The following is a 72,089-nucleotide window of genomic DNA, read 5'->3' as shown; positions in this document are numbered from 1 at the left end:
TTAACATGTCTAGCACTAGTGAAGAACAAAAACATATACACCTAACATTTTTTAAAATAGTAATTATAGTGTAATGTTTATAATCTATTACATCTTATACATATTAAGAAAAAAATATACCACCAAAATTACTACATTACCCATTCTCTTTATTGACAAGTGTCATAAAAGTTATTTTTTTTTGTCATTTTAAAACTCTAGTACAAAAAGACTCGGGTTCAAATTCTAAAAAAGTCAATTCATTTTTATTTTTTCATTTATTTATGATTTTAACTATAATATTAATTATAAGTAATATTATCATTTTTAATATTTTTATAAGTATTATTATTTGTAATTTTTAATAATATTATTATAAATATTATTTGTAGTGATAGTAGTAAAATTATAAACAGTATTTAATATTATTATAATAAAAATAATTATAATAATATTATTATCACTACGGGATATTATTATAAATAATTGATTTTATTATTATATATTATTGATATGAGAAAAGAAGTACTAGAAAAATTATTATTATTACTAGCGTAAACACAACACAGGCGCGTGTGTACGCATTTGTTGAATATGCATGATATTATATTATTAATAGATGATATTGTAATGTTATTAAGTTAATAAAAAAAATTATATTTATAAAAAATAAAGTGAAATGTATGGAGAAAATAAGAAAATAATTGTTAATGAATAAGAGAAAAAAAGAAAAAGAAGATAAATAAATAATTTTATAAAAACATGTAGAAGTAAGTAACTATTAATTTTTAAAAATTTAATAAATAATTACATTGTAAAGGATAAAATTGAAATTATGAAATGTGGATAAAAGAAGGAACTGTAATTATTATGAATTATTGAGTAAATATATTTCTGCAAAATTAAATTTAAACAGAAGTAATATATTTTTGATAAGTAAATTTGTATTTAATCCTAATAGTTTATTCTGCAGCGGCTTGTTTATTCTAACAGCACTGCTTATCTTTGAATCACCTATTCTCCACGAACAGCGCACATCCAATCAAATGAAGAATTGGCAAGAATGTTGGTTAAATGATTGGTCAACTATTACAATACGAAAGTAGACGTAATCATGGAAGGAAATGATTGGTAAAAATGGAACTCGATGAACAACGATTTCCATTATTACCTCTACAAATAATTTTGAGTCAACCAATCATTTTATGCTCTTCACACAGACTATTTTCTTAATTTCTAGTGTACATACAGACACAATAATGTATGTATATATATTTTTTTAAATATAAATAATAATATGTTAGTAAATAATTGTGTAATGTTATTAACTTAATATATAAAATAAATTTATATTTATAAATTAAAATAAATAGAAAAGTTAATTGTTGATAAATAAAAAAAGAAAAACAGTTTTATAGAAAATAGGTAAAAATAAACGTTAATTTTAAAAAATTTAATAAATAATTATATTGTAAAAGATAAAATTGGCATTATGAAATGTGGACACAAAAGAGGGAATCCTCTTTATATAATAGTATGTACGCTTTTTTAAATATGAATAATAATATGTTAGTAAATAGTGTAATGTTATTAACTTAATATATAAAATAAATTTATATTTATAAATTAAAATAAATAGAAAAATTAATTGTTGATAAATAAAAAGAAGAAAAAAAGATAAACAATTTTATAGAAAATAGGTAAAAATAACCGTTAATTTTAAAAAATTTAATAAATAATTATATTGTAAAGGATAAAATTGGCATTATGAAATATGGACACAAAAGAGAAAATCCTCTTTATATATAGTTTTATATTATTATTATTATTATTATCACTATTATTATATATAATTAATAATAATAAGATTATTAAGAATTATAATTAAGAACCATAACTATTATCACTATTATTATTATCACTATTGCTTAATAATAGAATTGCTTAACAACCAAATACCCATACCCACGTAACTTATGGACCACAAAGTGTCAACTGCCAAATCCAAAAAAAATGGTTTTTTTTAAACCTTTTCCGATTAATCTACCTTCTTTAACACTGTCAATTCAGATAGCAGAGAACAAAAATCTAGGTAAGCATTCTTCTTTTCTTATTTGAGGTAAGCTATCTGAATTGACATATAGCTTTTCTGGGTTGCTATCTAATATCACACTCTCAAATAATTTCATCTCTCTCCCTTTCTTATTTTGACAGAAAGTAGAGACAACAAAATTCGAGTAAGCATCGAAGTTGCTTCTTTGTTTTTTTATTGTATACAATTATTTGCTTTTTTGTGATGAGTAAGTTCAATCTACGTCGATTTCTACCTTAATTTGTTTGGATATCAAGATACTGCATCATGTTTATCTTTTTATTAGCTATCACCTTAATCTATTTGCACACTGAAATAGGGCTAGAGTCATGCAACACTTCTATATCCATTAGTATCCTAAATAGAAAAATTAATAGTTTGAAAAAAAAAATACAATGTCATAGAGTTACACAGTTGTCTAAAGGGAACAAGAATGCACCTCATCAAATGATACAGTCACTTAATAATATGTTATCAAAGAAATTCAATATGCACATTCAAACTTATTAATTATTAATGTCCATATACTCACAAGCTTTCAAAAGGAATGCAATTAATTCATAATCAAATTAGTTTTAAAAGATAAAGGCTCTCATGCTAATTATATATACACATATACTAATTTGAGGTTAGAATAATGTAAATAAAAGGCCTTATAATTTATAGTATTAATATAGGCATTTGGCATTTACTTATATATATATATATATATATTTAATTACATATTAAAAAAATAAGATACTATCAAAATTATTACATTACACATTTTTTTTATTGATAAGTGTAATAAAAATTAGTTTTTTCATCATTTTTAAACTCTGGTACAAAAGGACCCAGGTTCAAATCCTACAAAAATCAATTTGTTTTGATTTTTTCATTTATTTATGATTTCAACTATAATATTAATTATTACATATTAAGAAAAGAAGATACTACCAAAATTACTACATTACCCATTTCTTTTATTGACAAGTGTCATCAAAATTAATTTTTTTATCATTTTAAAATTCTGGTACAAAAGGACTTGAATTTAAATCTTACAAAAGTCAATTTGTTTTTATTTTTTCATTTATTTATGATTTCAACTATAATATTAATTATAAGTAATATTATTATTTGTAATTATTAATAATAATATTATTATAAATATTATTTGCAATGATAGTAGTAAAAGTATAACCAATATTAGTATCAGTGGTGGATCTCCAACCAATATGTTGGAGGTGTCAAAATTTTAGTTGAATTACTCTTTTGACCATTTTTTTCGTTCAAAAATGTTAAAATTGATCCTCTAATTTTGTTTAGTCTCAATGTAATCCTGATTCTTTAAAAATTGATGCAATTTAGATTTTTTTCGTTAAACTTCTTGAAATGCAGCTCATATTTTTTATTAAAATTGACACTAGGATTATGTTTATTACACCAATAAAGCAAATCATCCTTACTCATTACTTCAAATTTGATGAAAAAACATTGATGCAATACAATAGATTTAACAAGAAAGGACCAAATTGCATCATTTTTTCAAAAATCGGGATCAAATTGAGATGTAAAAGAACTTGAGGAAAATAGGGACCAATAGAATAATCCCAAAACATTTATATAAACTAGTAAAAATATTGTATTACTTTTTTTATGGCAATAAATAATAATAATATTATTATTATAATTATAAAATTAAATATAATAATTTTTATAATTTTATTATAATTAATTTTCATTGCCAAACACATGGATTTGGTGAGACAAAAGACAAGGATTTTATTGCCAAACACATGAGAGATGTAATTATGGAAGTTAGACCAAAAAATGTGGTACAAATTATCATGTAGCAGTATGTAATTACGGACAATGCAGCAGTATGTAAGGCAGCAAGTATGATCATAGAATCATAATTTTCTTCAATCTATTGGACTCCTTGTGTAGTGCACACCTTGAATCTTGCATTGAAAAATATTTATGCGGCAAAAAATACAAAAAGAAATAGTGATCTTTATGAAGAATTTTATTGGATCTCACAAATTGTCGTTGATGCTACATTTATTAAAAACTTCATTATGGGGCACTCAATGAGATTATCAATGTTTAATAACTTCAATTCATTGAAGTTGCTTTCTGTTGCTCCAACCAGATTTGCTTCAACCATTATCATGCTTAAAAGTTTTAGAAGTTTGAAAACAGGACTCCAAGAGATGGTAATTAGTAATGAATAGTCTGATTACAAAGAGGATAATGTTGATAATGCACGAACAATCAAAGAAACTTTATTGAATGATAATTGGTGGATGAAGGTTGACTATATACTTGCTTTTACTGCCCCTATTTATGATGTTCTCAGAAAAACAAATACAGATATGGCTACTCTTCATTTAGTGTATGAAATGTGGGATTCAGTGATTGAAGATGGGAGGAAGATCATATACCAACATGAAAGAAAGGCACAAGTTGAACATTCATCCTTTTTGGAGGTAGTACACTCAGTATTAATTGATCATTGGACTAAGAGTAACACATCTCTTCATTGTCTTGCTCATTCTTTAAATTCAAGGTAATTATACTATTAAATTATTTTATTATTATATATATTTTTTGTATATGTCTTATCTATAATATATAATATTATGTTAATTTATGCTTATGTTCTTTAATACTGTAGATATTATAGTGATGAATGGTTAAGTGAAGATTCACAAAGACTTGCCCCACATGAAGATGCAGAACTTACTCATGAAAGGAAAAAATGTTTTATGAAGTACTTTGATGATGTGGATGTAAGGAGACAAGCAAATTTAGAGTTTGTAAACTTTTCAAATGAAAGAGAAAATTTTGCACATGTCGACGCTACAAGGGATAAAACTAAAATGGAAGCAAAATCATGGTGGATTGTTCATGGATCTCAGGCACCAACACTTCAACAGATAGCTCTTAAGCTACTTGGACAACCTTGTTCTTCTTCTTATTGTGAAAGGAATTGGAGTACCTAGTCTTTTATGCATTCTTTGAAAAGAAATAAGATGACTCCCAAAAGGGCAGAAGATTTAGTATTTATCTATAGTAATATTCGTCTTCTCTCAAGAAACTCCTCAAAGTACAAAGAAGAGGAAACTAAATTGTGGAATATTGGAGGAGATGACTTTTCATTGGAAGACAACGAAATTCTTCAGATTGCTAGCCTATCTCTTCATAAACCATAATTAGAAGAAGTATTTTTCAATGAAGATGAACAAATATAAGAGCTAAACATTATGATTTACATACGTTTTTTGTTTTTTTTTTCTTTTGCTATACTTTGTTTCTTTTATAATTGTTTATCTTGATTTCTATTAGATCATGAAGTGTAATTGGTAGATTATTTTTTATATAAATATTAATTTTCAACTTTTTTAACTGTAATTGTTATATATATAATCACTACAAGAAAGTTACGTATTAGCGAGGGAATAATCCCTAACGAATCCCTCGCAAAACGATTTAGCGAAGGATTAGCGAGAAATTAGCAAAGACATTGTGGCGTAGCTAAAATATAGGTAGCTAAGTAGCTAGAGAACCACTTTGTCGCTAATTCCTAGCTAATCCTTAGTTAATCCCTAGCAAACTAGTTGTAGCTAATCCCTAACTAATCCTTAGCAAAATAATTGTAGCTAATCCCTAGCTAATCCCTAGTAAAGGTATTGTAGCTAATCCCTAGCTAATCCTTAGCAAATAGGTTATAGCTAATTTCTTGTAGTATATATATATATATATATATATATATATATATATATATATATATATATCATCGTGTCCGTGTCCTGCATTTTTTCAATTTAGACGTTTTCTGTGTCCGTGTTGTATCCGTGTCTATGTCTGGGCTTCATAGCGTACAACACTCCCACACAATTAATGGTATTATTACATGGAATTGGTGCATTTAAAATTATTATGTGGAGAAAAACGTGGTTAAGATTGCAAAAGAAATTGAATTGAGAATTTAAAGTTGAACAGGGTTTGGGAGAAAATTGTTAGGAACAAGGCATTAAAGGAAAGAATAAAGGAGAGAAAAATAGACACAGAGAATTTAACGTGGTTCAGCGTACAATGTGTATGCCTACGTCCACGACTACAAGGAAGTATTTGTATTTTTGGTGTATCTTAAAGCTTTACATAGAGTCTCTTATATAGTAAAATAGAGAACCACATCTCACTATTCTAAGCGATATGGGACTAAATCAAGCACCAAAATACTAACAATTCTCCCACTTGGGGTTTGATTTACATTACCACCTAGTGTAGTGCCTTCATCATCAATTTTCTCGAAGGCGAGTTGAGGCAATGCAAAGCCTCAACTTAGTTGTTGTGACAGTCTTGGTCAACATATCAGCTGGATTCTCTGCACCTGGAATCTTCAACAAAATCAAATCTCCATCATTTATCAAGTTTTTGATAAAATGATACTTCAATTCAATGTGTTTGCATCTGGAGTGAAGAATTGGATTTTTAGCAAGACAAATGACACTTTGACTATTACTGAACAATGAAGGTTCATCTTGCCCTTTTCCTAATTCTTTTATAAGATTCTTCAACCATATCATCTCTTTTGTTGTTTCTGAGATAGCTATATATTCAACTTCAGTGGTTGAAAGGGAAACTCTTCCTTGAAGTTTGGACTTCCAACTGATAGCTGTGCCACCCAACGTAAAAATATAACCTGTTGTGCTCTTTCTACTATCCAAATCACCTCCCAAATCTGCATAAGAAAATCCCTGTAAAGTGAGATTACTTCTTTTAAAGGACAAATGCATCTTTGAAGTGCCCTTCAAATATCTCAATATCCACTTCACGCCTTCCCAATGCTCCTTTCTGGGATTGGATAGAAACCTGCTCACAACTCCCACTGCATGTGCTATATCAGGTCTGGTGCAAACCATAGCATACATCAAGCTCCCTACTGCAGATGCATATGGCACTTTAGACATGTGATTTTCTTCTTCCTCTGTATGAGAAGATTGCCTTTTTGAGAACTTTAACTGAGTTCCCAAAGGTGTATTCCTGGTTTTAGCATTTCCAAAATTGAACCTGCTAAGCAATTTTTCTATATATTTTTCCTGAGATAAATTTAGAATACCTTTAGATCTATCCCTGGAAATTCTTATACCAAGAATTTGCTTGGCTGGACCAAGATCCTTCATTTCAAAATTTTCTGACAATTGTTTCTTCAACCTGTCAATTTCTGTCATATTAGCACCGGCAATCAACATGTCATCAACATACAAGGCAAGAATGATATAACTATCAACATATTTCTTCACGTAACAACAATGATCTTCTTCACATCTGTGAAATCCTGAGTTTCTCATAAACTCATTAAACTTCTTATACCATTGTCGCGGCGCTTGTTTCAACCCATACAAACTTTTATGAAGCTTGCATACAAGATTCTCTTTGCCTTGTACTTCAAAACCTTTTGGTTGTGCCATAAAGATTTCTTCCTCAAGATCTCCATGTAGGAATGCAGTTTTCACATCTAACTGCTCCAGATGAAGATTTTCTGCAGCTACTATACTCAAGATAACTCTGATGGTAGTCATCTTGACAATAGGAGAGAAAATTTCTGTGAAGTCAATTCCTTGTCTCTGTTGGAACCCTTTCACTACGAGTCTGGCCTTATATCGTTTGCTGCCATCTAGTTCTTCTTTTAACCGATAGACCCACCTGTTTTGCAAAACCTTCTTTCCTTCTAAAAGCTTGGTTAAAGACCATGTCTTATTCTTCTGAAGAGACTTTATCTCATCTTCCATTGCTAGCTCCCACTTAATAGATTCACCTCCCTGCATAGCCTCAACAAAATGCTCTGGCTCACCAGCATCAGTCAACAACAAGTAATGCAATGAAGGGGAGTACCTTTGTGGTGCTACAATTGTTCTACTAGACCTTCTAGTCGGTAATTCAGGAGTTACTGACTCTACTATCTGTTCAGGTTCTGACCCAAACTCTGACTCGGGCTTTGACTCAGGCTCTACTTCTGTATTCTGCCTTCTGTTGGCTACATCACTTTCTAAAACTTCTTCTAATGATACCTGCTCTGGATTTTTATTTGCATTTGCAAATTCTGCAGTCCTGTCCTTATAGAACATGTTTTCATTAAAAGTAACATTTCTACTTCTGATAATTTTCTTGTTTTGGTCATCCCAAAACCTGTAGCCATACATGTCAGATCCATAGCCAATGAAATAACATCGCTTTGCCTTAGAGTCCAATTTATCTCTACTATTAGAGTTCAACAAAATATATGAAGCACAACCAAAAACTTTCAGATGTGAAAGGTTTACCTCATTTCCAGACCATACTTCTTCAGGTAATTGATAGCCTAAAGGAACTGATGGTCCTCTGTTTATGAGATAGGCTACTGTGCTTATTGCATCTGCCCAAAATACCTTGGGTAATCTTGTCTGGATTCTCATACATCTTGCTCTTTCATTCAAGGTTCTGTTCATTCTTTCTGCCACACCGTTTTGTTCTGGTGTTCCTGGAACCGTCTTGATCATTCTGATCCCATTCTCTAAACAAAACTCCTTGAATTGATTACTGTCATATTCTCCACCATTATCAGACTTCAAATATTTAATCTTTAAACCTGTTTGAGTCTCAACCTCCTGTTTCCACCTTTTAAACACAGAAAACACATCAGATTTATTTTTAAGAAAATAAACCCATACCTTTCTTGTAGAGTCATCAATGAAGGTTACGTAATATTGTGAACCTCCAAGAGATTTCACTGGAGCTAGCCCCCAAACATCTGTATGCACTAGTGCTAGTCTTTCAACTTTAGACGACTTACTTGTTTTGGAGAAGCTAACCTTTTTCTGCTTTCCAAAGATACAATGTTCGCAAGGTCCAACGTCAACATGCTTCAAGTTAGGTATTTTACCTTTCGAGACCATGAGCTTCATTCCTTTCTCACTCATATGCCCAAGCCTCTGATGCCACAAAGAGGAATTGTTGCCAACTTCTGCAACTGATATCATATCCTCATCTGCAATCATGTAAAGAGATCCTCGTTTCTTTCCACGAGCAACAACAAGATTACCTTCATCATCCAACTGCCCTATAGATATTAAGTTTCTCTTTAAGGCAGGAATATGTCTGACATTGTTCAAAGTCCACACACTTCCATTAGAGGTTCTGATATTGATATCACTTCTTCCTATAATATCAAGAGATTTCCCATCTGCAAGGTAGACCTTTCCAAACTTTCCTGGAACATAGTTAGATAATAGTTCTAAGGAAGGTGTAGTATGAAATGACGCACCTGAGTCTATAATCCATGAGTCAATAGAGCTATCTAGACTACATAATAGTGCATCTTCAATTTCATCAGTTGCTGCATTTGCTGATTGATCACTATCTTGCCTCTTGTTGTTGTTGTTCTTCCTTGGAGCCTTACATTGATTTGTAAAATGACCCCTTTTCTGACAATTCCAACAAGTGATATCATTCCGGAATTTTGGTTTTGATTTCCCTCTAGACTTTGATCTGCCTCGGCCTTGATAATGACCTTTCTAGCTACTTCTTCCTCTAGTTTCAGTACTCAATGCTGAACCGGAACTAGAACTGAAAGATTCCCCTGAACTTTTCCTACGAACATCTTCGCTTAAGATTAAGTCACAGATGTTATCAAGCTTCAACTTACTATTACTTGCAGAATTACTAACTGCAGTAACAGTTGCACTCCAACTTTTCGGAAGAGATGATAATAAAATTAATGTTTTCACCTCATCATCAAATGTTATATGCACTGATGTCAACTGCGCAATAATTGTATTGAATTCACTAATATGATTAGTAATCGAGTTACCTTCACCCATTTTTAGGTTGACTAGTCTGCGAATCAAATACACTTTATTGGCTGTAGATGACTTCTCATACATATTTGACAATGCCTTCATCAAATCTACGGTTGTGTTCTCGTTCATGATGTTGAACGCAACATTCTTGGCTAATGTCAATCGGATCACACCGAGTGTCTGCCGATCTAACAAATCCCATTCCGCCTGCTCCATGTTAGTTGGCTTCTGCCCTGTTAAGGGTAGATACAACTTCTTCTGATACAGGTAGTCCTCTATCTGCATCTTCAAAAACCCGAAGTCACTGCCATCAAACTTCTCAATCCTCACCTTCCCTTCTTCCAATACCATTGCTCTTGCTACTTTGACGAAAGCTCTTCCTGCTTTTGACGAAAGCTCCTCCTGCCTTTGACCAAAGCTCCTGCTGCGGCTTTTGACCAAAACTCCTACTGCCTTTGACCAAAGCTCCTGCTACGGCTTTTGACCAAAGCTCCCATTACTTCTCTAAACTGAGATCCCCAAGAAGAAAAAATAGAAACCAAATTTTTTCTGATATGGAAGATCAGACAATGCTGCAACCACAGAGCATACTAAGAAAAATGGCTCTTGATACCAATTGTTAGGAACAAGGCAATAAAAGGAGAGAAAAATAGACACAAAGAATTTAACGTGGTTCGGCGTACAATGTGTATGCCTACGTCCACGACTACACTAGGAAGTATTTGTATTTTTGGTGTATCTTAAAGCTTTACATAGAGTCTCTTATATAGTAAAATAGAGAACCACATCTCACTATTCTAAGCGATGTGAGACTAAATCAAGCACCATAATACTAACAAAAATGAGGAGTGTGGGAGAAGCCTTGTAGGATAGCTGAAGCTAAAAAATCTGGATTTCGAAACAAATAACATTCATTTATACAGTTCAATTTTTTCTATATTAGTTATCTAATCGTTTAAAAATATTTTAAAATTTATTAATTGTTATTAATTGTAATAAAATGATTATCGAAATAGTAAATGATAAGGAATCACTAATTTTGTTGTTGATTATTTTTTTTATAGAAAAATTTAATTGATTGCATAATCAATTTTTTTTCTTCGGGCATCCAAATATACCTGTTCTAATGGGTCTATGGCATCCATTATTTTGCAGTGTTCCATTCTTTTTGTGTTGGTGGCTGGTTTGAGGTTGGCCAAAGGTGTTTATTGGGAGAAGGTAGACCTTGAGAAGAACTGCACCTCTAGAAGTTCCCCCTTTCGTTTTTATATCAAGGTAAATGTATAACATCAAATATTGAACATCGAAAAATGTCTAAAAAAGCATTGTTAGAACAAAATATATAATTCTGCTGGATGCGCACGGTTGTCTGCATAATATATATTCCAGAACAGATACTCTGCAACATACACCGGATTGGGTAATCCGTGACATAAAATACTTTTTTGGAAAGACACATCCGGAATATGTTTGGAAAGAGATATCCTGAATATGTTTTCATATTTAAAAGTACACACTTCATAGTACTTTAACATTTTTTGGACTAAATAATTCAAGGGTCTAGAAACATTTCAGATTCTTCTTTTCAAGAAAAGACACTTCTATTATTTTAGAGATGTTAATTTGACTATGACCCACTCTTCATTAAACTTCTTTTAAGGAGCTCCAAAAGAGGGGATAAAAACAAGTTTCGGTCTCGGATAAGTTCATAGTTTTGCCCTCACATTAGATAGGACTTGAACTGAACTTTTCTGTTGTTAAAATCTCTCAAATATCTTTTAAAATAAAAATAAAGATAAATATTATTTATCTTTATAGTGATTATGAATATTTAAAAATATATAGAGATATATAAACTATTTGACAAATATATATAGCTCGTTGATAATATCAATATCTAATATAATTAAATAAATTAATTACTTAAAAATATATGATAAATTATCACCAACTAATATTTGCATTAAATTTCCAAATTATCCCTTTACAATCTCCTTAAATTATCTTCTAGATAATTTAATATCTTCAAGGTATATTTGTTGTTATGGAGATCTAAAAAGATTTAAGAAGATCTCGTCATATTTAAATAATTTGGTAGTTATTATCTTTTGATATCTTATGATATAATTAAATAATATAATTATTTAAAAATATCAAATAAAATATCTAAATATATATTTTTCCAAATTATCTTTTATCATAAATATTTATTAATTATCAAAGTCCCTTTTTGTGAAAAAAGATAGAGAAAATCGCAAGGTCCAATTTTTGTTGTTCGTTCCATCTTCTATTTGGCTTAGATTTTTGTAAATTTGATAATTTCCTATTCTTGGATTTATCTTTAAGGTGTCATGAAGGTTTAATCAATTTATTTCCATACCTCCATGAACTCAACTTAGTTGCAGCCACACTAACACACCTCAAAATATCCAAACAACATTTATGCAACTAAAAAACTATTTTTAACTTGTTTTGTATTTCATGCTCAATAAACCAAATTATAAGAAATACTAATTAAATCAATCTTCTTAGAATAAAATTCAATAAAAAAAATCCATAATTAAACATTAAATGAGGGAAAAAAATATGAACTCATTAATCTCCAAAGTCCCCTCTCAAGTAGGTTAGGGTCAAGGCTAAAGTGGGTTAGGCCTCGTAAAAATACTACTTTGAGTTAGAGTAAAAGATTAAGTTGAGCCATCTTAGGTAAGTCATCGTGGGCAAACAGCTCAAACGAACCAACCCAGCCTGACGACCCAAATGGGTCGGACCGACTAAACGAGCCAAGTAGGCCCAACAAACATGACAGGCCAAGCAGGCCCGAAAAATCAAACAGACCAAATAGGCCCGACGACCAAGACAAATCAAGCAGGCTGAACGTCCCAAATGGGTCGAGCGAGTCTGACTACCCAAACGATCTTGACGGCCCAGACAAGTCAAGCTGGGTCGATGAACCATACAACTTAGGTCGGCCGTAGAACCTAGACGGCCTGACCTGACCAAACGACCCAGACCAACCGACCCAGCTCGACAAACCTGCCAGGTCAGGTAGGGCCGACAACCAAGACGAGCCTGACGATTAGACGGGACGACCTAACATGACCAAACAGGTCAACCCCAACAGAAGACCTAGACCCATGCCCATAGCGGAGACAACTCGACCTAGGCTAATGCTTGAGGTAGGTCGGGCTAACGATGGAGATGACCCCATACAACGTCAATTAAGAATATATTTTAAAAAATAATACATTTTTCATGTTTAAAAAATAAAGTCCACAAGTTAGCCTTGTCCCACAACACTTTTGTAGGGTTTTTGGCCCCGTGAGTTTCTTTAATGTGACTTTTTGACCCTTGGATTTTTTTTGGTCCTAGCCCACGTGAGCCAAGGGCCAAGCCTTGTGCACTAGGCCAAATTGACAACCCTTACAAATCACTTAATCCGAACAATTCATTTCAAATTTGCCTTTCAAATATAACCCCTACCTTTGGAAAACATAAACCGAAACTCATTTCCCGGATGTGGAGTATTAAACCGGATTACATATTCCAGAAAACATATTTATAACTTCGAGATTCTTCATTCCTAAAACATTAAAAAAATCTTAAGAAAAACTTACACACCAACGATGCACTCACATCACAAAAGTAAAATAAACACTACCTAAACATATGAACAATGAACCACTTTGCAACTCCGACTGAATAACCTTAATGCTTCGAATGAATAAACGAAGACAACATTTTTTGATAAAAGAATAAACAAAGCAGAGGAGAAGAGTTTAGAAATGACGGTAGGGATAGCAACGGGGCGGGGATGAGTTTCGCTATCTCATACTCATCCCCAAAGAAAATATTCATCCCTATCCATATCCAAACCTAACGAGTATCAAACTTTTGTCTCATCCCTATCCCCACCGAGTAACAGATATAATCTCGTACTCATACCCGTACCCGTTTTCTTACTACTTCAATATTAATTTTAATTAATTTTTATAAAATAATAAAAAATTAGAGTAAAGGAAACATAATATTATCAAATATCCAATATTAGGAGGATGGTTGTTTCTTTGATATCAAATGCTTTGAAATAAATTATAATTGTTTACATTTTAGATTAGAATACCAAATAAAATTTCATGAGAACCAAAACATTTATTAAATTTGAAAATATTTTAAAAAAATATATAAAAGGAAAACAAATATTCAAATTAAAAACTAGTTTAACTGTTTGTTTACTTCAATTTTTTAAATTCTAATGAATCTATTTTTTATACACTAATAAAAATTATAATACATCACTTGATCAAAATGATGCAAAGAACAAATATTAAACATAATAATAAAATTTTGACATAGATCTTGTATCTTTTGAACTCCAATATATGTTGGATGGTGATAAAAAAATATATTCATGGCAATTATATTAAATTTTTATATTGTAGTAAATAAAAGTTATTTATACAATTATAGTGAAAAATTACAGTATCATTGATAGTGAGTTAGAAAATAAAAAATATTTAGATAAAATATATCGAAATAGTATTCTGCATGATGAAAATAAATAACAAATAAAAATGTTAAAAAATTAACAAATGTGTCTCTTAGAAATAATTTGAGAGACTATTGAAAGAAATCGCACAAATGAAAACAAATGTATAATTAAGGGTATGATAAAAAGAAAAATACCTTAGAGATCTAAGAAAACTTTTCAAATATCAACATATATACTCAATGGTTGAGAAATAACAAAAATTGTTTTAGCAAAATAAAAGAGTTCTTCAAATGAAACAAAAATTAATAATAATAAGTAAATAATTTTTTTTGATATTACCTAGTAAATGAAAGGTTTATGCTATTAAACACTTAAATTGAGAGTATTAAACATCCTCATGTGAAAGGAAAATGTACAATAAATAAAAATATTAAAAAATAATATAAATATTCAAATGTGAGACATAATTTTTTTAATTGACATACATAATTTTAACATAATTACTTAAAGGTTATGATAAGACGAAAAATATATTAGAGATGTGAATGAATTTCATGAAAAACCAAATAATTAGAAGAAATAAAAAGTGTATATATATATATATATATATATATATATATATATAGGGTTACTTAATTAATTGTGAATATTTTAATAATTTAAATGAGGACGGAGATATGACGGAGATATGTACATCCCCATACCCAATTGGAAAAGTCGGGGATTTCCCATACCCATATCCATACCCAGTCAATGCGAGGATTCCTTGTCAAAATGGGGATGGGTTCGTGCAATACCCATGGGGAAGAATTTATTTGTCATCTCTAGTTAACGTTGAACAAACACAGGAGAGAAAAAAAACAATTACCATTGTCATTATTAACTAAAAGAATAGAATGGAGATTTTAAAAAGTTAAGAAAGTGCAAGAAGAGAGAAAGATACGGTGCAAGGGTAGGAGCCTAATTTATTTAGTTAATCATAATAATTGGATTATTTATTGAGTGTATTTTTATTATAAATTAAAATATAAAGAATTTTGTATATTTAAATTTTATTGTTTTGATAGATTTGTACATATTTTATTATAATTAATGTTCATTGAATAAATTTAAATTATAATTAAAATAATGTAAAATGTTAACTTTTTGTTATTAGATAAATAATTGTAAAAAAAATATTGATATTAATGTGAGATGAATTCAATACCGATTATGAATGATTAATAATTGAATGATATACGAATCTTTACTCAATAAATGCAAGTAATGAATGAATAAATTCTAAAGTAGTTAATAGACATGAATGATTTGTTTATTTGAAATGATATTTTTTACTAAGAGGAAAATGTTTTTAAAAGATAATGGAGATACAATTGAATGCAATGCTTGAGTTTAGAGGGATTGATTCACTAAAGGGATTGATCATAGGTGTCATGTAGAGAGTTGGAGTTGGTGCTCTGTGTTGCTTACGAGAAGCTCATCGTCGTCGTTGTGCCCTTTCTCGCTCAAGCCTCCACACTCGTCACAACAATCCTCTCATGTCGCAGCTTGCGTCATCCCAACAGGCGCTGTCGTTGAAGAAGATCATGTCATAGCTCGTCGTCGCCCACTCGTGGAATAAAAGGCATGTCAGGGAACGAGGAAAAAGTCGAAGGTGAGGGTGAAAACAGAAGGGAGAAAAGTGAAATTTGATTCCCCCCCTTTACATTAACTTTTTTTTTACCTCAGGAGTGTTTGTGTGGGCTAACTGATGGAGCAATTTAATTTGTTATGCGTAGGCCATCTGACGCTAGCAATTTGGTTCTTTTGCGTCGGCCAAACTGACGAAAATCTTTAATTAATAATTTCTTCCTTTGCGTGAATATATAACTTTTGTTTCTAATTAATTATTTATATTAATGTTGGTGTTGTGTGGGTCTGGCCGATATTATTTGCGTCCTACACCCATCTGACACCATAACTAGGAAGCTAATAGCGCACATTCTTGTAGTGCTTGTTTAATTCTAGCATTTATAGAGCTCTATTGTTTTATGAAGAAAAAAAAGTATTGTATTTTAAGTATATAATTAGAGTTGTCGTTTACTTAAATTTGAAGTTTCACTTAGAGAAAGTATATTTATTACACGTATGGTTAAAATAAATTTTGTTACTATATTTAGATTTTTTATTTTTTATTTTTTTTTTGGTATTTATATTTATTTTTAACTCAAATAACTCTCAAGTCTCTTAAAAAGATTTAATGGGATTTATTTTGCGTTAATACCATTTGAAAAAGCTACGTATCAAAATCTAAGGCTACCTTGTATCAAAATATGGGTGATCTTCTATCTGGGAACCCCTCTGATTTTGATACTAGCACTTTACAAGTAGAAAATGACCTAATTTATGACACTAGCACCTTACACACGATAGACCTCGATTTTAACATGTGGTACTTCCCGAATGCGTTAACACCAATTTAACGGAAGGGGCCACATTGAGTCTTGTTTTTCACAAAAAATACACTCGGGTGATTTTTTTAATAGAGACTCAATTGAGGAAAAAATCTAGAGACCAAAATAAATCAAAAGTCTAAGTATAAAGACTAAATTACCAATCAAGTCTTAAATATATTGTAAGATCAAACTCTAGATTTAATTAACACATAACAACATAAGATTTTTCTTTAGTTTTGTGAGTTTTCATAAAATAGCAAAGGGTTGTAAATTTTTTTATTAAGATATGCATGAGTTGGAAAAACAGAATGATAAAGGAGCTTAACTACAAATGCTTTTCTATGTGAAAATAATTAATAGTTTTAGCTAGATTTTAGATTTTAATTGTATCAATTTCAATTTTAGTTTACATAAAAGAGCATACTATTATTAGGCAAATGTACATTGATGATCACTTTATTTATCTTTTTCTTGACAAATAGACTATATTGCATGTATTGCAATAATTTAACCTAAATATACTATGTTGCGTTCAACTTTTAGATTAAGCTAATATATTCTTAAGAATAGTTATCAAATATTTTAATAAATGAGGTTGAGATGGCCGAGTTGGTCTAAGGCGCCAGATTAAGGTTCTGGTCCGAAAGGGCGTGGGTTCAAATCCCACTCTCAACAATGGTGTGTACTTGCGCATGAGTTTTTGGGTCCTGTAGGGCGCCAAGTTCTGGGCACACCCCCAGCGTCATTATTTTTCTAGTCTGCACAATTTTTTTAAAACTGAGTTTCTCGGTTTTTAACTGTCTGATTTGGCTGAAATTTTGACAACTTGTCCATAACATGTTGTTCTTCAGTTTTAACAATGTGATCTTAGTTTGGAAGTTTGTAGTTGGAGATATATGTTACACATAATTGCTAGTTTTTCGTGGTTGTATTTCGTTGATATTTTGTTGTAATAAATTGTGATATGCTCTGTTTGCAGTATCTTAAATGTTGAGCATGATAAATGATGTATGTTAAATATAATGACGATGATTGCATGATGTCAATGTGTTGTGATACATGTGATAATGAGGCCTTGATGTGCCTATGTGTTCATTGATCATGAATATGGATAATCATGTGATTGTTGATTGATGTATGATCATGATAAGACAATGTATACTTGGATACAAATGTAATGAAAAGTATCTCTACTTAATTATACTGGATATGCACTTCGTCGAGGCTCTTGATAAGAGTAATGGGAAGTTGTGCACTTCGTCGGGGCTCAATAAGAGTAATAATGAGAAGTTGTATACTTCGTCGGGGCTTGCGATGAGAGTAATGGGAATGGACATCTTTGGTAAGTTACATACGAGAATAGGTTAGGTGGTTGTTTTGAGAGGGAAGTTGTCCATTTCGTCGAGGCTCGTTATGAGAGTAATTGGAAGTGACATCTTTAGTAAGTTGCGTTCAAGAATAAGTTGGGTGGTTGGTTATGAGTGCATGCCATACCATTGATATTACTAGGTGGTAATATGTTGAGGATTTCATGTTTGGTTGTGAGGACATGTGATGGGTTGTTAACTTGGTTATGTTTATGCATATGTTGTGATAATATAAGATTGGTAGAAAATTTGATTAAAATGTGCATGAGTTGGAAAAACAAAATGATAAAGCAACTTATCTACCAATGCTTTTTTATGTGAAAATAATTAATAGTTGCTTATCTACCCATGTTTTTTATGTGAAAACAATTAATAGTTTTAGCTAGAATTATTTTAAACCAAATTGTGTAGTTAGATTTTAGATTTTAATTGTGCCAATTTCAATTTTAGTTTACTTAGAGAAGCATACTATTATTAGGCAAATGTACATTGATGACTACTTTATTTATCTTCTTTTTTTTGACAAATAGACTATATTGCATGTATTGCAATAATTTAACCTAAATATATTACATTGTGATCAACTTTTAGATTAAGTTTATGTCTTCTTAAGAATAGTTATCAAATATTTTAATAAATAAGGTTGAGATGGTTGAGTTGGTGTAAGGCGTTAGATTAAGGTTATGGTCCGAAAGGGTGTGGGTTCTATTAAACTCATGGAAACTCAATGTTAGGTTCACACTCATGACCTTCCTTTAAAGTATGGCAACCGAAAACAATTTTTTCAATAGCATATGGAATTGGTAAACCTTTCTCTTTAGAGGATTATATCAAGAATAAGTCTCAAGGTTTCTTTGCATGTGTCTTGGTCGATGTTGATTTTTTATCTAATTTACCTAACCAAATTTTGGTAAAAGGCCAACATTTGCATTTATTATTAATGTGGAGTATGATAAATTGTCACTATTTTGTTCAAATTGTAAAATAATTGGTCATGATCTATCTAATTGTAGACGGTTACAACATGATGCGACTATTATTTCTAGCAAGGAGAAAACAATTGCTGCAAAAATATAACAATATTATCGTTCTAAGGTGGTTGGTGCACAAGATGAGACTATGGGCTCTTTAGCTCAATCGGTAGAGCCTGTAGTGGAGCTTATAGTAAAGTCTTTTATTGTGCAACCTATGGTGGTACAGTCTGAGCCAATGGTAGTTAATCATGATAAATTTGTGTTATGAATGGATCTTCTCATATTAAAAATTTTGATGGTGGTGTGCTAGTGGAACATGATTCCTTGGCTGATATGCCTTCTTTGGAGGATGTCACTCCCATTGTCAATAGTTTGTAGGCTTTACAACAATTAGATTCAAATTCATAGTAGTTCAGCGACAATTCTAAATGGGCTAATTGAAAATAGGGAAGATACTAATATTGAAGAGGATTATGAGCCAAGTTAAACTACAAGGAAACCTAGTAGGGGTAGGCCAAAGAAAGTTAATACTAAACCCTTCAAAGCAAAAACTTCTAAAAATTATAGGTCTTTTTTTGGAACATGATATTATTGGCTAATGATAAATTTTTTAATATGCAGATAATTTTGTCTTTTTCCTGGTATATGGAGTTCAAAGTATGGAATGATTTTTATTAAGGAAATCATGATTTTTTTTCATAATAGGTTTTTTTTTTCGATGTTTGCGATGTAATTTTATCATGGTTTGGTGTAGTCTTCCTATGTTTGTCTTTCCTTTTTCTTTTTTCTTTTTATTTTTTAATAAAAAATTTATGTATGGCAATTATTACAATGTTGGCAAGTATATTAAATCGTACAAGTAATATAGTGGATAAGTCCAAATATCATTTCCCATGGAGACTCACATTGTTCAAAAACATTATGTTTATTCACTAGTTAAGGTGAAAATAAGTTTTGTATTATAATGCAATGTATTGAATGTTTAGCAAAATTCTAAAATATAGAAAGTAGTGAAATTGATAGAAGTACTTATATGACAAAGACTTCACTAGGGTTAAATTTCATGCATCAAACCAATATGAAAAACACCAAACAATATACCTATAATTTCGACTCTAGCATTCACACCACTATGTAACAAGTCATAATGTATTTGCGACAAGCCTAAACTTATTACTAAGAACCTTAATGTCTTAGACCTTTTCTTATTAAAATTTCACATTAAACTTTAAATTTAGATGTTAGGAATGACCAATGATGTACTCTATATCTAGATGCACAATCAATTAATTGTTCTATTCTAATCCAGGTTCTAACATCGTGTCTAATGGTAAGATACCCACAAGTATGCAATCAATCAATTCATGCAGTTAAGAACGAGAATAAAATACAAGAGTACATATGGAAAAGAAATATATATTGAATAGTAGAAATTACAAAGATTGAAGATACATTATATTCAACCCCCCGTAAATATGGGAGTTAGTTACTCCCAGTGGCGAAACTTGGACAAAAATTTAGGGGCGCCAAATTAAATTATTGTTAGATATAATTTTTTTTAATTAGAAAAAAAACTTTTATTTTTTCTCTTCATTTCCTCTGCTTAAAACAAGCACACATTATAGTAGAATTCAAAAAAATATCACTATCCTTCGTTATTATATCATGATACCAAACCATGAATACCATTTTGATAAGTCCTTCGTACCTCATCAATTTGATTTGTTGGGTATGGTCAAATTTAAGGACGTTTTTCCCGGATCGCATTCTAATGAATTTTTAAATTCATTATATGTAACTCTATAAACTTTAGAGATTTGTTTTTCATTGTCATGAATTTTTGATGCTCATGAAATTTCTTAAGTTTAGTTAATGTCGATGCATTTTTTTCATCTTTATCACAAACCTTTTTCTCTCCAAAAAAGAATCAATTCTTTTACTCTTTATCATAATCTTTCTAATATAAATTTATCACCTCCCACCTATTTAGAGAAAAAGATAAAATTTATATTCACAAATCACAATTATCACAATGCAAAACATAACAAAACCCATACAAATTTAATTAAATAAGCAACACTGTATAAATTCAAAACTTTTAAAAAATGTACCATAGGCAGCAGACAACATGAAATCCCTAAATTTTATAATTAAGGGTTATAATAATTTTGGGAAAAATTATAATTAAGGTTCATACAAATTTCATAGAAAAATTCCTAAAATCATAATTAGGGTTTATACTAATTTGGGATAAACTTAATTTGGAAGAAACATCCTACAAAGAATAATAAATTTAACATATATAAATTATAATAAGATACTAACATTGATATGTGAGAGATCGTCCGAGAATGTATACTTCAATCTCAATCTATGTATTCCCCAACCTTTGTTTATCTCTTTGTATTTATTTCTCTTCACACACTTTTATGATAATTTACATGATGAAAAGTTCTTATAGCCAAAAAAAAAACTCTAATGTCTTTTAAAATCAATCTCTTCATTAAACTTTTTATTTTATCTTTTATTATAATTTTTCATAACATAAACTTAATATAAATAATATATCATATAATTTTAATAAATAAATATATATAAAAAAATAATTTTCAAAAATTTTGGGGGAGCCGTGGCTCCCCTACGTCCCTAAGTAGTTCTGCCAATGGTTACTCCTATACATTTTAGGAGAAAGAATAATAATGAATGTTTCTATCCTCCAAAATGTGTCTCCACCTCAAAAGATCAAATTCCCTCTCTCTCCCACATGGGGGAGGTTGCCTATTCTCCCAAAAGGAGGGTTAATTTTTAATTGTGTGGAGCCTTCTATTTAAAGACTTTTAGAACTTGACTAGGCATGAAATATGTACTTGAATTTGTAATTAAAGTAACCTAACTCTATTGATAATTGATTATGTTGACAACTTCTTAAATATATGATATTTCCACTTATCTGTTAAAATATAAACCAAATACTTATTTTTTCCAATTTATTAAATAAAACTTGAATTATCTAATAAAAGATAAAATATTTATCTTTTATAAATTATTAATAAACCCTTAATTATTTAAAAAGATAATAATAAAAATACAAATAAAAGATAAAAGAATAGACATAATAAAAATATAATAATGTCAATTATTAGTAGTGAAGCCTAACATCTTATTGGCAACTTCTTAATCCAAGATCTACTTTCGCAAAAAAAAAAGAAAAGAAATAATAATTCCAAAGGCAAATGAGAAGAAAAGGATAATTGATGTACCTTTTATGGACAATGATATTTTAATTCACATTTTTTGACCCACTTTTAACCCACTACGTCGGGTCCGTCTGGATCGCCAGGTCCGTCTGGATTGTCGGACCCATCCGGGTCGTCGAACCTGTCTGTATCGTTCGGCCCATCTGGGTCGTTTGGCTTGATCTTTGACTCTGACTTAATGTAGTTATTTGGGGGGCCTAACCCACCTTAGCCCTAGTCCTAACCCACTAGAGAGGGGGCTTTGGGGGCTGGGACTTTGGCCCCCTCATTTGGGGCCCCCCTAAAAGGGGGCTTTATGAAGAGTGGGTCAGGGTTGGCCCATGGGCTAAGGGCCAAATTGACACCTCTAATTTTGATTCTTTTTAGTGATGTGATGTGATAATCTAATGGTGATTAAAATGATGAGTTAAAAATGAGTAAAAAAAGTGAATTAAAATATCGTTATCTATCTTTTATTAATAAATGACGTGAACACAATACAAATACAAGAGTGATAAACCAATATATATTTTGGTAGAATATGGTTTATTCTCTTCCCTGATATATGGTTTTATTGTAATATAAAGCAATATTTTTATGTGATATATTTACGTAAGAATACGACCTATATATTAAACAAAAATATATAAATAAATTTAAGAGATGTAAATAACAATTACACTGTAAAAGTTTCAGTCCAACTCTATATTGACAATTTTATGGATGTCTATATTTTCTATTTATACTTTAGTAGGAATGAGAAAAGTTTAAAGGTTTAGAAACATTCCTAATTTATTATCTCAAAATTTATTTTAAATTGTATAATTAATATTTAAAAACATCTTATAGAATGTACAATTCATTATATATTTTTTATTTACATAATTCAAAAAATGTTAAATATATATTTTTTTTCTAAAATTTTTGGAGAAAATTATATTTTATCATTGTTTCAAAGTATGTATCAATTTTGTTCTTATATTTTATAAAAGGAAAATGATTAGTTAACTACTTTTTCTTACCACCTAATGTGGATTCACCTTGTGCATTTTAATTTTAACTTTTAATATACTTTTAAGCTGTAGAAGTGTCAGAGGAAATAAAAAAGTGCATTCCGCGCGTGGGTGATCTTTTGGACAGAAAATCCCAATTCTATTTGGCTTTCTAGAAGCTGCCATTTTCACACCCCATTTCTTTGCACCCACCAAGTTTCCTAAAAGCTTCACACAAAACCCATTTTTCCCTTTCTTCTTTGAACATTGTCACCCATAAGGTAAGAAAACAAAGCCCCTTCCCTTCTAATCTGCACATTGCAACCCATAAAGCTAGCGAACGAAACCCCATTTGTTGTACTCGTTACATTGCAAACCATAACCCTTCTAGCCCCTTCTCCCTTTCTTTTCTTTAGACTGGATTTTACAAGCCCTAAACGAAGGGTTTTGGTCATAATTTTTGTCCGTCCAATGCACAGGACATTGGGGGTTTTGCGGAGATAAATGTTGTTATTGATTTACTTCGTCACCTAAACTTAGGTGGTAAGATAAGTTTTAAAATGTTACAAGCTATTTTTTTCCGAAATGAACTTACACTTTGTTTAGAAGAAATGGGATGTGGTCTGGTATTGGTGTGCATAACTAGGGTCCACCCTTTTAATAAGGGAGAGAATTGTGTGTTCTCATGCTTTTCCAAAATTTATCAACTTTATTTTGTGTAAAAACGCCTTCGTGGGTTACACCTTAATTATTCTTGGGTTGCAAGATAAATTTAAAAATGTTGTAGGCTAAATTTTCCCAAAATGAACTTACACCTAGTTTATAAGAAGTGGGATGGGGTCTGGTATTGGTGTGCATAGTTGGGGTCCAACCTTTTAGTAAGGGGGAGAATTGTGTGTTCTTATGTAATTCCAAAATCTGTCAATTTTAATTTGTGCAAAAGCTCTTTCGTGGGTTACACCTTAATTGCTATTGGGTTGCAAGATAAATTTTGAAAATGTTGCAGGCTAGTTTTTCCTCAAATGAACTTACACCTGGTTTAGAAGAAGTGGGATGTGTAACATCCCTACGAAATATTACTGATATAAAATAAATAAAATTCGAAATATAATAAGTGTCACATTTAATATGAACTATTTCCCAAAATACGGGAAATTTAAAACCTTAAATATATGAGTCATAAAACTAGGAGTCCATAATTCATAAAACTGAAATAAAAGTCAATGGCTCATGTCAAGTTTACATAATGTTCTCAAGGATAAAATAATAAACATAATACATATGTATCTACAAAATATCCCATGCTAGCCCTCGCTCCGAGTCTAAGCATCTCCTGGCCCACCTGTCAAATCATCTGCTCCCGGATAACAAGTTATCCGATCATCGCCACACACACACAAAAAGGGTGAGCTATGCACAAGAAAAATATAAACAGATATATGAAATAAATATGCGACCCATCCCGAAATAACATAACTAATTTCATAATTTCCAAATCACCCAACCATGACCTCATAGTCCTTCATGAGTCATATGCATGAACTAGGTATTAGGACTTCCCTGTGCTCCCACGAAACTAACTCATTCATGGTCCAACCCTATGAGCCTATCCCGCTCATAGTCCTGCCCTACAAACTCCTCGTATGTAGTAAAACATCCAAGTCTCACACTTAGACCCTGGCACGCACGCAATCACCATACTATGGACTCCTCGTCTAATAGTAGCTGACGGGAAAATCACAGTTCCTTGCCCATCGTGCGCCCGACACATGCAATCACCATACTAAGGACTCCTCGCCCATTAGTAGCCGACGGGAACTCAACCAGTTCCATGCCCATCATGTGTCCAACCACCGAGCACATCCCAGACCCCTAACGGACTTAGTCCTTCAAGCCCACACACCACAACACATGCATATACTTCATATACTTAAGTAAAGTAGTCATTCCACACACACAAGATCATTCAACATGAGAAATCCACATAATCTCGCCCAAGCCAGAGCCTCTCACCCAAGCTAAGCCCTCTGCTTCGCTTAGGCTAGTTCACCTCACTTAGGCGAGCTTAAATCAGCCACAAAATCACGTCATCTCGCCTAGGCGAGACCATCTCTCGCCCAAACACCAATTTTAGACTCGCCTGGGCTAAACTACAACCAAAGCACCACACATGGCCACAACATCTCGCTTAGGCGAGGCCATCTCGCCTGAGCGAGACCCTAGTTCGCTCAAAACCCACAAAAACCTCGCCTGGACGAGAAATTGCGCTCAACATGAGCACACTTCCTTGCTATCTCGCTTAGGCGAGCCACTCTCGCCTAAGCGAGAGTGTCACTCGCTCAACAATAACACAGCTCGCCTAGATGAGCTACAAGACCTTTAAATCAGAAGAGTAGCTCTGCAATTCTCGCTTAGGCGAGATGGACTCGCTTGGGCGAGACTTGCAGGGTTTAGCCTCTGTACAGACACAAAAATCACCTAACTTTGCCCAATTTGCACCACCAACGATACCAAAACACGATTAAAGTATTACCAAGCACAAATAAGGACCACAAACATCAGAACAGGTCTTATATCATCCATTCATATTACCCAACTCGAGATTAAATCACCTCTGCCCATTCCATACCAAAACCCTCCCTCTAATCACAAATTTTTTGCATCACGTGGTTATGCACCCTATCTCAAACCAATCAAACTCTCAATCACTACACATGATACACGAATTTCATGCCAAACAGAAATCAATTGAGAAAGCCATGATATAGAATCATACACAAATTATGAAATTCACACGCACAAAAGAAAGCTCCCCTAACCTGGAATGTGTGATCAAATTTATGAAGACAAGACCCCTTGATTCACGACTTCCCTTTTTCTTCAGCCCTTTGCACACTCAAAACCTCCTCTCCCAGTCTCAATTTCGTGCTCTCTTTATAACAGCTCCCACAATTACCAAAACCCTTCCTTTTTCTTAAATTTTGGCTTTTATAGGTGCCTTTAAAATAGGTTTTAAAACTAAAACGAGTTTGGGCTTTTAATTCCTCTTCCATGTTACTTATTTGGTAATTTCCCAGCCCCCTTGGCTGCCCCATTCTGCTATGCCAAATCCCATTTGGTGATACTCACGAATCAAGAATAGTTTACAATACCAATCACATACTCATACATATCCTTAAAAATCAATAACAAAACAATCACACATAATTTGCATACTTAGGACTCGAACCCAAGTCCTCTCACACAACCAAGTAATCTCAACCATTTGAGCTAGCACTTTTCCACGTCACATTAAACAACAATTAATGCCATAAAGGCGTCTTCTACCCGCATTTATTAATTATTTATTTATTTAATTAATTAATTTTCCCGGGTCTTACATGATGGGGTCTGGTATTGGTGTACATAGTTGGGGTCCAACCTTTTAGTAAGGGGGAGAATTGTGTGTTCTTATCCAATTTCCAAATCTGTCAATTTTAATTTGTGCAAAAGCTCTCTCGTGGGTTACACCTTAATTGCTCTTGGGTTGCAAGATAAATTTAAAAATGTTACAAGCTAAATTTTTCCCAAATGAACTTACACCTGATTTAGAAGAACTGAGATGGGGTCTGGTATTGGTGTGCGTAGTTGGCATCCAACCTTTTAGTAAGGGGGAGAATTGTGTGTTCTTATGCAATTCCAAAATTTGTCAATTTTAATTTGTGCAAAAGCTCTCTCGTGGGTTACAACTTTATTGCTCTTGGGTTGCAAGATAAATTTAAAAATGTTGCAAGCTAAATTTCCCCCAAATGAACTTACACTTGGTTTAGAAGATGTGGGATGGGGTTTGGTATTGATGTGCATAGTTGTGGTCCAACCTTTTAGTAAGGGAGAGAATTGTGTGTTCTTATGCAATTCCAAAATCTGTCAATTTTAATTTGTGCAAAAGCTCTCTCGTGGGTTACAACTTAATTGCTCTTGGGTTGCAAGATAAATTTAAAAATGTTGCAAGCTACATTTTCCCCAAATGAACTTACACCTGGTTTAGAAGAAATGGGATGGGGTCTGGTATTGGTGTGCATAGTTGGGGTCCAACCTTTTAGTAAGGGGGAGAATTGTGTGTTCTTATGCAATTCCAAAATTTGTCAATTTTAATTTGTGCAAAAGCTCTCTCGTGGGTTACAACTTTATTGCTCTTGGGTTGCAAGATAAATTTAAAAATGTTGCAAGCTAAATTTTCCCCAAATGAACTTACACTTGGTTTAGAAGATGTGGGATGGGGTTTGGTATTGATGTGCATAGTTGTGGTCCAACCTTTTAGTAAGGGAGAGAATTGTGTGTTCTTATGCAATTCCAAAATCTGTCAATTTTAATTTGTGCAAAAGCTCTCTCGTGGGTTACAACTTAATTGCTCTTGGGTTGCAAGATAAATTTAAAAATGTTGCAAGCTACATTTTCCCCAAATGAACTTACACCTGGTTTAGAAGAAATGGGATGGGGTCTGGTATTGGTGTGCATAGTTGGGGTCCAACCTTTTAGTAAGGGAGAGAATTGTGTGTTCTTATGCAATTCCAAAATCTGTCAATTTTAATTTGTACAAAAGCTCTCGTGGGTTACAACTTAATTGCTTTTGGGTTACAAGATAAATTTAAAAATGTTGCAAGCTAAATTTTCCTCAAATGAACTTACACCTGGTTTAGAAGAAGTGGGATGGGGTATGATATTGGTGTGCATAGTTGGGGTCCAACCTTTTAGTAAGGGGGAGAATTGTGTGTTCTTATGCAATTCCAAAATCTGTCAATTTTAATTTGTGCAAAAGCTCTATTGTGGGTTACACCTTAATTGCTCTTGGGTTGCAAGATAAATTTACAAATTTTGTAGGCTAGTTTTTCCCTAAATGAACTTACACCCAGTTTTGAAGAAATGGGATGGGGTCTGGTATTTGTGTGCACAGCTCGGGTCCACCCTTTTAGTAAGAGAGAGGATTGTGTGTTCTCATGCACTTCCAGAATTTGTCAATTTTATTTTGTGCAAAAAATCTTTTGTAGGTTACACCTAAATTGCTTTTGGGTTGCAACATAAGTTTAAAAATGTTGCAAACTAGTTTTTTTCCCTAAATGAACTTACACCTAGTTTAGAAGAAGTGGGATGGAGTCTGGTATTGGTGTGCATAGCTGGTGTCCACCCTTTTAGTAAGGGAGAAAATTGTGTGTTCTTATGCACTTCCAAAATCTGTCAATTTTACTGTGTGAAAAAACGCCTTTGTGGGTTACACCTTTATTGCTCTTGGGTTGCAAGATGAGTTTAAAAATGTTGCAGACTACTTTTTCCTTAAATGAACTTACACTTGGTTTAGAAGAAGTGGAATGGGGTCTAGTATTGGTATGCACAATTGGGGTCCACCTTTTTACTAAGGGAAACAAATTGTGTGTTCTAATGCACTTTCAAAATCTGTCAATTTTATTTTGTGCAAACACTCATTCGTAGGTTACACCTTATTTATTCTTGGGTTGCAACATAAGTTTCAAAAGGTTGCAGGCTAGTTTTTTTCTAAATGAACTTACATATGTTTAGAAGAAGTGGGATGGAGTCTAGTATTGGTGTGCACAACTGGTGTCCACCCTTTTAGTAAGGGAGAAAATTGTGTGTTCTCATACACTTCCAAAATCTGTCAATTTTACTTTATGCAAAAACTCCTTCGTGGGTTACACCTTAATTGCTTTTGGGTTATAGATAAATTTAAGAATGTTGCAAACTATTTTTTTCCCAAAGGAACTTACACTTGGTTTATAATAAGTGGGATGGGGTCTGGTATTTGTGTGCACAATTGAAGTCCATCCTTTTAGTAGAGGAGAGATTTATGTGTTCTTATGCACTTCCAATATTTGTCAACTTTTTTTATGCAAAAACTCCTTCATGGGTTACATCATAATTGTGCTTGGGTTGCAAGATAAGTTTAAAAATGTTGCAGGTTAGTTTTTTTCCAAATGAACTTACACCTGGTTTAGAAGAAGTGGGATTAGGTTTGGTATTAGTGTGCACAACTAAGGTTCACCCTTTTTGTAAGGGAGAGAATTGTGTGTTCTCATAACTTCCAAAATTTGTCAACTTTATTATGTGCAAAATCTCCTTCGTTCAAAAATGGGAGGGGCTTCATTCACTAGCTTTATAGGTTGCAGTGTGCAGAGTAGGGAATGGGCTTCGTTTTCTTACCTTATGGTTGACAATGTTCAGCGAATAATGGAAAAAATGGGTTCTATGAGACTTGGTGGGTGTTAAAAAATGAGGTCCCAAAAATGGCAACTTCTAGAATGCCTAAGAGAATGGAGATTTTCTGCCCAAAAGATTATGACGCGCAGAATGGACTTTTTTTATTTCCTCTGACACTTTTACAGCTTAAAAGTAAATTAAAAGTTAAAATAAAAATGCAAAAGTTCAATCCACGTTAGGTGGTAAGAGAAGTGGTAAGGAAAAGTAGTCAACTAATCATTTTCCTTTATAAAAAGAAATGTAAAATGTCTTTAGCAGGAAAAAACATTGAAGTCTCTCTCCTTTTTGCAACTCTCTCTCCTTGATGCAATTCTTTCTTTCTTTCTCTTTCTCTCTCTCTCTCTCTCTCTCTCTCTCACACACACACACACTCTATCTCTCCCCCACTGTATTTGGAGTTCTCAGGCCCTCTTTTCAAGGGTAAGGATGGAGGTGGTGTGGGCCTTAAGTGTAGGTTGTGTACGACAATATGCAAGGGTGTGTCCTTCAAATTCATCATTATTGTTCTTCAAATTCTTCTTCACACCTTCAAAACCTTATTCTTACTATCTCATCATAATGTCACCTCAAACCTCTCTCACAAGCCTCGTAATGCATCAATTCAATGATCCCAACAGCCACAGATCTTCAACCAATATGTCAGAGGTATCAAAATTTTAGTTGAATTACTCTTTTGACCATTTTTTTCGTTCAAAAATGTTAAAATTGGTCCTCTAGTTCTTTTTAGTCTCAATTTAGTCCTGATTCTTTAAAAATTGATGCAATTTAGATTTTTTTTCGTTAAACTTCTTGAAAGGAAGCTTAGATTTTTTATTAAAATTGACACTAGGATTATGTTCATTACACCGATAAATCAAATCATCCTTACTCATTACTTCAAATTTGATGAAAAAAACTTGATCTAATACAAGAGATTTAACAAGAAAGGACCAAATTGTATCATTTTTTCAAAAATCGAAATCAAATTGAGATTTAAAAGAACTTGAGAAAAATAGGAACCAATAGAATAATCCAAAACTTTTATATAAACTAGTAAAAATATTGTATTTACTTTTTTTATGACAATAAAAAATAATAAAATTATTATTATAATTATAATTATAAAATAAATATAATAATTTTTATATTTATTATAACTAATTTTCATTTATAATATTAATTAAAAAAATAAATAAAAAATGTTAAATTATACAAATAATTACATAATATTAATAAAATAATTATTTTAATTTAAAAAATATTTAAAAGATAAAATTAAAAAATAAATGTGGACAATAAAACGAAGACTTGTCTTTTATATATAGATATAAATGTATAAATATTTTTAGAATATCAAATATATCAAATATATTAAAAATATTAAATTTTTAAAAAATATATTAAAAATATTAAATTTTTAAAAAATATATTAAAAAATATATACTAATTATAAAAATTTTAAAAATTTTGGAGGACCATGGTGCCGTAGTCATAGTGATGGTTCGCAGTTGATTATAATAATAATAATTATTATTATTATTATTATATTATGTTATTGTGATATATTATTGCTATTAGTAATATTAACATAATTAATAGTAAAATAATTGTTGTTATTAATAAATGTAATATATTAATTTTATTATTATATACTATTGAAATGAGAAAAGAAGTACTAAAACATTATTATTATTAGTATTATTTTTATTATCACTGTTATTAATAATAATAATAATAATAATAATAATAATAATTATTATTATTATTATTATTATTATTATTATTATTATCATTATTAAGAATTATAATTAGGTACTATAATTATTGTTTTTATTATAATTACTATCTTATCTATTTTAAAAAAATTAACATTCCAAAAATATTTTATTATTAACCATTATAATTATTGTTATTATTAATATTATCCATAATTATTATTATTATTATTTTTATATTATAATTATTATTATTAATTATAACTATAATTATTATCACATTATCAACTCTAACTATAATTATAATACTATAATTATTATTATTATTATTATCAATTATAATTATTCTGATCATTATTATTATCATTATTATTAATTATTATTATTTCTATTATTATTACTAGCGAACACACAGGCGTTGTCGCGTTTGTGTATCTGCATTTTTTAATTTTTATAAGATCAATAATATTTATTTTTAAAATATATATAATAAATTTTAAAATAGTTGTTAAATAAAATAACTGTTTAAAAAAGGATTTTAGAATAACGGTCAAAATAAATAAAAAATTAAAAAAATGGTCGCAGAAAAAATAATTATAAAATAATTAATTTTTAAAATAATAATTAAGGATAAAATTAGAAAATAAAAAGTGGATAAAAAAAGAATTCCATTTATATATTGTTATAAATTATATTATTATCATTAATAATAAGAAGTATAATTATTATAATACTTATTATTATTATTATTATTATTATTATTATTATTATTATTATTATTATTATTTTTATTATTATTGTTTGATACACTTTACCAACTTTACTAGTGTTTCTTCTTATGCTCCCTCCTTCCTTCAATTTTATGGAAGCCCTCATTCACCGACCACTCCCCCAACTCTATATCTTCTTCTTTAAAAAGAAATTACAATTGTATAATTTCGAATGTAAAACAAAAAATGTATTTTGAATTCATAATTTTTGAAATTAATGTACTTTTTATTTTACATTCTCTAATATACAATTCAAAATTCAAAATTTGTATTTCAAATTTTACATCTTGAACTATAATTTCTATATTTTAGATTATATATTTTAAAATATAATTTTATTTTAAAATATATAATTCAAAATATAATTTTTTCATTCTCAGTTATCTATTTCTAGAAATTTTCAAATTGTGTATTTCAAAGTTCAAAATAGAAAGAAAGTAAAATTATTTTTTTCAAGTATATAAAGGCATAGCAAGAAATTATGGAGGTGCACCCCATTACCTCCACTAACACAAAAAGTACTTATTACGTCATCCAGTTAACGTTTGCTCAAGGAAATCAACATAAAGAATGATCAGTGACATTTTTGTAAATAAAGTTACAAATTTGACGTCTGTCCAACACATCCCCAACGTCACATAACGTCAGTTTTTTCAAATCCTGACGTCACCGAAGCTGAACGCCAGTCTTCAGATACCCTGACATCACTCAATGTCGGCTACTTCACTAATCCAATGTCACTCAACGTCGACTAGGCACAAAATCGACATCCCACCTTCTTTCAATTATAGTACTGCAACGCGAACAACCATTGTTCCTCTTCTTCGTGAGACCTTCTCTTCGTTCCGCGGACCACCACAACATCCACATGTGAGTTTTCCACCATAAAACTTGTTGAGTTTTCATTTTAGCATTGATTTAAGCATTTGAACTGATTGAATTTCGTTTTGGTCTCCATTTCACATAAATGCATAATTTTCTTCTTCATTCCACTGTTAAGTTTTTGTTTGTTGGCAGTCCACCCTCCTTCATCTGCGTCCTTGTTTTTTCTACAAGATGTTAGTTTTTCATTTTCTTTCGTTCACACCTTGCTCTTGTTCATGTATGTGTGTATTTTGTTGATTTTTTTGGCATATTCTTTTTATTTGAAAATTTATGATTTTTGATAAATTTGGAATAAAATTTATATTTGTTATTAGATGGGTTGCATGTTAAAATAATTTTAATGTGTTTTGTTCATTTTTTTGGATTATTTTTTTATTTGAAATTTTATGATAGTTGATAAATTTGTAATAAAATTTATATTTATTATTAGATGTGTTGCATGTTAAAATAATTGTAATTTTTTTATTATTTTTTAATATTATTATTGCATTGTTATTTTATTTGTGAAGATTTATTATAATTTTAGTTCACAATATTGAGTGAACCTTAGTTCCCGTTTGAGATTTAGTACAAATGATTAAATTTTTAATCGTTTATATTAAATCTTGAATTGACTGATGAGACAGTTTGAAAAAAATATTTTTCATAATCGGCTATAATGTGTATATTGATGTTTATGCATACATTTGATAAAATTTCGATTGAAACAATTTTTGGTTGTTCTCTGGATGCATACTTAATTGTGATCATGACTGATCTCTTTCATTTTGTATACTTCAAAGACCAATGCGATATTTGATTTATTTGTATACGTGTTAGAAAATTATTTTAAAATAATTTTTTTTTGAATGAGTTGGACTTCAAATTATATTGGATGAACGTCACATCAATAAAAAATACGAGAAGGAAGTTTTTAAGTTTTTATGTTCAAAAACATACAATTTTTATTAATAGGACATATTTTTATCCTTTGTCCCTGTGTTCGCTATCTTTCTATATTTTGACATAGGTCACAAAAATCTCAAATTTTCACTTTTCGTAAACATCTCAGATTTTGTAATTAAATTTTTTTTAAACCTACTATTTAGAATTTAAAATTATATTATAAATTATATAATTTCATAAACATAATATATTTTAAATCGTATAATACAAATCTGTTTCTGTAATATATAATTCGAAAAAAGAATCGATATTGTATAATTTAGAATAGTTTGTTATATTATAAAATAAAATGTATTTTATATTATACAATTTGAAAATCCAAAACATAATTTAAAGTTCAGAAATTTTTTAAAATTGAGTAATTTAATTATAATATAAAATTTATTTATAAGTATAAAAATATATTATAAATGATGCAATTTGTTTCGGGTGTAGGACCAAACACCTACTAATACCACTTCAAATTATACTCCTTTCTCCTCGATGCTTCCTTCCCAAGTAATCTGCTGAAACTTCCACTCCACGTAATCTTCTTTCTCGTCCGATCGGTTGAACAGGCGATCGGTGTACCTGTCTAATTGTAACTGCTGTAATAAATGCAAATTAAAGAGATTCTCACCAACCTACCTTTGGGCCTTATTTATAGTTTTCAGTGTGGGCCTATAATTAGGGCTCCTTAATCACGGCCCAATGATCCCTTAATTATGATTACTGACTTGTTTAATTTTAATTAACTCAGCTGATTGATCCAGGTTTTTCATTTGGCCGATCGACCGATGGTCGCTTGGTTAGGCGAATTATCTTTTATGGGTGAGTAGCCTTTAACAAAAAAATGTGTTTCACCCGTGTGGCCGATGGGCCGATCGTCCTTAGCTTTGCCATACGATATATCTGTTGCTAGCAGCCTGTTTCCGCTCGAGTTTTGTCCGGTAAACCGATGCACCGATGGGTTGTACGGTACACAAGCCCTCCCAGCCTTGAACGATGACGAAGGTGAAACGAGAAGGTTTTCAGGGAGATTCCCTGTGCCGATGGACCGGTGGGCCATACAGGAAGAGATTCCTATGCCGATAGACCAGTGAGCCATACAGGAAGAGATTCCTTGTGCCAATGGACTGGTGGGCTATACAACAAAAGATTCCCTGTGCCGATCGACTGATGGGCTATACAGGAAGAGATCCCCTGCGCCGATGGACTGGTGGTCATACAATACACACAATTTAAGATATGTTGTTAAGATTACTAATTGTAAAACGTTAATATCTAATTTTGGTGATGTTTGGTTAGTTTTTTCTTTTTCCTGTTTTTCGTATGCTTAATTGTTTAGTTTAATTTATTATGATTATCTTGTATTCTTATAGTTAGTCTATGTTGAAAATAATATAATATTGAAGTTAAATTTTTTAGAAAAAGTAGAAAAAATATTAAAATATAAATGAAGTTAGTGGTACTTGAGAAAATTCAGCATTGAAGCATTCAGAAGTTTTGGTTAGGGTGTCCTTTTTTTATTGGACAGGGATTCACTAACGGTCCCAACATTGGTTACTTCCTTCAAACTCATCTCTGACTCACCATAGACAAAAAGAAAGCAAGATCATAAACTAAATATTTCTCATAGGTAATGCATCACTTGACCTAATAAACATAAAAATGATTTTTTTATTTTTTATTTTTTTACTACATTCAATCCAATGCAATCTATTTTCTATGACGTTGAACCAGTAATGGAGTTATAGATTTAGAGTTTATTATTAAAATTTGTAATTAATTTTTTATTTTATTTTTAAGAATATATTTTTTAAAAACAGAAAAAAATATTTAATATTTAAAAAAATACATTTAGATAATAGAACAATAAAATAAAATAATTGATATATTTTATTATTTTTAATAATACTAGTGAAAACAAATGGGGTATATTGATTTTATATTTAATGTCTCTTTTAATGTATATGTATTTATATATATTTAATTATGTTTATGTTATTTTGTTTAAATTTGAGATATTATTGAGAATAATTAAATCTAAAATGAAAGAGAAGTCATACCGAGAGAAGAAGAATAAGTGAGATGTGTGAGAAATAATAAGTTTTGATTATTATTTAGAAGGGGGTAACACACACGCATTTTAACTCTAAATTAAATGATTTTAAGTATAAAGATTAAAGATAAATTTTGTACAGTTATAACAACAACAAAAATAAGTAATCCTAATATTTAATATGATGTTTTGAAATTATATACATTACTATTTTATTTGAAGAATTTATGAGACCGACATATCTACCAAATGTACAAGAACACCATTGTATTTGGTCTCTGCCAAATTTATCCAAAAACCATTTGTACGTTCCTATCAAGTGAATCAACCATCATTATTGGAGAATTTTCAAAAGAATGAGAGAAAATGGCACTTGCAAACTAGAAAGGAAAAAGAGGGGCATTGAAAAAAGTCCTTCTTTTCTTTTGAAAAATCTTGTTTCCATTCTCACTGTGTCAAGTTTCTTGATTTGAAGTATGACAAAAGAAAAAAGAGAACAAAGTTTCTTGATTAAGGAATTTCCTTTCCCTTTCAAACACAACGGTTGAAGTGTTATGTTCACTCTTACAGCATGTTGTTCTGATCTGTAGCGGTAGCTTTAAGAAAGGGAAACTTAAACAGAAACACCAAGTGTAAGATAGTGATATATAGCAACAAAAATGTGCAGGTTCATAACAACCATTAGGTGAGACATAACTGGAACCACAAGAGAATTCCCTGGAAGGTTCTTCTATAATATTATACATGCAATGCGTTAGCATTTTTCCTCTCAACAACTCTTGATCTATAAAACTTTTCTCATTGAAAAGTTGATAGCATCAAACACATATTCAGAAAATGAGGCTTGTCATCTCAGCTTTCTGTGGTCTTGTGTTATTCTCATGTGCAGGTGAGACACAAGTTTCACTATATGTTGATTTTGTTTCACTAGCACATGAATATTCAACTAATGTTCTAACTTTTTGTTGTCTCAGTTGCTTATGATCCTTTGGATCCAAACGGAAACATAACAATCAAATGGGATATCATGTCTTGGACACCAGATGGCTATGTGGTAACACAATCTGCATTGCTACTTGTTTTATATTTGTGTGATTGTTTGCAAAATGGATTTCCATTTGCTGCAGTAAAATGCAGAAAAGTGGCAGCATAAAATATGTAACTATTAGTTGTTTGATCAAATGCTTGAGTCATGTAATGAATTCACCTGACTTGTGGCTATTGCATTTTCCATCAGGCTACTGTAACAGTTCACAATTTCCAAATGTTTCGGCACATCATGAATCCTGGGTGGACCTTGGGATGGACATGGGCCAAGAGAGAAGTGATTTGGTCCATGGTAGGAGCTCAAGCCACAGAGCAAGGAGATTGTTCTAAGTTCAAAGGCAACATACCTCATTGCTGCAAGAAAACTCCAACAGTTGTAGACCTTCTCCCTGGTGTTCCTTACAACCAGCAATTCTCAAACTGCTGCAAGGGTGGAGTGGTGGCTGCATGGGGCCAAGATCCTTCACAGGCTATCTCATCCTTCCAAGTGAGTGTAGGCCAAGCTGGTACCACAAACAGGACAGTGAAACTTCCCAAGAACTTCACCCTCTTGGCTCCTGGACCAGGCTATTCCTGTGGCCCTGCCAAGGTTGTTCCTTCCACAACTTTCCTTACACCTGACAAACGCCGCAAGACTCAAGCACTAAGTATGATCTCTAATCTCACAATTTCAGTTTGATCACCAACTTTACCATTAACATAACTCTCAAAAATCTCGTTTTCTTTTTCTTATGCAGTGACTTGGAACGTTACCTGCACATACTCACAGTTCCTGGCAAGAAAGAATCCAAGTTGTTGTGTATCTTTGTCCTCCTTCTATAATGAAACTATCACCCCTTGTCCCTCTTGTGCCTGTGGCTGCCACAACAAGAAGAATTGTGTCAAGTAAGTTTTGGATATGTGATGATCTTAAGAAATATTCTAGAGAAACTTACATTTATATCATCTTAAAAGCAATTTACATTGGCATGAGATGATGTTACACAAAAGTATTCCTTTCATTATTTTATCCCAAGACAAATATTCCCAAATTGTTGTGAGGAATCATTATGTTGGGAGTCCTACATCGACTAAAACCAATTTAACTTATGCACGGAAGTGCAAACCCTATTTTACAAGTTAATTTGGTAGAGTTGATTTAGACTTGAAATCTACCCCTTAACATGGTATCATAGTCATGAGTTAGAGTCTATCCTAACAAAGTTTGTTGTTTATTAAGTCTATTATTCTATCCACTATCGGATCACTCGTTAATGACTAATCTCACGCTTGAGATGTATATGGGTGTATTAGAAGTTTCAGAATTTCCAATAACTTCTTATCACTGTTGGTGTGGTATGCAGGAGTGACTCCAAAATTCTCAGCATGGTGGGTCTTCACACTCCCAAGAAAGACAATGAACCATTGCTGCGGTGCACACATCACATGTGTCCAATCAGGGTTCACTGGCATGTCAAGGTTAACTATAAGGAATATTGGAGAGTCAAGATTGCCATTACAAACTTCAATTACAGGATGAATCACTCCCTGTGGTCTCTTGCTGTTCAGCATCCAAATCTTAACAATCTCACCCAAGTTTTCAGTTTCAATTACAAGCCTCTTCTTCCCTACGGTTCCATAAGTGAGTGCAAGCAAATCGATCTTTTTAAGCTTCTATTATAATTCAATAACTTTAAGAAAGAGTTTTCAAGCATGTTGTTATTGTGCTTGCAGATGACACTGGAATGTTCTATGGCATGAAATACTTCAATGATCTTCTAATGGAAGCTGGACCAACAGGGAATGTTCAATCAGAGTTGCTTCTTCAGAAGGACAAGGATGCATTCACATTCAAGCAGGGGTGGGCTTTTCCTCGCAAGATCTACTTTAATGGCGATGAATGCATGATGCCTCCACCTGACACCTACCCATTTCTACCTAACTCAGCACCTCCACGCCTAATTACCTTCCCACTATCTATTTTCTTACTGTTTTTCTTTTTAGCAGTTTGGTGAACTAGTGCATAGTGTCAGAATTTTGTGAAAATTTTGAAACCTTGTATACCTTCTCCATGATTACGTGACAATAGGCATGAATACTCAAATTCTTTGGAAACACCAAGCCAATCTCATGGCTGTGTTTTTCTGACATAAGCACCAGGGATGCTGAATGTAAATCTCAACAGTTATTTTGTCTTAATCATAGATTCCTGATGCTGTTACAGCAATGCCATAATGAATAATTCATACGCTTTCTAGTCTGTTTCTTTGGACTACATTGACTGCATATTTGGATGAGCGCTTTGAGTTTTAGTTAAAATGAATTTCAAAGAAATACAATTCATGTTTAGAACTTCATCACTAAAACAACAGTCATTTCGGAACCAAGCATGAAAATACTCTCATTAAATAATTCAAATGTAGTTAAAATTTAATTATACTAATAAACCTACAAAAAATAATTTATAGTTATATTTGAGATGGAAAGAAGTATGAACATTTACAACCATGTTTACTATTATGTTTGAACGATCTTACCTCAACGGAAACACGCAGGAAAATGCATAAAAAACAAATACATGTACCAAAGACAAACTAAATGAATCATCACCTCCCAAAACATACAATGATGATTCCAAGGTGGCTGCAAAGAATAAACAATGATCATTTCAAGTACAGACTTGCGTTTATGAATTATTCCATTTCCTGTGTACCTTTAAATATTTCTTATACTTACAGAATCAACTATGGATCTAAAATGAATAAACATCATTACACTAAAACAAATAGACATAACAATGCAGTAGCCAATTCAATCGCCCCATATGCTGAAACTTAGAAACAAATCAGGGGGCACAAAGCTACTAATGAAATTTTCTCTGGATGTTTTACTCCAGCTTGGTTCAAATCCCAAATTGGTATCCCAAAATTGAGTCAACTTGTCACATCGAAGATTGTTCATGAGAGATTTGAGTGTGGCATGCATAGGAACTTTAAGCGTATGCATGCAATAATACTAAGGCCACCAAAGATGTCATCATCAAAACAAGCAGGGGAACCTCTTGCCTGGAACCAGCATTAGGCAACCATGGATAGGCATCAGGTGGTGGCATCACACAAACGTCACCATTGAAATAGACTCTCCGAGGGAAGGCCCAACCCTTGTCAAAAGTGAAAGTTGATTTATCTTTTCTGAATAGTAGCTCTGACTGTACATTACCAAGAGAACCAGCTTGCATGAGAAAATCATTGTAGAACTTAACTCCCCACAACATTGCTGTATCATCTGTTGAAAGCAACACATATCAATCACTTCTGTGCCTCCACAAAAAATACATGCTCTATGGTGAAAACAAGAATATGTTGCTCTTGCAGTAATTATCACCAGAATGTTTAGAAAGTCACTTATGTGTGCATTCCAAAGGTGGGCCAAATTTTCAAAAAATACATATTAAAAGAAAAATATATTTGAAAGAAAAATGTTTAAAACTGTAATGAATGAAAGCACTGGTAGAATTCTTTAGAAAAATCTGAAATTATAAACAAGAATGATATATGTCATTCTTAAGGTGGAGCATGGAAAAAATTGAGTCACTTAAAAATAATGTACTCTAATATATGAGAGTGGATAAGCCTGGATTTCGAGAAGAAAATGTATATTTTAATGAAAATATTAAAAAAACAGAGTAGTTTTTTGAGAAGAAAATAATTAACAGAAAATTACAATCAATTAATTGCTTTGAGAGCATATATGCAATTGAGATTTGAAAGCAAAAATTTTAACATAAAAAGTAAAAGGGGTGGCAATTGATAAATTAAGCATTTTAGAAAATATGCAAATAGAAGTGTTAAGAAACGGTGAGGCTACCATGTCTAGAAGAAGAACAAATTCAGAATACAACAGAAGATAATCTAACACTTAAGAAGTTGGAATCTTGATAAATTAATAGGAAGGATAAATAAATTTACTACCAAGAAATTTGACAGCTCCTCAGAATCCTAGAGTGGTTGTCTGTCTACCAACAATTGTACCTAGTGTACACTACATTCAATTTTTGTTTTGCTTTACCACATGTATACTAAGAGACAATCCTGTTTGAGACACTATAAGACACAGCATTCAATTAAGTTAATTAGTTATGAGTATTTTACGTATCTAAAGTTGCAAGTCCTTGAAAGATAACACTTACTTATTGATCCGTAGGGAGTTATTGACTGGTAGTTGAAACTGAAAAGCTGGGTCAGATTCTCAAAGTTTGGATGTTGAATAACCAAGTTCCAATCAGAATAGTTCATCCTGTAATTAAAATTAGTAACAGTGACCTTCACACGCCAGTACTCCTTGTAGTTAAGCTTAACATGCCAGTGAACTCGGATAGGACACATATGTCGAGTACACCGAACCAAAGGTGTAATACTACTTTTATCATGTCCAGAGTTGGAAACAACTGATGCTAGATGTGGTGAATCTGGACTGTAATGACATGAAAAAAGCATATGTGATGTTTTTATACAATTTTTATTTCTGTTAAGAAAAAAAAAATCAATCAGTGCACCAAGCATTAAAACCTACTTTACACAGTCCCCTGTTAGTGATGAGTTGCCCTGGCAGCCACATGCACATGTAGAGCAGGGAACAACAGTATCATTATAGAAAGACGAGAGCGAGACGCAGCAAGTGGGTGTTCTCTGAGCAAGAAACTGTGAATATGTGCATGTCACATTCCATGTCACTGTGATAAATCAGAGCAATGTTAAGTTCAAACTATATTGATGGATCTTGCTAATGTGAAGTAAAAACTCCGAACAACTGTTAACTTAGGTTCTATTTGAAAAGTTTCACAGTAAAAACTTATAGGAGAAGAAAATAAGAATTCATTGAGTTTCCCTCATGAGAAAAAATCAATTTATGAACCTCAACTTTTGAAAAAGTTAAATGAGAGAGCTTCCATGAACGTAAGTGTGTACATGTTGAGTTTAGCTTATAGGAAAAAGCCAATTTAGTTTACCTTCCTTGTTTATTCTCCTACAGTGTTTATGGAAAACTTTATCTAAACATGACCTTAAACCAGTTCTAAAATATTACAAGAGTACCTGATTTTAGCACTAACAATAACCACAACATATACATAATTAACTGAAAAGTGTGGCAATGAAAGCAAAAGTCCAATAACTTACTGAGAGCTTGGGTCACTCTTCTTTTGTCTGGTTGTATAAATTGAGTTGGTTTCACAATTTTCGCCGGGCTACATGTGTAACCGGGGCCTGGTGCTTTCAAGGTGAAGCTTTGTGGCAGTTTGACAGTTTTGTTGGTGGTGCCAGCACTACCTACACTGATTTGAAAGGCTGCAACTGCTTTGGATTGATCCTGTGCCCATGAGCTGAGTACACCACCTTTGCAGCAGTTTGCAATTTGTTGATTGTAAGGTGTTCCAGGAAGTAAATCTACAACTATGGGGTTCTTTTTACAGCAATGTGGAATGTTTCCCTTAAATCTTGAGCAATCCCCTTGTTCAGTGGTCTGACCTCCCACCATGCTCCATATCACCTCCTTCTTTGCCCATGTCCATCCTAGTGACCACCCAGGTGTTGAGATATGACGGTATTTTTGGTAGTTGTTCATTGTAACAACAGCCTGTCCATTCAATTGTTTTTTAGACATAACTACATGAAAAAATAAGCCAAATCTATTCTAAATGGATCTATCCAATAATATAAACAAACACATGTTTATAGTAATTTTATAACTTCAATAGTAAGAGATGAACACAATCTTAAATTTTCTGTGAAAACTGGCTAGGAGTGTAATTTGAAATTCAAATCCTGTCATAGTCATAATTGGAACAAGTGGAATGGTAGAAAGTACAAATACACTCTTTGCTAATTGAAATTCATATGGGACCCAATAAATACAAACTGGGATCACACGATTTTAATGGATGCAAATGGATTTCAATCAACAGTGTGAAGGGTGACAGAGAACATATTGTTTTCATTTCACGGTGAACAAAATGATTTTGATTCTCGACCTTTTAAGCAAGATATTAATCCAAGTAAGAACAGAACTGAAATATTACATGAGATGGAACTAATGCGAACATGCAGATTCACAACAAAATATGAAATATGAACCCAACTAGTAGAGAGAAAAAGGGACAAAAACATTTATGACCTTGTCTAAGTGTAACTAGATTGTTTGTTTCTGATATGAATAGGTGACACTGAAGAAGAATGTACTTACAACATAACCATCAGGTGTCCAACTTATAATATCCCATTTGATTGTGATATTTCCATTTGGATCAAGTGGATCATAAGCTTCTGAAAGATAAACAGTAAAACTAAAAATTTAAATTAATTGATGAAAGGATGGACAAAGTAAACAGTGAACTTTTACATAACAGTGAACTTTTACATTTTCCTAGATCCTCAAGCACACTAAACAAAAAAGACAGAGATGATACTTATGAAAGGTGCGATAAAAAATTTTCTGGACTTGATAAAGCAAATGACTAGAATAAACATGCCAACATTTATACAAGCAAATAACTATTTCATGAAAACATTTACAAAGATAATCGTAATTTTTTAATTTTTTTATCCATTGCTCGGTATCAAAATTTAAAAAAAGAAAAGAGAAAAAAAAAAAAGCAAGTGAAAGAATTTCCAAGGAATTCAAAAACCATATTTTCCACTACAACAGTAGGCATCATCAACATGAAAAGCCACCACAAGCCCATAAAAGATCAAAACTTTCAAGAGTATCAACAGTGTTTTTAGTTCCCATGTTCTGCAAGTTCCTGAAAATCACGCCATCTTTGTTTTTCGTGCCCCATTCTTAGAAGTTTTCCTCTTTGCACTTTTGAAATACCCAAACCTTGGTCATTAAGGAAAAAGTACACTTCAAGGACAAAACCTGCGATTTCACGACTAAATTTTGGAACTTCAAATTACAGAGACGAAATTTCAAGGTTTAAAGTATCAGAAACTAATCTCAAAGACGACCCATTTCTCAGAAACTAAATAGCTATCAACCCATTTCCAAAACCTGGACAAAGTTCATCACCATTCATCACCCAACACAGCGCGCCACCAATATCAAACATTCATTCCAATTCAACACGCCGTGAGGACCACGTCATGCAAAACGCAAAACGGAACAAACAAAAAAACACAAGCAATCTCGTACCCAATAGAAAAAACACGACACCCCATCAATCAAAAGCCCAGGACAAACGAAATTTCCAAAACCTTAACGACAAATAAAGAAAAGGCTAGCATGAGTGCAGGAACCTGATGAAGTGAAGCACGTGCAAGAGAAGAGAAGCAAAAGCAGAATGCATGGACAGGGTTTGAAGAAGGATCGGATCATGGGTGTGAAGGTGAAAGGGAAAAACATTTTCCTTTGAACAAAGGAACAAAGGGAATGTTGAGGCGTTCAGATTTTTTTTTGTTGGTGTGAGAGGGAAAGAGAACAGAGTGAGCAATAAGGAACAGAGGAAGAGAGCGAGAAAGTCTGTGTGGAAAAAAATTACGCGGCGGAAACTGACTATTTTGTTGTGTCCAGTTGGCGAGTGTTTGTCAGAGCAAGAGATCGTGGGCTGAGGAATCCCACTGTAACTTGTAAGCACTGTCAAAACTTCTAGAAAATTCAGCCCACTTTACACTTTTCTATTTTTTTTTTTTCATTTTTTATGTTTTTGGTTTAAATGGTTTTATGATATATATATATATATATATATATATATATATATATATATATATATATATTTCATAATAATACTTAAAAAGCCAGATGGATGAATAGTTAATATTTTGGAAAGAAATGAAAAAAGAAGTTTCATTATCATTATTCCTATTTATCATTTTGGAAGGAAATTATTCCTATTTATCATTTTGGAAGGAAATGGAAATAAATAAATCACAATTTATTGTTTTTATTAAGTAATAAATGAAAGAAGAAAATAATTAATTTTAACATATGAATTTTAAATTTATGTTTAGTTTCTACCTTTTTAATATTATGTTAAGTAACTTTAAGGTAATTATTAGTAAGTCAATAAATTATATATATATATATATATATATATATATATATATATATTATACATAAATATATATTATACTTGATCAATTATTTAGTTTTTGAATGTTTTTTCATTTCATTTTTTAATTTAAATTTCAAACTTTACTCTCCCTTTTCCTGTGTTCTAAAGCCGTGGTTTAGATTCAATCAATGAGTACTTAGATTAAAAATAAATAAAGGGTACTGTATACTTTAAATTCTAAATTTGATAAAAAATAAGAAAATTAAATTTATAAAACTAAAAAGTTAAAGAGTAAACTAGGAAAGCACATTAAAATTATCTTTTTCATTATCACAAAACTTTCTTTTATCAACACATAACTGTGATATTTTAAAAAAATAAAGGATGCACGCGAAATAATAGTAGTAATCATGACAATATTTTGAAAAATAAAAAAGAAATTCATGTAAAATTTAATAAGAAAACTAAAATATAGATGCAATTTAATTTTTTTTAAGAAGTACAAGTATAATTTAGTCAATAATACCATACCAATCCTTGAGGTTTTGTGAAAAAAAAATTGATATTTTATTTTTTACTCATGTTAACTTTTTCTTAATTATCTAAACAAAAACATTACAATAATACTTTTAAATTGATTAAAAACAATATAAGCGTGTAAAAAAGTTGTTATAAATATTAAAAAGGCAGAGGATTATATACCATGTCCATAAATTTCAACAAGTGTCCACAATATTCAAATTAAAAAATTATACTCTTAACCTTTTAAATTAAATTATTAATATTTGTTTACACTATCAACAAATTAAAAACATTTTAAACCTATAACTTTGAATGTTTTACAATAAACAATAATCTCATTATACATAAAAATTTATAACCTATAATTAGAGAATAATGTAAAATAATTTAGTGGGAGTGTATGCTATATATATGTTTAAAAAACGGGTTAAATATGTTTTTGGTCCCTCAAGTTTCAGTGAATTTTGGAATTAATCCCTCATCAAAACTTTATACCAATTTAGTCCTTCATCTTTCAAAATGCATAAATTTAGTCCTTTTAACCAAATTTTGTTAAGTTTATCTGACGTTTCAAACGCATTTCATGATAGTATTTAAATTATTTTTTAAATACTATCATGAAATGCGTTTGAAACGTCAGATAAACTTAACAAAATTTGGTTAAAAGGACTAAATTCACGCATTTTGAAAGATGAAGAACTAAATTAGTCAAAAGTTTTGATGAAGGACTAATTCCAAATTTCGCTGAAAGACCAAAAACATATTTAACCCTTAAAAAACTGAAAAATATTTAAAAATTTTGAGAGCACGAAAACCATGACAAATAATTTACAATCTTAAAGTCTCGCATTCCAAATTAAGGAGCTTTTGAAAAAGAAAAAAAAAAACTGTAGAAACTTACGATTGTGTAAATGTTTTTAATTCTTATAGGATTAGATTATGTGAAAAATAAATAAAACAGTTAGAAGGTTAGGTAACAGTTTATTAATTTATTTCTTTAAAAACCATTATACTAAAAAATGTTATCATAAAAACATTTGCTTTTCTTTTTCTACCAAAATCTTCCTTCTTAAGATTCACAAAGCTAGGAATGGAACGCGCACACAGCCGCCAGCTAAGTTAATTTATTCAAAACAAGAGAAAAAAGCACTTTCAGTTCTGTATTTTTTAAAACATTAAAAATTAATTAAATTATGTAATAAAAGTGGGCCAGAATATAATTACAGTACCAGTAGTTAAAAATAAAATAAAATAAAAATTTACAACAAAATGAAATAAACCATAAAATTTGTTAGATTCATTAAAAGGTTTTATAAACATGTTTTTAATACAAAATGGTGACAGAACTTTTAAACTGATAACATTGTTTGCGAAATAACGGTCGGAAGGGAAATTTTAACTTTCTTTTTAATAGTAAATAACAAATGTGAAAGTGCTTTTCAAAAATGGCTTTATGCGAAAAGCGATTACTTGCGTCTAAGAAATTCTTGTTCAAATAAGTTAGCAACGGGGTTCGGACTCTCAGGGAAGAGCGTTCCCGAAGTGCATGTCACTTTCACGTTTAGACATTTCTTATTACATAAGCAATCAACTACACTAGAAGTTTTATATTGTTTGTTCCATGTGTGTTCAATAAAATTACAAATTTCGTGTTTGTTTTTTCGATTTTTTTAATTAAAATATTATCTTATTTTTTAATATATTTTATGTTTTAAAGTATTTGTAAAATTAATATTAAATAAAGAAATGTTGGTGTAATTAAAAATGAAATAGAAATGTTCGAGGAAATATTTTTCTTACATATTTCTTATTCGTTAACATTTTTTTTGTGTGGAAGGATTATACTGATGTTAGAATTCATTTTGGATATATAAATTAATTTTCACTTATAAAAATAAATTTATTTAACCTTCCACAAACCCATTGCTACGTCCCATGACTGTGACTAAACGCATGCATTGACCTTCTTTGGAGTGGTAAATGGTTACAATCCAAAGTGACTCACGTTTTTTCCATGAAGTCAACGTAATGAATAGATGACGTACGAGAGAGTAACTCATAAGCACGCCATTCTATAATGAAAATGGTATGTGAATAGCTTTTAATTTTTGTATACTTATTTAACATCTAAGAAAATCTATCTTTATTTAATTTTTTTCTAAAATATAATTTCATTAGTGTTAAGTAGGTGTAAAACAAAAAATGGAATATCTGTATACCATTAACTTTTTTATAATTGTTACTCTTAATTAGTGTTATAAATGTTCGTATGTTCAACAAAAATGTGAATTTACAGTAATTATAGTTAAATTTATTTTTCAATACAATATTAAATTTACTATAATGAGATTTGTAAAATTTATATAGTCATTGTTTATTGAATTATTTATAAATATCTAATCTCAAATACGAGATATATATGGCTTAGTGTGAAATATGTGTTGAACTATATATAAGTTTAATTATTATATCCATGGTCATTTTTATTATGGTTAGGGATGACATTTAAGTATCTTCCGTGGATGTTGTCAGAATCTATTTTTATTTATTATGGAGAATTTTCATATTGACTAAGTAAGGGTATGAATATGAATATGAAGAATACTTGACTCTTTTAATTGGATATGAGAATGAGGATGAACATATTTGTTCCGTCCATGTTTTCATACCTTTCCTATTTATGTTCCCGGTTAAGTTATTAAAATACTTAGTTTATTAAATAATGTTTTATATATATATATATATATATATATATATATATATATATATATATATATATACACGCGTTAGTAAGATCTAAAAAAAATAATAGATAACCAAGTGGAAGCAAAACCAGATCAAATCTTCCCTAAATAAATAATATCCAAAATAATAAAATGCATAAAAGAGAGAAGGGAGGAATCAACAAACACTACAACTTTTAAAGTGGGAAAACCTCGATATGGAGGAAAAACCCATGGGACCTAGTCCAGTAAAAACTTCCGCTAATAATAATTAATGGGTACACCACAAGTTCTATTGGAGATTCCAAGGATCAACAAATCATTATTCTCTTCACCAACAAGATGGATAACAAACTCCAATTGGTACTTTAAATTAACAATAGAGTGAACCAGAGGCGGAGCCTCAGAGGAGCAGGGAGGGGCCTAGGCCCCCCAAATATTTTTGATTTTTTTCAAAATTATATATCCATAATTTTAATTTTTAAAAATTTTGAAAATTTTAAAATTATAAATAGTATATTTTAGAAATTGATGATAATTAAATTGTGTCTCTTTATTTATTTTATAAAATACAATAGTTAATGTTAATAAAAATAAAAAAAAAAATATATTTAGGTTTAATTAGTCTTCTAGTATCTGTTTTCGTCTAAAAATATCAAATTGTCACTAAATTGAAACTAAAAGAATTGGAAGATCAACTTACATTTTTGAAAACAATAACCAAAAGAGTAATTAAATCAAACATTTATTAAAATATTTTTTATTTTCTTCTGTCATTGCCTTTTAAAATTTTAACAAAATTGTACTCATCTCTCACTATCATATGTTTTTTTTTTTGAAGAAAAATGAAGTTAGACACATACTCATTATGTTTGCTCTCATTTCTCATATGTTTCTTTCATTACTCGAAGAAAAAAAAATGTAACTCTCTCTTATCTTACTTAATGATGAAATATTACTTTAATAGTTATTAAAATTATTTTTTATCTCATGAGCCTTTTGTATACTTACTTTTTATGATTATAGAAGAAAAAAATCATGTATTATGTGCTCTTTTATAACCGATTTTTAATTGTGACTTGATTATAATATATTTTTCTTCTAATACTTATGTCTCTCAATATTTTATTAGATTATGAAAAATTATTTTTTAATATATTTTAAAAAAGGCATATCGATGAAGAATAAAATAATGAATTTATTTTGTAGAAGTAGTAAAAGGGAAGCTACACGTGAAGATGAAAACAAGTTAAATTATATTTCTTCACATCTTTTAAAGTATTTAAAGCATTATACTAATAATCCAATCTAACGATCGAATTGTTTTATAGAAGAGTCATATTTTAAAGTGTTATACTAATGGTCCAATCAAATGATCAAAATATTATATTATTCTAGCCCCTCCAAAACTCTTGGTCAAGATCCGCCACTGGAGTGAACCACCCCAATATATAAAAAGATGAATAAAATCTTTTCTCCAAAGTAGCTTTTCTGTACAGACTTCCACAAGATAAACTAGTTGCTCTTTTCTTTTTCTTCACTCTCTCTAATGGCTTCTCACTAAAGGCACTCACAACTTCTTTCTCTCTGTCTCTGATGGCTAAGAACCCATAAAAAATACCTCATTTTATTTTTCTTAATTAAATCAGTGTGGACCCAATAAATTGGTGACCCACCTGACAATATATATGCATACTACACACATTCTATTTTTTATTTCTTCAAATTATTTGGTTTGTCATAAAATTCATTCGAATCTTCAAGATATTTTTCACGCTAGCTTTATGGCGAGAAAAAATGGCTTATATTTTCCTCCCTTTAAGTTCAAGGCATTCTTCCTATTATAGAAGGTAAAATGAGAGATTATGGAATTCTTTGTAAGAGTGTGGAATTAACCACTCTATTAGAAAGTAGAATTACCAACTTTTATACAAATTTTCAAGTGGATAAGATAGGTCGAGTGGTCTCTGTTGGAGATGGGATTGCACGTGTTTATGGATTGAACAAGATTACCAAATTGAGTTGATAGTGATAGATCGTAGTGCTACTAGCCCTGTTGGGAAAAACCAGAGGGAAAAGCCCGGAGGGAAGTGGCCCAACGAAATCACACTCTATCGGTACACTATAAAATGAAGGAAGAAACTTAGTGAAGTTCAGGCATTTCTTGAGCCAAGTATACCATTGAAAGAAAACCTTGGTTGGACTATCCCTATATATAATAAAGTTACAGCTTTTTCATCCTTTAGGTAGGGATCAAATTAATTTAGCTGTAACGATACCCCGATTGTTCGAATCCAAAAATATCGGATTTGTGCTAATACGGATTTGATAGCACCATTTTCTTTTGATTAGACCATGCCTTTAGGATGTCGAGTGTTGTTATCAGAACTTTTATGCAATTATGTTCAAATATGTATGCCAATTAAATATTAGGTTAAATATGATTTTGGTCCCTTAACTTTCAATGAATTTTGGAATTAATCCATTTCGAAACTTTGAACTAATTTAGTCCTTCATCTTTTGAAATACGTGGATTTAATCCTTTTAATCAAATTTTGTTAGGTTTATTTGATGTTTCGTACGCATTTCAAGATTGTATTTGACTTGTTTATACTGATTGACACATTTTTGCTTTAATGTTAAGTCAAATACTATTATGAAACGTGCTTGAAATGCCAAATAAACTTAAAAAAAATTGATTAAAAGGACTAAATTTATGTATTTTGAAAGATGAAGGATTAAATTGGTCCAAAGTTTCAAAATGGACTAATTCCAAAATTCACTTAAAGTTAAGGGACCAAAAACATATTTAATCCTTAAATGTTTTTTATTTCTCACATTTGAATATTTCTACTATCTTTTAATATTTTTATTTATATTTATTGTATTTTTTTCACATGAAAATGTTTAACATTGTCAATTTAAGTGTTCAATAACATAAATCTTTCATTGACTAAGTAATATAAAAAACTTATTTTCTTTGTTCTGTTATTATTAATTTTTGTTTCATTTGAAAAACTTTTTTGTTTCGCTAAAACATTTTTTATTATCTATCGACCGTTCAACTAGGTTGATATTTGAGAAGTTTTCTTATATCTGTAACATTATTTTTCATCTTATCATACCCTTAACTATACATTTCTTTTACTTTGTGTGATTTCATTCAAATGTTTATCAAATTGTTTCCATTTGATATTTTTTTTAATATTTTAGTTTTGTTTATTTTATCATGTAGAACAAATTTTATATTTTTATATAATTATTTTTATTTTCTAACACATTATCATACATGTAATTTTATCACTATAACTACATAAATAAATTTTATTTACTATAATATAATAATTTAATGTAATTATTATGATTTTTTTATCACCATCTCAACATATATTAAAGTTCAAAAGATGAAATATCTATGTTAAATTTTAATTATTATTAGTTTAATCTTTGTTTTTTTTTTTGTGATTTTGATCAAGTAATATATTGTAATGTTTATTAGTGTACACAAAAATAGATTTGACTATAATTTAAAAAATGAAGTAAACATCATTTAAATTATTTTTTTAATTTAAATATTTGTTTCCTTTTATATATTTTTTAAATTTTTAAAATTTTATCAACTAGGGTAATATTAACATATGCAAATTTAATAAACGTTTTAGCACGCATGAAATTTTATTTGGTATTTTAATTTGAAATGTATAAAATTATAATTTTTTTTTCTAAATATTTGATATCTAAGAAACAAAAATATCCTTCTTTTAGTATTAAATATTTGATAATAATATGTTTTCTTTACCGTAATTTTTTTTATTTTGTACAAATTAATTAATTGATATCAAAATAGTAAGAAAATGGGTACAAGTACAAGTATATACCCGTTTTCCAGTGGGAATGTGGATGAAATAAAAATTTGATACCCGTTGCGTTTTGGGATGGGGACCAAGATGATTTTTTTCTCTGGAGATGGGTATGAGATAACAAAACCCATCCTTGCGCTGCCTCATTGGCATCCCTAATTATTTTCATCCATTTCTTCTCCAAATGAAAATTGTGCATCCACATTGGTATAAAGATTTATGTTATTAGTGCATCCAAAGTTGGGATCTCTTCTTGCTCCATCTAAGTGAACATTTTTATCATCATTTTCACTTTGAGCTTGCTCAATCTCAACAATATCTCCATCTCCCTCTCTAGTTATTTATTCATCATCTGACTCAATATCATCAAACAGAAGAACAACAATTTTCTTAATGTGATAATTATTGACTTTAAGTTATACATCACATAAACCAAATCATGCCACCTTTTCTTGTATGCAAATGATTTCTTCTCTTTGTATAAACATATGATTAAATATGAAATTTTAGTAAATGTGTAAACCAAATAAAGTTTGTTTGTGTTTTTGGCTGAATTGTTAAGTTGAGAGTGTGGTGAGTTTCTTTTTTCTTTTTTTTATGTCTGGGTTGATGAGCCAACCTTTCTTAGCACAAGTTCAACCTGAGTGAGTTGAATTTTTAATAGGCTGGGTTTACTTTTGGTTCGTACTGAAATTTGTAAATTTTTTTAACTCAACTCGGCTTGAACCCATGTTGGACCAAGTTAGCTCACATGTTTTAACTCATTTTGACATCTACTCATTAAAGTGCAAAGTTGTCTCTATGGTACCATTTCCTTTTCTTTCCTCATATCTTTACACTGTGCTATGATTTTTTCCTTTCAACTGACCAAACTTGTAATGGATATTACCATTGGAGACAACTTTTTATTCCTCTCTATATAGTTATGGTTCTCACTGGTGTGTTGTACTATTTTTGTTACTAAGAGGTATAATATGGATTGGAAGAGGAGGAGCAACGAGAAAAGGTGAGGAAAGGGTAGGAGCAACGAGAGAGGATGAAGGGAGGGGAGGAGAGACCAAGGAGGGTGGGGGTAAGCAACCAAGAAAAATGGGGGAAGGAGAGAAACAACAAGGAAGAGGAGGGGAGAGAAGAGAGAGAAGAGCAACACCATTTATCACGTAAAAAAAAGTTAACATCATTAGGGGATGATAACTCCATCCATTCATTTCTAAAATATAGGGACAAAAAATGATTGAAGTTTCAGATAGAGACAAATTTCAAAATTGTGTTATAGTTTAAGGACAAAAAACATAATTAACCCTTGATTAAACCTATCTTCTATAAGTTTTCGCTCAACAACAACCTTGTAAGGATACATTTGCAAAGAGAATCCAAATTTTGCATCTCCAAAATTGTGACATCTCCACCCAACACATTATGAGCATGATTATAGGCGAAATGACTTAAATTTGGATCCTAAAAACTCTTTTTCTTTCAAGAAACAAGCCCTTGAAGATTCTAGTTCTCCCTCGTTATAATCTCCACTTTTGGCCTATGGTTATTAGACTTCAAATGGGTGGATTACATTGATTTTTTAGTCGTAGAAGCCATTTTTCATTTTAGATGATGATTCGATGCGGTTGCTTCAACATCCAAAACTATTTTGCTTACCCTTACAATGTTCTTTGCATCTTTCAGAGCTTTCATTACCTTAAAATGACACGTCATTTTCTTTCGAGATATAGTCATTTGCTTATCAATGCAAGTGAAAGGTTAAGGATTAGTAAATTAAGAAAATAGAGTCAAAGCAAATTTATACCAGAGAGACATATACTAATACAAACTTTTAGACCCCTAGCCTAATATTTGAGATTTAAAAGGTTAGTAGTGCTAAATATAGACTCGAACTTGTTCAACTTCTCACAATTGTTGCACTCAACCAGTTCCAACTCTTCTACTTTTTGAGCACTTTGGACGTGAGGGTTTTGAATCTAGTAAAGAGAAAAACCCTGAAACAAAAAAGGATTAGAAGAGGGGCCTCAAATCTTTAGGAAACGAACTTTAAAGCACAAAAGACCTCATCCATTGGTACTATTTATGGATGCCCATGATTGCGTAGAAGAAATTTTGAACTCAAAGAAATAGAAAAACATTTTGGAGGTCAATACTATACCCCAAAGTGAGTGAATAATATATGGAACGCCTGAACAAAAACCTAACTATAGGGTTATAGTTTGGGAGGTGTGATGTTCATGACCTTTACATATTATTTTCAAAAGAATCTAGCGGTAACTACAAACCTTACTTTATGGAAACCATATAATAAAAAAAAGAAAGATCTACCCTCCACATCATCGACCTCCTTCTTGAAAATGAGTTCGTTGGGCTCACACAAGCCTGGATTCCTACATATTTCTCCTTGGTCTTACTAATGGTTTGAAGATTACAAAAGACCACAGTTTTTTTTTAAAGGTGCAATTGGAGGTCTTCATCAACTGATCAATCTTAGTCTAAGGGTAAGACGCATTGTAAGCTACCCTATTTATAAAATGAAGCTCCAATAAAACCTAGAAAAACAATATGAAAACCAAAAAAATACAAATGAAATCCTAATAGGTAATGAAAAATTAATCTTTAAAAACTAGAACAAACTATGCGAGCCTAACATAAGCGAACACAAAACAAAAGTGTGAAGAAGACTAACAATGATTGAGGAATGGAAGTAAGAGATTTGGGCGTACCAAAAGAGAAAAACCAATGGGTGAGCAAATGGAAGTCTCAAGAAAATATTTTGTTAAAAGATGAAGTAATGGAGAAATGAAGTGGCCTATCAACTTTAACAATTTGAGACGATGCAAGGGGAAGTTGAAGTGAGAATCATAATTGCTTAAACAACATGCCAATCCTGCCTAGGCACATGAAATGTAATTAGAAGATGTGAAGGTCTAAGGGGTTTTCATTTTGAAATGATGCGACGTTTGAGAGTTCCAATGGAAGCTTCTAGTGGTAACACTAGTTAAGTCTTGTAACCCTAGTTAGATTAAGGGATTTGTGTATCTCATGATAAAATGGGTCAAATAGAGTCCAATCATAAATCATAGCTCAATCCCACAAAGTCAATTAAGCCTTATGACCTTATTCGGCTCAAGGTTGGGAGCTATGTACTATTATGATAAAATAAACGACTAAATAGTTTTCATGACGACAATTAAGTCACCTTGTAGTTGAATTACATTGTAATTGAATTGATAATATATTTTAGATCAATTTATGCAAGTTTAAGCAACAAAATTCTAAAAAGTTATTTTGTTACTCAAAGTTTTAAATTATTCAAAAATTTTCATTTCATTCAAACAAATTATTTTTTAATAATTGTGTTTTCCTACTAAAGAGGACTCTCCCTATTACTATATGATAACTATGACCTATAAGGAGTATGAAATGTTTTAAATTATTTAAACTTTGAATTATAACATCTTTTATTAATGTTATTTTTTTTCAAAATAATTAGTTAATCATTTTGAATTAGTTTCCTTTTAATTGTATTTTATATAAGAAGAAAGACGCAAATCTAAAGTCTTGTAACTACACAAGAATGGTAGGGACAACATCAAGAGTTCGTGTAACCAATTATGGTCTTGGCTTTTCATCTACCACACTCTTAATATACAATTATCCCAAAACATTAAAAGGTATATATATATATATATATATATATATATATATATATATATATATATATATATATATATATATATATATATATATATATATATATATATATAAAAATAAAATAAAAAAGAAGAGAGAAGATTAAATAAGGGTTAAATATGTTTTTGATCCCTCAAGTTTCAGCAAAATTTGGAATTAGTCCCTCATCAAAACTTTTGACCAATTTAGTCTTTTATCTTTAAAAATACATGAATTTAGTCCTTTTAACCAAATTTTGTTAAGTTTATCTGACGTTTCAAGCGCATTTCATGATAGTATTTGACTTATTTACACAGTTTGACACATTTTTGCTTCAATGTTAACTCAAATATTATCATAAAATGCGTTTAAAATGTCAAATAAACTTAATAAAATTTGGTAAGAAGGACTAAATCCACGTATTTCTAAAGATGAAGAACTAAATTGGTATAAAGTTTCGAAGATGGACTAATTCATGATAGTATTTGACTTATTTACACTGTTTGACACATTTTTGCTTCAATGTTAACTCAAATATTATCATAAAATGCGTTTAAAATGTCAAATAAACTTAATAAAATTTGGTAAGAAGGACTAAATCTACGTATTTCTAAAGATGAAGGACTAAATTGGTATAAAGTTTCGAAGAGGGACTAATTTCAAAATTCACTAAAACTTGAGGGACAAAAACATATTTAACTCATTAAATAATAGTAAATAGATTATTAACTACAATAGGTAGATGTAATAAAGGATAGATAAAGTATGTAATAGATTAAAAAATCTAAAGAAAAAGAAAAAAAATAATGAGATAAAATAAATACTGATTTACATGTAGTTATTGGACTTATGTGCACATCCAAACTTCATATTCATTTTATATTTATTAAACGTAAATACAGACGTTATTATGTATTTTATATTTATTAGCATAATTACAAACGTTATTATATATGTACGTATGCATGTATTTTTTAAATATTTATAAATTATTTAATTTTTAAAAGTAATAATTAAAAGGATAAGATTAGAAAAAGAAAAGATGTATATCGTTATAGATATATATTATAGATAAAATGAATTTTAATTATTGAAATATAAAATATTATAATAAGTAAATAATATTATGAGTTATTATTTAAAATTGAAAAAATAGTTATTAAAATGATAAAATTAAAAAATATTTCTTTTACTATGGATAACTATTTAAATTTTAAAAATAAAAATTAAGAGGGTAAAAATAAAAAAATAAAAGAGAAAACAAAAAAAATCTATCTTTTGTACATAGTTAGAAATATATAGTTATGATTATAGATAGTTACACATATAATTTTAATAAAAATGTTATTATGTGTTTTAGTTACTATGTTACCTTATTGAACCTTTTGCTCTTACTATTTTTTGTATTTCGGTACTCTTTCAATTTTAATTTAATTAAACAATTTATCCATTAATTATCATTCTTTTATTACTCAATTTTTGTTTCGTATTAGTTTGCTACCTAATAATTTTTATACATTAAAAAACGTATTTTTAAATTGTTCTATAAAAGTTACGATAGATTGAAGTTTTTCTTAGAAAGGCGTGAATCAATACACATTTGACAAATCAATAAAAAATATACAAAAATTGAAAATGAATTTTTAAAATATAAAAAATAAATAAATAGGAAACTAACAGGAGTTGGCATATTCTCTATAAATGATACAAAGTTCATTGCTTTTGTTCTTCCTTCTCAGCTTTGCTTCTCTTCCATATTCGAAATCTGCAGCACTGAGCTGCTTATGAACGCTTCTCGTCTCCGCTGAAGCAATGGCCTCTTCCGATATTAATTGGGACAGGTTTTCTCACTTTCTCCATTTCTTGCAATTTCACGCTTTATTAGTTCTGTTCCAGTGCGAATTGCAACTATGCATGAACAATTAAAGATAATGAACTGAAATTGAATTCAAGAAATATACAAGATATGCACTAATAACTGTTTGAAGTAATGCTTACAAGCAGAAATGTAGTGTTACCTGTTTGTGTTCGCTCGATTAGAAGATATTTCAACTAACAAGATTCTAGGTTGTGTCACTCTTCTTGTATTGTTGCTTTCATTTTCCTATTCAATGCTCAATGAATCTTGCACCCGTGGACATTTGGTCTTCTTATTTGGGACAGGTTTTCTCACTTTCTCCATTTCTTGCAATTTCGCGCTTTTATTAGTTCTGTTCCAGTGCGAATTGCAACTATCGCATGAACAATTAAATATAATGAACTGAAATTGAATTCAAGAAATATACATGATATGCACTAATAACTGTTTGAAGTAATGCTTACAAGCAGAAATGCAGAAATGTAGTGTTAGCTGTTTGTGTTCGCTCGATTAGAAGATATTTCAACTAACAAGATTCTAGGTTGTGTCGCTCTTCTTGTATTGTTGCTTTCATTTTCCTATTCAATGCTCAATGAATCTTGCACCCGTGGACATTTGGTCTTCTTAATATGCATTGAGTAAACCACCAATTTCATATCTAAACTATTACTCTCTTTGTGTTTGAGATTTCACGTCTTTTAGATATATGACGAAATGGAGTACATAAACGGATGAAAACCTTACCTTGCATAGGGATTTTGCGAGTAGTCCTGAAAGTATTGGAAATTTCTAATACTTTCCTTAGTGATCCCCAAAGTTAAAAAAATGAAGCAAAATTACTTGAGTAGTCCTGAAAGTATTGGAAATCATGTCAAGTAGTCCTCCAGATATTAAACAATCCTTCATCGATCCTTGAATTTCACTAAAATATTAAGCGGGGGACCAAACTGATAAGTACTCAATACTTTGAGAATTACGTAAATAATTTGGTGGGGACTAGTACGGAGAGAGGGTAATAACTGTAGGAAGAAATCGGTGGTTTATTCTAGACATGTGAATTGGCTTGTTTGGAATATGTTTTATCGACGATGAATTTGATTTCTTTGAAGCTCTATGTATTTGTTGAGTCCCACTTATTTTTGTAGGCTAGATAAAACGAAGTTCTACGTCGTGGGAGCAGGACTCTTTACAGGTGTTACAGTAGCACTCTACCCGGTTTCTGTTGTGAAAACTAGGCTGCAGGTTGCTTCAAAGGATACTCTGGAGAGAAGTGCATTATCTGTTGTGAAAGGATTACTTAAAACGGATGGCATCCGTGGTTTGTATAAAGGGTTTTTTACAGTTATGACTGGTACAATTCCTACCAGAGTCATATTTCTTACTGCCTTGGAGACCACAAAGGTGGCTTCCCTCAGGATGCTGGAGCCATTTAGACTATCTGATACCACCCAGGCTGCCATATCAAATGGAGTAGCAGGCATGACATCATCACTTTTGGCACAAGCTATGTTTGTTCCAATTGATGTGGTATAATAATCTAATTCACCCAACCTCAACCGCTGTGCACAAGTGTCTGTCGTTTTGTACTTAAAAAAATTATACTCTTTCGGACTCACTGATATCTGTATATGATGCTATGCTAACACATTTGTATGCTGTGGTACATTCAAATACATCTTTTGTAAGTTCGTTATTTTGACAGTGCAAGCTGGCCAACAGTTTTTTAAGTGTGTCTTTTAACTTTGCCAAATATTGAAGTTTGAATATATACACTGGAGTTGTTGACATGTCTGTTGCAATTCAATTTTATTTTAGCTCTAGAAGTATTTTTGTACTTACTTTTCATATGGCTTTATAAGTTGTATTAGATACATTTTTAAATTTAAACTATTTTTTTGTACACTTTTCTTTTATAGTCAAACTCCAACTTGGTTAGTTCTATTATCAGAAACTTTGAGGTTTTAAAGAAAGGTTTTCTAGTAATGTGTTTTATCAGCATACTTATGGTGTTTTATTTTTCTTTCTCCTTGTATATTGTGCTTCTTTTAAAGGGTGCTAATGACATGTTTAAATAAATGTGGCAAGTATTTTTATTATGTGTCCCGCGTATAAAACATGCTATTATCAGAAAAAAAAGGTTTGAAAGGATGGTTTTGATGTAATGTGTTTTATCAGTATACTTATGGTGTTTTATTTTGTTTTGTCCTTATATATTGTTCTTTTTGAAAAGGTTCTAATGACATGTTTAGATAAACGAGAAAAAGGTATTTTTATTGTGTTTTTTTTTTCTTTTCCTGTTGATAAAACATTTTTGTTTTATGGAAATATGGATAAATGAATCCTCAATAGAATATCTAGAAAATATTTCATAATATGATTAACTAATTGTTATATGTTATAATGTTGTAGATTCTCATAGATGATTTCTTTCTTAGAGGTGGTTTCCATATTTCTTTATCTACTTAATTAGCTAGGACTGGGAACCTAATATGTTTTATCACATCACAATATTGCATATTAATTTAATTTCTTGTTATTCTTGATTTCCATTATCTCCTTTTCTCCATTCTTACCTAAATAGTAGTATAATTGTATCAATTTTCATATGCTAACTACCTTTATATTGAATGATATTAAGGTTAGCCAAAAGTTGATGGTGCAAGGATACTCAGGCCATACACAATATACGGGGGGTTTAGATGTTGCTCGTAAGGTGTTAAGGTCTGATGGCATTAGGGGATTATATAAAGGATTTGGTCTATCTGTTATGACTTATGTACCATCTAGTGCTGTATGGTGGGCAAGTTATGGCTCAAGTAAACATTACTTATGGAGGTGAGACATGGGAATCCTTGTTCTGGAGTCTTAAAGCTCTTTCATTGCTCATATTACCTTTTCCTTTATAATATGTTGTTTATCAAATGGTTAGAAAAACTGAAAATCTTTTGAAATTCATATATTTTAACCCTGTCATTTTGATCTTTTTTATGTTTAACCAACACCACAATGTTACTATGCTATTAAAAATAAGAGTATATGGAAGAGCCTGTAAATCTTTGCAATCTAGTTAGGTTCCGATTTATCATCTATGTACATGTTCATTACAATGAATGCAGTGATTCAAAGTTAGCTCATTCAAGTTAAATATGTGTAGATTTGTTGTATTACAAGGACATGGTAAAACTGGAAAAAATCTGTTAAAGATCCTTGAAGTTTGATGATATCCTGGTCAGATATATAAAATCCATTTATATAAGTTTGAATAGTTGATTTCTACTGAACTTAGAGGACCTATCCAAACAAAAGCAAAGTGAGCTTATATTTTTTTAAGCTACTTTAGATTGGTGAATTTTATCATTTGCAGTGTAATGAATTCATTAAAACACATCATACTAATATGTTATTTCTGCATTACTAGGTAAACTGTCTGATTTTTAATGATCATTATCACTGATTGCTTTGGCAGAATCTTGGGGGATAACTCCGGTGAGGAAGGCACTCCTAGTCTACCAAAGATTATATTAGTTCAGGCTACTGGAGGGATCATTGCTGGTGCTACTGCATCCTGTATTACAACCCCGTTGGATACAATCAAGACACGGTTACAGGTATCCATAACCTTGTAGAACACATTTCTTTCCATTGCACAAGTTCTCTGCATCAGTGTAAGTATAGATGTTAATGCTTGTATTTTGTTATTATATCTTTACTAATGATTTGGTGTTAAAAGTAATACGTGTTTGGTAATTTCACAAGAAGCTTACAAACGTCCCGTGCCATCCTTCATTTCTAGTGTGTTTGAATACACAATTTTAACCCACATTTTGTTATTTTTATAACTAATTGAAATCAATTTTGAATTTTACCCCTTCTGACTTAATTTCTGTCATCTGTCTCAGAATATATGGAGATCTCCAAAAATATGTTAATTGTATATTAGAATATTTTAGATTATCACTTATGACAAGTTTTCTCATTTTGTGAGTTATAATATTTTGCATAAAATTTAAAAAACAATTGAGGATTGGTATGAATTTTTGAAAACCACAATTTATTTGGTGATTGTAACTTATTTCTGAATATTTACTTTCTATCTTTAGAAATCAGTTTATTAGGATTTACATAATTTAAATTTATTCTAAAATGTGTTGCAATAATACAATAAATGTCACATATGATTGGTCATATAATCGTGGTATATAATATGCTTCCTTTGAAATATCTTTAATTGTGAGTTTAAGAGAATAAGTTAAATGAAATTATTTATTGATAAACAGATAACTGAAGGGATTCCAAATGGTTTGGTATTACAAGTTTATGGATATTTCTCTATATTCTAAGACCCTTCAATTTGGCTTTGGCTCTTGAATGTGCCTACCGAGTAAATACAATACAAAGATCAAGAACTAGGAACACAAAGTCATTATTACAGAGATTCTTTGGTGTAAAACTTTTATTATAAGAAATTTTTTTGTTGCACTTGGGCTTTTTGTGTATTACTCTTCATTGTTTATATATTAGACATTTTTGAATATCAGATTCAAAATATTAGCTTGCTTTTATGTATTACATGTATAAAAAATTTAATCTTTTTCATCCTTTATCATTATTACTACTGTTTGTTGTTGCTGTTTTCTTTTGACCTTTTTTAGTTTGAGAAAGATTGATGTGATACCCACTTTCTATGTTGGTCTAACTGCATTGGTTTAGATATTTTTGACTCCTTTTATAGCACTGTATGTGAATATTGTCAACCCTCTTTTATAGCAAAGATAGTAATACATGTATTTCTCCGGTATGTTTTGGTGATTGTAGAAGTTCTCATTCTTAGAAAAGATGGCAAAGCAAAGGGGAAGATTGGAACATCATTTTATGATCATTGTATAATATTGTGATTGAACCTCAATCATATTTATTTAATATGTCGCTGTCTACTAAATTTTCCGCACTCAATGGCTTGCACTATAGGTGACTGGACTTGAAAAGAAAATCTCTGTAAAACAAGTTGTTAAAGATTTGATTCTTGAAGATGGTTGGAAAGGTTTATATAGAGGATTAGGTCCAAGGTTTTTCAGCATGTCAGCGTGGGGCACTTCAATGATTGTGGCTTATGAATATCTGAGTAAGTCGTGCTCTCTGATTTCTTCCTATGTTTACAATCCTGTTTGTTTTTTCTGGTTTGGTGTAGACTGTAGTTAAATATTGAAATTAACCCGTTATTTTTTATTAACTCTAATTACTTCCTGTGTTTACAATCCTGTTTGTTTATTCTGGTTTGTAGACTGTAGTTAAATATTGAACTTAACCCATTACTTTTTATTAACCCTAAGTATCCTTGTTTTGGTGATTTATTGATTTTATTTGCTTTCATTTTATTTCTGAATTATGGTCAAGGCTGCGTAGTTAGTTCTGTTGGTAATTTTTTGTGGTACTGCATGTGATACTATGTAATGCATTGTATACGATGCATTTACATTTAAAGTTATATGCATCCAGAATAAGAATGATTCAATTTTACATTTAGTCTATCTCCTACCTTTCTATGGTGCATGTTGGGCTGCAAGTAGTGCGCTTACTGAAATTAACTATGACTGGAAATATATCATGACAAATTTTCACAACGGATGGTTATAATCTTAAGTCCCATTTTTAAGAATCCTAAACCCTTGTGATTGAATTTTTCCTTGTGATTAGTTTTATTTTTTATTCAAACCTTGAATCTTTATTTAAATTTATGGACTCCCCTCATTTAGCGAAGAATTATGCAAATCGAAATCCATGTACCAGACACGCATATTATATTACATACTTCAGCTTTATTAGTCCTCTCACTTAGGAATGAAGCCATTCATAATTAATTAGTTTTGCACAAAAGAAGGGGTATTAATAATCTATGTTTTTCTAGTTGTCAGAAATTTGAACTTACTAATGTCAATTCTGATGACCCTGTCTCAAAATTTGTAATAATGACTTAATTTGTTTCTTCACACTGGATTTATCGTCCCATTCATTGCATATCTTATGCCCTTTTTGAAGATATATTTTCATACCGTAGACTCGTTATTTGGTTTCTTTCATGGTTTTGTCTGTTAAAAGAGTCTGGCACATTTTTAATCTTCCTGTAGGTAAATATTTTAGCTCATTTTGAAATTATTTCAATGTTTCTTCACTCAGAGCGCGTGTGTGCAAAGGATGAAGATGTGTAAAATGATCTAGTTTGGAAATTGTCCAAGAATTTTGTCTCAATCTACTTCGCTGGACACTACTGGAAAAATCACAATGGCAATTGAGCATGATTTTTGCTGTTGGACATAACCAGATACATATGCACCAGATTTACTGCTTAAAAGGTTTTAAACTTTAAGCAGACAGTTGAGCTAATTGATTGTTCAACGAATTAATCGTTAGGAACATATAAATGTGGAAATTTTTGTACTAGAATTTTTTTTCCCATTCTTTTCGAAGACTAAATTGGATTAGATGTGTTCTCTTCGAACATTGTTATTGATAATATACAATAGGAGGAAAGTGGTTATAATCAGATTTTTTTGTCCTGCAGGTTTGCCTTCACTCTTTTTTCATTTCATTTTATTTTGTTTTGCACCTCATCACTGGTCATTGTGATATAAGTAGAATTGGAATTTTCGAAATGTTCAAGATATATCTGAGTTTTCTTAATGAAAGGTAGCAAAATTTGTTATGTGATTATCATATATGACTTATTTTATTCTAAAATAATTTCACAAAAAGGGGCAAATCATCGTCATGAAATTCGGGTTTAGTTATTTAGACGACAAATTTTGAGTGTGTTTAACATGTTATTTCAGTTAGCTTATTGTTTATTTGACCAATTAATAAGTTTATTTGACTTAAACAAAAGTGTTTAGTAAAAATAATAGTTCGACTAGCTTATAATATTTCTTTATACGCCATTTATAGATTTGGGAATTTTTTTTAATACAATCTATTCTGCTAATGACATCCCTTCTTTAGAAGAATTAAACTCATTTTTGAATATTTAGAAATGAAACCATTCCAGACAAGTAGTGATAAACCAGTTGAGCACTTCAAATTTGGATTTGACTTATTAAAACAATTGATGGTTTAAGGTCAACTTTTTTATGTAATGGAACATATTAAAAAAATATTAAACCTGAGATTGACTTGTTTAGATTATTTATAATTTAATTAATTTTGATTATACGAAATTTTTCTTAAAATAATTTTTTACTTTATCTAAATAGCATCTCGAATGTCCTTTGTTATATGTTAAACTCTTACCAATATGTCAAAATGGCTTCCTCCAATAATCTAATCAGCAATAGCTCAAAATCTCACATAAGAATTACTTGAGATAATTGAAAATACAGCAATAGCATGCCATCACTTGCGTAGTTGTGGGAGTATAACCTGTAACCTATCTATGGAGAAAATTTTAATTCATTCAAGCATCTGCTATAAACCAATTCCAGCACTCGGTAACTGTAAGTGTCCATCTGCTTTCTTTACAAATCACAAAAGACAATTCATGCTCCATTTTCTTCAATTTAACAATAGATGACATCTTGTTTGCTGAAAGCCATCAGAATCTTATTCCTGCACTGTTTCCCACTTTAGTCCATGTAAATAAGATAATATTTGTTTTTAGTCTAAAAAAATTGCTTACTTCTTCTGATGTTTCAGCAACGTATCACTCATTCTTATTTCTTTCCCAAACAAGAAACCAAAAGGCATATTTACACATTCTAAAAAAAGTATAATTAAACCTTTCAAAACATAGCCATAATAGGCATAATCAAGTATGCCATTAGATTAAAGGTACACTTGAATAAAAAAGACTTATGCAATAAATTCTTATCAAGCAAGAAGTTATTCATAAAAATGAGAGAAACTTGTAGAAAGACGTTCAAAATTCCATTTTCTAGCATTTCTAAAGCTAAAAATAACTTCAATAATCTCTTTCAGATGCCCTTAAATTTTATACCATAGCTCAAAGCAACTCTCAAAGTATCTCTCAAAATTAAGATGTTTTTTGGTTTGATAAGTAGACCCGTGTACCTCAAAATGAAGGTAACAACTTTATAATAAGTTGATGATCATGCTCGGCATAACATGTCAGGACAAAAAAGAGGAAGAACCGGCCCACCCATAAGGCGATCAAATAAAGATACAACTTACCAAAATTTGTATTCAACACAATATTTCTCACCTAATGCGCAACAGATGCACCGAAAATAGTCTGCAAAGAAATAAGTATTGTAATTTGAATTTCTACAAGAAACTGATATACTCATGCACTGAATCATTCATTTTTGGAATTGGGGTGATCGATAATGCTTTCATCATTTTTGTCGTCATCCTCATCACAATCTTCACTGTCAGTGTTACCAGCGTCATCACAATCTTCATTGTCACTGTTATCATCTTCATCTTCACAAACTTCACCCTCACTATCATCTTCACAAATTTCACCATCATCATGCTCCACCTTAACACTATTCAGTTTGGCATAGTCTTCAAGTGATGCATTTGGAAACAGTTGTCCAACTTTATTACCCGTAGTATCTGATGGGGTACTATTTGAATTCTTAGATTTGCCTTTGTTCATCTGATAGCAGGAGTAGAAAGTAGAATCATCAGTAACATAGCACGTTTTGCAGTGCAGGACAGAAAGACAAACATGGTATAAAAATAGAACTACTGTCTTTGGCCTTTGCCACTAAATGAAGAATGAATCATAACTTTTTAAAATACCAATATAAACTCAAAATAAATTATATGAACATATGCATGAAGAACAATTTTAGAGAATTACATATGCATCAACAGCTAGTACTACAACAAATTTCATAACTAGAATTCCTTAACAAACTCAACCTGGTGAGATGATTTTCAAACGAAATGTTACATAGCAACGTACAATATATAATCATGTTTGTTTTATAACATTGTCAGGGGTAGATTGATTAGACTGAAAGTGATAGAGAAAAGAGAGAAGCATAATATGTAGTGAAAGAAAAAAAATGAATGGTCTTAGTTTTAGTATCTTACAGCACGTAATAGGGTTCTCCTTTCTCTCTCCCGAGAATTCTTAATGGCCTGCAACAAAAATTCCAGTATCACTATGAGTTTCCGCTTTGCATAAAAGAACAAATATAACATTCAAAAAGGAGGGAAGGACAGAGAAAAAGGAACCTCGTCAAGCATCTTTTGCTCAGCCTCAACTTCTGACAAATCCCTACAAGAAACAAAATCACACATCAAACGCAAATTCATCCTTTCCTTTAGAGTGTTGTGGTCAGCAGGTGCTAACTCATGCCCCTTTTTGCATAAAACATATGTTCAAGGTTTCAAATTGGGGTGACGGTTTTCACTGCAAGATTGCCGAAAATTGAAGGCAAATGTGTCCAATATGGTAATAATAGCAGACGCTATGAACTTGAAAACCTTGACATTGCGACAACCATTCTTTTTAAAAACCTTGCTTATGTTGTTATAAATAAAAACAAAAAATCCTTCATCAGATGCGAGAAAGACAACCTTCCAACTATTTGTTTCCTACTGCAACAGCACTTTGCACATACACCATGCTCCTTGGCACAACCTACACCAACAGTAAAACGAATGAGCAAGCAAAATACACATTTTCAGTTCTCAACTAATTTCCTCAGGGTATTATTTCATACACCCTCAGAACACTTTTCACAAACACCATGTGTTCACTTACATGACCCAACCAATTCAACATACACCCTTATCCCCTATCCACCCCCACATTCCAAAAACACCCACTTGACAAAGCCCAAAAATAAAAATAAAAAGGTGAAACTAATCAATTATTATACTAACCAGAACACAAATTATGATAGGCTTGTCGAACATTGCGCTTGGAACATCTCTGACTGCAACCCAGTAAACTAACTAATCAACCAAAAGCTAAATGATAACAATCTAATATAATTCATGAAAAATTGGGAAATTTTTTTATTTTTTAAAGGGTAAAGAAAAAAAAAAAAAAGAGAGAGAAGAGAGAAGATAGATGATACTACCATTTAGCGGGTTGAAGAAGAGGCTTGTACTTTCCATAACGACGTTTCCACTCGATTTGTTCCTTGCAACGGGGACACACCCCTGTGATCTCAGATAGGGGTCTGAACCTTCCTCCAACTTCCTGTGAATATAAACAGTAATAACATTAAAAATAATATTCAAATGTTCTTTCTATGATCATTGATATGATAGGAACAAAGTAAGATTGAAGGAATGATTTGAATCACAAACTGTTTCGTTGATTTTGCGACCAGCGTTGGGTTTCCATGCGTACTTGTTCTGATGCTTTGGGGGTCCGCTCCTGTTGCCGCCACTCATCTTTCCTTCTGATGATTCTCTTCACAACCTGCGTTCCTTAGTAAAAAAAAAAAAAACACTTCTCACATTCTTTAATGTGAGGTTTTGTTCTTTTATTAGGTATCTGTTTTTTTTTTTTTTTTTAATTTAGGTGACGAGTTTCGATTATGAAATTTGGATTACCTAGGTTCATTCTCACCGGCCCATTTGATCAATATAGTGGACGCTGTTTCTTTCTGTACCACCTATTTTTTTATTCCTGCATCCCAAACACTCATATAAACTCCAAATTACTTTTCATTAAAATTATAAAAAGAATAAAAAGGTAAAAAAAAAAAATCTTGAATCTCCATTTTTTAAATATATATCAAAATATATATTTCGAAAGATATATTTAAATCAGAGAATACATTTTAAAAAATATATTTCAAAATACATATTAAAATATGGATTTAATTAGTCGAATGATATTCACTTTTGTTCAGATGTGTCAGTTTGATATCCATTTTTAAAAATGTGTCAATTGAGTCCCAATTTTTGAAAATATGTCTCAATTAGGTCCATTTCAGAAAAAAAATTATTAACGTCATTAAGGGTATTGATATTTAAAATGACTTACAAAATTAAGTATTCATATTTATATTAAAATTTAGTAGTAAAAGTCATGAATAAAGTTAACGGCGTTAATAATTTTTTTTGAAAGAGACTTAATTGAGTCACTTTTTCAAAAGTTGGAACTCGATTGACACATTTTTAAAAGCGGATACCAAACTGACACATCTGAACCAAAGTGGGTACCATCCTACTAATTAAATGTTAAAATATGTATTTCAAAGATATTTATAAATTCAAAAATACCTTTTTAATTTACATTTTGAATAAATTAAAAGAAATAATCAAAAATACATTTTAAAATATATATTCCAAAACCTATTTAAAATTTGATTTTAAAATGTATATTTTAAGAAGTATTTGCAAATTTGCAAATATCTACTAGAATAAAATATATATTCCAGAAAGATGAATTTCAAATACGTCAATGTCAATATCTTGTACCCTAATCTCATCATCATCTTCTTCCTTACACTCATTTTCACTTTTTCTTTTCTCAACCTTTTTTAAACACACATCTTGTGCCCACTTAATCTCATCATCTTTTTTCCTTAAGTGGACTTTAAGCCTAACTAAACCTTACAATAACTATTTGTAAGGTGATGTTTGCACTTACTTATATACTTGTCTTAGATTTAGTCAATGTGGGATCTCCAACACATCTCCCTCACGCCGAGGTATACACATCTTGTGTGTGAGACTAAAAATTAATGGGTGGTTCGATAACAGCTCGATAATGAGTGACACGATAGACCCAACAAACAACAAATTTCACTATGATATGTTCTAAACCATGGTTGTGATACCATCTTGATAATGATATATATTCCTAACCGTACATAAGCAATGATACACAATGAAAATTGAATAAGAAAGTTAAAGAATAAACTAAGACATATGTAAGCTTTGTGAATGTACACCTGAGAAGGATCACACATGTAGGTAAAGAAAAGAAAATGTTATTCATATAAAAGTGTATCAAATCAAGATTGCAAACAAAAGCAAAGGATAGGTATTTATAGGAAGGATGACACGTGTGTGACACGTGGTAATTTGCAAAACATTTCCTTATGTTAGTTTTAATTTTGAAAAACCTTGTGACACATGTCATCTTGCCAAACAACATAAATTGCCTTTCCAGTTAAGTAATACCAATATTGTGAAAATCTTTGATCTTATACATGTGGATATATGGGGACTTATTGCCATCAGCTCCATTCATGGTCATAAATATTTTCTTGCTCTGGTTGATGATTTTTCTAGATACACTTGAATTTTTCTTATGAAAACTAAAGGTGAAACTAGAAATTTATCACACAATTTCAATATGTATACGAAGAATAAATTTAATCACAACATTAAGATTATTAGAACTAATAATGGAAATGAATTTGAATGTGATGAGTTATATAATAATTATGGTATTTTACATAGAAAACTTGTGTGGAGACCCTAATAAAATGCAGTGGCTAAAAGAAAGTATCAACATATCATGAATGTCACATGCATTCTTCTTTTTGCAATCATGTTTACCAAAAAATTATTGGTCCTATGCTGCCTCATATGCTATACATTTGATAAATAGATTTCCTTCTAATGTTTTAAAAGGAAAAACTCATTATGAGATTATATACATATACAAATTTTAAAACTTTTGGTTATTTATACTTTGCCTCAATTCTTGAAAGTAATTGCAATAAATTGGAATCGAGATCTAGAGAAACTGTATTCATTAGTTATAAATTTGGTATAAAGGTTATGTTTTACTTAACACTAAGAGTAGACAAATTTTTATGAGCAACAATGTCATATTCTATGAAACTGTTTTTCCTTACAAATCTTATAATAGTCATAACAATAGTCATGATTTCTTAATTCAAGAGAATACTAATGGCTTGTTTAAGCTTGTTAATTACTCTAGAGGCACAAGTAGTCACAATGCAGACACTAAAACATAAATTATTGCTCATGACATTCTCCATGGTGTTGATAATACTAAAAAAAACTTCTTTGTTGGCAATGATCAAAACCATGATTATCAATTTGGATTTCAACTTGATATTGAAACATAAAACAACCTAAGGAATGAATTGAGATGCTCCACAAGGGTTAAGAAAGCTCCAACTTATCTTTTTGATTATCAACATAAGGTTATAAACATTTCCAAAGTTCTACTTCTCAATTTAAAACCCAAAATCCTATAACATCTATTTTAACTTATAAATTTGTTGTTTGATGATCATAAAAAATTAACCATGGTCATCTCCTCAAGTATTGAGCCAAGTACATATGAGGAAGCTGTTAAATTTCCTATCTATATTGCAACTACAAATAAAGAGATTGAAGCTCTTCAAGAGAATAAAAGTACGAGTCTTACTAAATTACCTCCTAACAAGACTCCTATTAGATGCAAGTGGATCAAGTATAAATCAGATGGATCAATAGAGAAATACAAAGCTTTTATGGTTGCTAAAAAGTACAACCAACTTGAAGGTATAAATTATTTCGATACTTGTTATCCTGTAGCTAAACTAACTACTATCCATTTGCTTCTTGCCCTTGTTATTGCTTACGAATCACATATACACTAATGGGATGTGAACAATGCTTTTCTCCTGGAGAGCTTGATGAAGAAGTTTATATGACTCCTCCCGGTCTTCTAACTCCTAAACAAAATCAAGTTTGCAAAATTAACCAAGTCCTTGTATGGTTTAAAACAAGCAAGTAGACATTGGTTTGCTAAATCATTTCTTAAATCTATTGGATTCATTCAATCTAGTTCAAATAATTCTTTATTCATTAAAAAGACTGTATATACTTTCTTTGCTTTTCTTGCTTATGTAGATGATATCATCATTATTGAAGACTTGATGGATGACATTAACAACACAAAAAAGACTTTGGAATTTAAATTCAAAATCAAAGACTTGGGTTAGCTCTAATATTTTCTCGAGATAGAACTTGCTAGATTTGTGAAGGGAATACATATTTGTCAGTGCAAATATGCTCTTGGCATTCTTCATGAATCTGAAATGCTAAACAACAAACCTTTTTGTATTCCTCTATTGCGTGATACTGAAGTCTTATTAAAAAATAGAGCCACTCTTCATGATGTTGTTTTTGACTGCTGACTTATTAGGAGACTTCTTTACTTGAGCAACACTTGTCCAAATATTACTTTTGTCATGCACCTCCTTAGTAAGTTTTTCGAAGAGCCCAAAGTTCAACATCAAGATGCTCAACATATTCTTGGTTATACATTAAGACCAACCATGCACAAGGATTTTTTTTTCCAACTGGTAGTAACATTCAATTAAAGGCCTTCAATGACTTTGATTAGGCATCGTGTCCAAAGATTAGGGTAGTCTACCACTAGTTTTTGCGTGATTTTGGGCATCTCTCTTATATCCTAGAAATATAAAAAGCAAAAAATTGTTTCTTGGTCATT

The 72,089-nt window shown here is 30.8% G+C and overlaps 4 protein-coding genes and 1 non-coding gene across 7 annotated transcripts; 3 read left to right on the top strand and 2 right to left on the bottom strand.

Moving 5' to 3' along the window:
* The first annotated feature begins 17,415 nt into the window (after positions 1-17,415).
* Positions 17,416-17,496, top strand: TRNAL-AAG. The gene has a single exon. It is a non-coding gene; the product is annotated as a tRNA-Leu (tRNA).
* Positions 17,497-36,648: 19,152 nt separating this feature from the next.
* On the top strand, positions 36,649-39,257 carry LOC114181450 (COBRA-like protein 4). The gene is made up of 6 exons (XM_028067914.1): positions 36,649-36,863; positions 36,949-37,028; positions 37,212-37,668; positions 37,759-37,906; positions 38,365-38,642; positions 38,735-39,257. Exons 1-6 carry the CDS (start codon positions 36,812-36,814, stop codon positions 39,013-39,015), a joined length of 1,296 nt encoding a protein of 431 aa, XP_027923715.1. The 5' UTR covers positions 36,649-36,811; the 3' UTR covers positions 39,016-39,257.
* Positions 39,258-39,599: 342 nt separating this feature from the next.
* LOC114182465 (protein COBRA-like) lies at positions 39,600-44,595 on the bottom strand. Its single transcript, XM_028069340.1, has 6 exons — positions 44,293-44,595; positions 43,241-43,320; positions 42,178-42,634; positions 41,573-41,732; positions 41,190-41,473; positions 39,600-40,285 (listed from the first exon to the last, which is right to left on the bottom strand). Exons 1-6 carry the CDS (start codon positions 44,396-44,398, stop codon positions 39,993-39,995), a joined length of 1,380 nt encoding a protein of 459 aa, XP_027925141.1. The 5' UTR covers positions 44,399-44,595; the 3' UTR covers positions 39,600-39,992.
* A 12,932-nt stretch (positions 44,596-57,527) lies between these two features.
* Positions 57,528-64,223, top strand: LOC114181070 (solute carrier family 25 member 44-like). Of its 3 annotated transcripts, none has more exons than XM_028067400.1 (6): positions 57,528-57,665; positions 58,828-59,209; positions 60,321-60,517; positions 61,149-61,290; positions 62,651-62,804; positions 63,857-64,223. In XM_028067400.1, the coding sequence occupies exons 1-6, from the start codon at positions 57,637-57,639 to the stop codon at positions 63,886-63,888; spliced, it is 936 nt and encodes a 311-aa protein (XP_027923201.1). In that variant the 5' UTR covers positions 57,528-57,636; the 3' UTR covers positions 63,889-64,223. The 3 variants fall into 3 exon arrangements, with proteins under 3 accessions (XP_027923201.1, XP_027923202.1, XP_027923203.1); XM_028067402.1 differs by having other exon boundaries at positions 57,541-57,665; positions 58,833-59,209; XM_028067401.1 differs by lacking the exons at positions 62,651-62,804; positions 63,857-64,223 and adding an exon at positions 62,498-62,635.
* A 1,514-nt stretch (positions 64,224-65,737) lies between these two features.
* On the bottom strand, positions 65,738-68,109 carry LOC114181224 (uncharacterized protein C9orf85 homolog). Its single transcript, XM_028067619.1, has 7 exons — positions 67,964-68,109; positions 67,732-67,853; positions 67,532-67,584; positions 67,223-67,286; positions 66,878-66,920; positions 66,734-66,781; positions 65,738-66,290 (listed from the first exon to the last, which is right to left on the bottom strand). Exons 1-7 carry the CDS (start codon positions 68,048-68,050, stop codon positions 65,985-65,987), a joined length of 723 nt encoding a protein of 240 aa, XP_027923420.1. The 5' UTR covers positions 68,051-68,109; the 3' UTR covers positions 65,738-65,984.
* Positions 68,110-72,089: the final 3,980 nt, after the last annotated feature.

This window comes from Vigna unguiculata, chromosome 4 (assembly GCF_004118075.2).
Source record: "Vigna unguiculata cultivar IT97K-499-35 chromosome 4, ASM411807v1, whole genome shotgun sequence".
NCBI classification, from domain to species: Eukaryota; Viridiplantae; Streptophyta; class Magnoliopsida; order Fabales; family Fabaceae; genus Vigna; species Vigna unguiculata.
The sequence above is the reverse complement of the archived record's forward strand: the minus strand, read 5'-3'. Positions and strand labels throughout refer to the sequence as shown.

Coding starts and splice junctions, on each gene's coding strand:
- LOC114181450 (XM_028067914.1), top strand. CDS start 36,812: ATGAGGCTTGTCATCTCAGCTTTCTGTGGTCTTGTGTTATTCTCATGT. Junction 37,669..37,758: donor CCGCAAGACTCAAGCACTAA/GTATGATCTCTA, acceptor TTTCTTATGCAG/TGACTTGGAACGTTACCTGC. Junction 37,907..38,364: donor AACAAGAAGAATTGTGTCAA/GTAAGTTTTGGA, acceptor TGTGGTATGCAG/GAGTGACTCCAAAATTCTCA.
- LOC114181070 (XM_028067400.1), top strand. CDS start 57,637: ATGGCCTCTTCCGATATTAATTGGGACAG. Junction 61,291..62,650: donor CAATCAAGACACGGTTACAG/GTATCCATAACC, acceptor CTTGCACTATAG/GTGACTGGACTTGAAAAGAA. Junction 62,805..63,856: donor TGTGGCTTATGAATATCTGA/GTAAGTCGTGCT, acceptor TTCTTCACTCAG/AGCGCGTGTGTGCAAAGGAT.
- LOC114182465 (XM_028069340.1), bottom strand. CDS start 44,398: ATGTTTTTCCCTTTCACCTTCACACCCATGATCCGATCCTTCTTCAAA. Junction 41,474..41,572: donor CTAACAGGGGACTGTGTAAA/GTAGGTTTTAAT, acceptor ATGTCATTACAG/TCCAGATTCACCACATCTAG. Junction 40,286..41,189: donor AACTCCCTACGGATCAATAA/GTAAGTGTTATC, acceptor TGCTTTCAACAG/ATGATACAGCAATGTTGTGG.
- LOC114181224 (XM_028067619.1), bottom strand. CDS start 68,050: ATGAGTGGCGGCAACAGGAGCGGACCCCCAAAGCATCAGAACAAGTAC. Junction 67,287..67,531: donor CTATCATAATTTGTGTTCTG/GTTAGTATAATA, acceptor CTGTTGGTGTAG/GTTGTGCCAAGGAGCATGGT. Junction 66,921..67,222: donor AGGAAACAAATAGTTGGAAG/GTTGTCTTTCTC, acceptor TGTTTCTTGTAG/GGATTTGTCAGAAGTTGAGG.